Source organism: Melospiza georgiana, chromosome 17, assembly GCF_028018845.1.
Source record: "Melospiza georgiana isolate bMelGeo1 chromosome 17, bMelGeo1.pri, whole genome shotgun sequence".
Taxonomy (NCBI): domain Eukaryota; kingdom Metazoa; phylum Chordata; class Aves; order Passeriformes; family Passerellidae; genus Melospiza; species Melospiza georgiana.
This window is the reverse complement of record NC_080446.1, coordinates 14,480,086-14,546,197: the sequence shown is the minus strand read 5'-3', so window position 1 is coordinate 14,546,197 and position 66,112 is coordinate 14,480,086. Positions and strand designations below refer to the sequence as shown.

The window sequence follows — 66,112 nt, the reverse complement described above, 5'->3', positions numbered from 1 at the left end:
CTATGGCAGCTGCCTGTGAGCCCCTGTGCCTTAACTTAAGAAGTTACATTTGGGAGAGAGGACAGTCAAAAATAATGGTGTCTGTTGTGTCCTCAGAAAAAACAAATTACCCCTGGGTTGTGGTGGACCTGAGGAATCCAGGTACCTCACTTCCCTTCCTGTGATTTTCTGGGGAGTAGTCCCTAAGCAGGCAGGTGCTCTGAGCTGTTCCTGGGGGAGCAGCTTTCCTGCTGTCCTGTGAAAGCTTTTATCATCATTTAAAAAAGGAAAACTAAAATATCATCATTTAACAAAGGAAAACAAAAAGGTTTTGACCGTGTCCATGGCCCTTTGACCTTGAGCTTGCTGGAGGGTGAGCCCCTGGCAGGGGCTGCAGAGCATGGGAAGCCCTCGGTGCAGCCAGACATTCCAGGCTGTCTTAGGGACAATCCCTGCCTGCCCCAGCCCTGCCCTGTGCTGCCTGCTTGGGAGCTTTTCTGGGTGACCCTGCCCTGGCAGCCAAAGTGGGGCCACTCTCTGCCCCTGTCCCTGTGTGCCAGACCTTGTCCCCAGCTCTGCTCTTGGGTGACATCCAGATCTGGGCAGGGACAAGAATGACACTGAGAGCAGTGCCAGTGTCCTCCTTGTGTGGTGGGCTTGGGCACAGCACAGGGGACCCTGCTGTCCCCAGCCCCACTGTGTCACCCCGAGGACCTCCCTGGTGGCACTGGGCTCAGCTTTGGCTCAGCCCTTCTGCCAGCCTGGCGCTGCCCCAGCTCAATGAGCACATGAGCCATGAGCCCACTGCTGGCCTCACACTGAGCCACAGGGACTGACCCTAGTGACCCCAGTGACCCCCGTGACCCCCGTGACCCCATGCCTGCCCCAGCCTGTCCTGCCCGGGCACCTGGGGAGCAGCAAACAGCGGGAGACTCTGGGACATCACCAGCAGGAGCCTGGGGGCTGTGGAGCTTCTGCCACAATTAGATATTTAATAAACATCTGAAATAATGAATATTCATGTCATATTAAAAGGTGTTTGCTGCCTAGGTGGGTGCTCAGGCAGGTGCCAGGTTTCCAGGCTGGGCTGGTGCTGAGGCCATCCCACCCTCGGGGCTGCCAGGGTGGCCTTTGCCAGTCTGAGCTGCTCCTGGGGCACGTGGGCATCCTGTGAGCTGGGAGTGGAGCACACCAGAGTGCAGCCAGGGCCCAGCTGGGCACCAGCCCCTCTGTGGGGTGTTCCCCCACTTACCTGGATGTGCTTTGGTGATCCAGGGGCAGGGGGTGTCTGGCTGATTTCACTGATGGCACTGCAGGGTCCCAGCGTGGCCCTGGGGGCTGTGGGCTCAGAGAAACCACTCTGCCATGTCTCAGTGCCCAACCCCTCCCTGCTCAGTGCCTGCAGGGAAGCCAGGGACCCTCTCAGGACACAGAGCAGAGAGCCCTCCTGTCGCAGACATCTTTTCTGAAAAATCCTTTCCTTAGGATTTTTCCTCCTGAGAAGCTGAGAGGCCTCAGGAACAAAATGTAACCAATGGTTATGTGCTGCTGTGGAATGCAACAGGTGCATCTGTGATTGGTCTCATGTGGTTGTTTCTAATTAATGGCCAATCACAGTCAGCTGGCTTGGACAAGCCTTTGTTATCATTCCCTTTTATTATTAGCCAGCCTTCTGATGAGAACCTTTTCTTCTATTCTTTTAGTATAGTTTTAATATAATATATATCATAAAGTAATAAATCAAGCCTTCAGAAACATGGAGTCAGATCCCCATCTCTGCCCTCATCCAAGCACCCCTGTGAACACGGTCACATCCTCCCTGACTCCTGCTCCTCCTGGCGAGTCTTCACAAGCCTCAGCTGAGCCATCCCCGAGTGGGTGGGGAGGTGGGCTGGAGCCCTGAGCTCTGCAGGGGCAGGGCTGTGGCTCCTGGGCTGCCTTGTGCCCCTGGGCAATGGGAGTCACCAGGACCTGCTCTGGGGACAGGTGGTGTCCCCCTGCTGCCCTGCCCTGCCATGCCAGGGAGGGGGAGCTGGCTGTGCCAGGGCTGCCTCCTGCTCCATCACTGCCTTCTGCAGCTGGAGGTCTGAGAGCAGAGCCCTGAGCTCCCGGGGATCCCAGCCCTTTGGTTCCTCATTTTCTGTGTTGTAGAGCAGATGTTGCTCCTCCCAAGGCACCTGAGAGACTGCAAAAGGCATTTCCATCCCACAGGGATGAAGGAAAGAGTGCCTGAGGCTCAGAACTGCAGTGCTTGGCAGGGTGCTGGGACTGGGGGGGCAGCAGGGCTGAGCAAGGACTTCTCCTGCTGGAGGGCTGGGCTGTGCATGGGCACGTGGTGCCCCTGTACCCTTCCCATGCCACGCTGCCTGCAGCACATGGGCTTTCCCTGGGTGCAGCATCCCTCGAGCTCCATGGCCCCTTGGTCCTGACCTGGGCTTTGCCATGAGCTGGGGATTGACCCTTTCAATGCACCCACCTCAGTGTGCCAAGCACGGCAGCACCCAGCTGTCCCTCTCACTGCACTGAGCTCCTGCTGGCATTTCGGGGCCTTTTCGTGCCCTTGTAACGTCTCTGGACCAAGAGGCACACAAATAACACACAAATAACACTCTGCACCTTCTGGCTGCCCCTCCTGTGCCTTGCCAGGAGCTTGGCAGGCATCAATGAAATGAATGAGTGCTGAGCTCCCCCCACACTGGAGGGAGTCTGATTTCCCAGGTGTGAAAAACGCCAATCACTTGTTTTTAAAATTTTAAAAGTTTAATAGTAATAAAATGGTTATAAAAACAGCAATACAATTAGAATAATAATAATTTGGACAATTTGGATTAGGACAATATGAGACAATAGAAACAAAGAGTTATGGACAGTCTGGGTATCTCTTTCTGGGCAGCACAAGCCCGAAAAAGGCCCCACACTAACAAAGGATTAACCCTTAAAAGCAACAGCCTGTTGCATATTCATACACCTCATCCATGGTGCATAAATTCCATTCAAACACAGGATTCTGTCTGGTCAGTGTCAGCTTCTTCCTCTGAATCCTGACAACGCCTTCGAGGTGGGAAGAAGTTCATTTCTTCTGATAAGAGAGCAAGAAATTCTTTTTCTCTGAAAGATTTGGGTGTCCTGTGGCTGCTATCTTGCTGTGATTTCTTTCTTTAAAAAAAGTATCTTACATAGCATAGTTTCTATTTTAAAATTTTTTATAACTTAAAACTATATTTAACACACTACTTAAGAGAACTAATACAGCATAACTTTCTAACACAACATATTCACTTTAATATTTGCAAAAAGCCAATCATAAAATTGGCATTGTTCACACCAGGCATAAAACAGTGATGAGCTGAGCAGAGGGGAAGCAGAGACCCACAGAGGGCTGGGATGAGAGGCTGGGTGTGAACAACAGTGTGTGCTGGCAGCCCAGAGAGGCAGCAGCATCCTGGGCTTGTCCCCACAGCGTGGGCAGCAGATGGGGGGGATTCTGCCCCTCTGCCCACCCAGGTGAGGCCCCACCTGCAGAGCTGCCCCAGCCCTGGGCACCCAGCACCAGAAGGGTGTGGAGCTGCTGCAGTGAGTCCAGGAGAGGCCACAAAGATGCTCCAAGGGCTGGAGTCTGTCAGGTCTGGAGCCTGACTGGGAGAGCTGAGGGTGCTCACCTGGAGGAGGCTCCAGGGAGACCTTGGAGCTCTTTCCAGTGCCTAAAGGGGCTCTGAGAGATCTGGAAAGGGACTTGGGAAAAGGGACTGGAGTGACAGGACACAGGGAATGGCTTCCTACTGCAAGAGGGCAGGGTGAGATGGGATATTGGAAAGGAATTGTTCCCTGTGAGGGTGGCAGGCACTGGCACAGGGTGCCCAGAGCAGCTGCGGCTGCCCCTGCATCCCTGGCAGTGCCCAAGGCCAGGCTGGATGGGTTTGGAGCAGCCTGGGATGGTGGGAGGTGTCCCTGCCAGGGCAGGGGGTGGGATGAGATGGGACTTCAAGGTCCCTCCCAGTCCAAACCAGTCTGGCATTCTGTGACAGTGCTGTCCTCGTCCTGCCTGCTGCCAGGAGCTTGGCGTGTTTGCCTGACCTGGGGCCACTGTGTGCTCTGTCCCTGCCAGCTCCTGGGCCTGGGTCTCCTGGGACACCCCAGCCATGAGGATGGGGCCACAGTGAGGGGCTTGGCACAGGTGGGGGCTGCAGGGCTCAGGCACCCAGGGCTGCTTCAGTGCAGCACCAGCTGGGACAGCCATGGCACAGATCGGTGCCAGGGGCACCTTTTGCTGTCCCCTTGAGCCCACCTGAGCCCCTGGGACGCAGGAGGGCCACACTGCCAGCCTGTTTTAATGTGCTGTTCCTTTTTCTCTCCCTGTTCCAGGCCTTTGCACTGAAGCCAAGTGAAGCACCTCTCAACTGCACTGCACACTGCTCAGCTGGGATTCCTGTGGCAGCCAAACCTCCCTGTCACTGACACCCCGAGAGCTCTTTCTCCCCTCCCTGCCCATCTCTCCTGTCTGTGCCTGGGAGCTGGTGCTCAGCAGTAGCTCTGTCTCCCTGCCCATCCTGCTGGACTGCTCCCCACCATGTTTCAGCGTCTCACCAGCCTCTTCTTCAGTGACAGCAGCACGCCAGAGGGCCTGGAGGAGCCCAAACCCTTTGTGGAGGAAGAAGAGGAGGAGGATGGCTGGCTCATAATTGATCTTGCAGGTGAGCAAAGCAGCAGAACTGTCTTCCCACAGCCTCTGCTGCACCTTGTCTCTCCAGAGCTGGGCAAATCCTTACATCAGCAGATGAGCTGACACCACATGGGAGCAGTTCTGCCCTTCATTTTCTCTCCCCTGGTCCCCATGCTCTGCCATGGTCACTGCAGCAGCCTCTGACCTGCTCCTCCTTTTCCCTTTGCTCTCCCAGGGATGGTTCTCAACTTTCTGCCAGTGTGGGAGCAGCATCAGCATCTCCAGCTGGGGCTGCTGCTGCCCAGAGGCCTCCAGGAGCCTCCATGGCAGGAGGGGAGCCTGGCAAGGCAGGGACATCACCAGAGCTTTGGGGTGATGCTGCCCAGGGGGATCCCAGGCTGGGCAGTGCCATGCCTGGGCTGAGCTGTGCCCTGGGCAGCAGCCCTGTTCCCCTGCTCCAGGAGCAGCCAGGCTCAGCTGCTCCTGCCCTGCCCTGCTGAAAGCACACAGGAGCTGTTCCCCTGGCAGGGATGGGGCTGTCCCCATGGCAGGGCAGGGGGCAGTGGTGCCTGTTCCAGCTGGGCATGTGCCACCAGGGATCTGCCATGCTTGGGTCATTTGAGAGGAGTAAATCTCAGCTTCCAAGGGGGTTGTCTTCCCAAATTGTTCCCACTGTCCATGCCAAGCACAAGGGATTTGACACCGGGTGCCTGTACCTAGAGAGCCCACAGGGCTCCCCATTCCCAGAGCATCCCCAGCCCTGTGTAACACCAAGCAGGCACATTGAATTCCTCCTGTGCAGATCTTCTCCAGCTCTCTTCAGACCTTGGGAGTTTCTGTTGTAGATTGATGACTCAGCCAATTGCAATGATGTTTTTATGACCTTTTCCTTACAAATGCAGCAGCAATCAGAGACAAAGCCTCCTGCCTGTGCAGGAGCTCCTGAGGCTGTGCTCTGCTTTGGTAGCCCCTGGTTGGTTGTGAGGCCCCAGCTCAGGGAGCACAGATGTGTCCTCCAGGTTTAGGAGGAGGAGTTTGTCCTCCCTCTTGCAGGCAGCAGGTCTCTGGGCAGATGTTCCCTGCCTGTTTTTGTTATTCAAGTTGTTCATTAGGGTGTTTTTCCCATATGCAGTGACCTGGAGAAGGGACCAGAGCAGGGACAAGACTTGGATGGGGCACAGGGCCAGCCCCATGTGTGGTGGAGCACTGGAGAGCTGTCGGAGGTGATGGGTGGTGTGGGCATGGGCAGCTGGGGAGGCTTCCCCGTGCTCTGGGCATTCAGGTGCCTGAGCAGGGAGGGCCAGGGCAGTGCCATGGCAGGGGGTTGTTGCAGGGAGGTCCCTGGAGCAGTGGGCATGCAGCTGCCACGTGTCAGGGCCAGCTGGCAGCAGCTGCAGCGAGCCTAAGGCATGCCAGGAGGAGCCAGGAGCTTCCCCAGCCAGAGAAATGCCGTGCCCTGATCCCTGGCTCGAGGCTGCAGATGGCTCACAGGGGACCAGGGCCTGACTCTGGCACAAAGCACTCCCACGTTTTCCCAGGGAAGTGCCTCAGCTCTCGGTGCAGCGCTGGCTTCAGCAGAATGGCACCCTGCTGCCAACTCAGCTGCACTCTGTTCCCACAGCACCCCCTCAGCAGTGGGGGACCAGATTCCTTCAGCTCTATTTCTGGGCCTTGAGTTATACAAACACTCCAAGAACCAAACTGGGAGCCCCATCCTTTCCCTTGGAGCTGTGGGGGCAGCAGCTGCTCCCGGCCTGGCTCCCTCCCAGCAGCAGACAGGCAGCCTAGGGAGCCTCAGGATTCAGCCTGGTCATTGCCCCCTGTGTTGCAAAAGGCACCAGAATTACTCAGACCTCCCTGGAATGTTTCTGATGCTGCTCCTGCCCCCTTGCTTAGCCTGGCCCTTGCTCAGCACCCCGGGAGAGAGCAAAGAGCATTTCCCAGGATGTGGCTGCATCACTGAGGTACTTGAGGATCCCAAACTATTGCTTTGTGACATTCAACCCCACCTTGGCAGAGCATGGGCACGGTGCCCAGGATGCTCTCTGTGCCCTTTGTGGGAGCTCTGCTCCAGCCCAGCTCCGTGCCTGTCCCCAGGCTGACAAACAATCTCCAGCCCGGCATGTCAGCAGCTATTAATAGGCTGATATCCTCTGACCTGGAGAAAGGCATTCTCCTCTTTGGAAGGCCAACTGTGGCCTGTCCTGAGCCCTGGGCTGGGGCATCAGCTGCAGGAGGAGCTGGGGATGCACCGAGCCAGGAATGCCCAGCCCCACACTCGGTTTCTCCACACAAGAACAGTTTCACCTGTGCTTCCTTCTGCTCCTCATCCAGCTGCAGGATCCATGTAGATACTGCAGTGCCTCCCCCCTCACCAGTGCCCTCAAATCCCCCCAATGAGCCTGGCAATGGGTGTGGGCATCCCCACGTTTGGTGCCCGCTCCTGCCCATTGCAGCCCCAGCAATGCCAGCGCAGGCAGCCGAGAGCAGCGGCGGCCCGGGAGCGGCTGCCGGGCAGGGGTGGGAAGGGAAGGCACGGGGGGCTCGGGGGGTGTCAGCCTCTGCATCAGCCGCTCAACATTTGGCCTCTAACAGGCTGGAGTTGAAGGCACAGTGAAAACCTTTGCTGAAGAATTTATTCCCATGATTTCTTCCAGAGAAAAGGTGTGGACTGTTTTTGTGCTGTGTGTGCTCGGTTTCCGTGTTTGCGAGCGCTGGGTGGTGTTTGTGAGCACCGGCGTGTCGGCATTCCCGGCCCGGCCCGGCCCGGCTCGGCTCGGGTGCCATCAGAGCGGGGAAAGCAGCGTTTTTCACTGCCTGAATTCTCCTCTCCTTTTGAGAAGGAAGAAGCCCCTTGCTGCCGTGAACGCCGCGGTGCGGCAGCTCTGTGCCTCGAGCGGGGGTTCGGCGGGCCCGGCGCGCCGAGTGCCGGCCGTGGGTGTCTCTCGCACTAACGATGCCCCTTTCTCTCCCTCTCCCTCCCTCCCTCCCTCCCTGCCCCGTCCGTGGTGTGTGTGTGTCCCCGCTGCCCCGCATGGCTCCGCTCCCCGCCCCAGGCAGCCGCGCCCGCCCCGGCCCCGCTCGCCGCGCTCCCGCCGGCGGCCCCGGGCGCTCGGCGCGGCCCCGCCCGGCGCCCCCCGGCCCGGCTGCTGCCCCGGCCCCGGCCGCTCCCTGCTTGATGGACGAGAGTTGGTTTGTCACCCCTCCCCCCTGTTTTACTGCAGAGGAGCCCGGCCCCGACGGCGTGGGGAGCAGCCCCATGGAGGACCTGCTCATCGAGCACCCCAGCATGTCGGTGTACGTGACCAGCACCCTCGAGGTGGACGGGGAGGGCCCCGAGGACGAAGCCGCAGAGTGAGTGCGCTGAGAGAGTGTTGGGGGGCAGCAGCCCCAGCACCCACGGAGGGACCAGCGCTGGTCCTGCCGTCCCAAATCCCTGCCCACAGCCAGGAATGTTTCACCCACGGACGGAGCGTGGCAGTGGGGGCCATCAGAGCCCCACACCCACCTCAGGGAACACTGCATATGTGGCACGGTGCCCCAGCTGTCACCATGCATGGCTGGCAGCCCCCGTGTCCAAAACCCTCTGCCAAGGGGTCTCAGTAGCATATTTGGATGGCCATGGCTGCAGGACACGAGCTTGGCACAGGGACAGGGCTGCATTCGTCTCCCCTGCCCTTAGCAGGGTCTCCTGGCATGGCCACCTCTGCCAAGGCCACTCCTGCCAATGCCAGTGCCACCTGTCACCTGTCCAGGGGGAGTTGCCAGGCAGGGCTTACACCAGGGGTTTGCATAGGCATGGCCCAAGCAAAGCAAGCCCAATGGGACGGGGTGGCCCTTAGGCACAGTGGCCACTGAAGACCCCCAGGTCCTTCAGGCAGGAGGGTGCTGTGGCCCTCCTCAACCACCTGCCTGTCCCCAGACTGGCCCAGCATGGGGGTGGGTGTCCCACAGCTCTGGGGAGTGGGACACTTCTCCTTGCCCCAAACCCCAGCCCAGCAGTGGGGAAATTAAACAGAAATGCCCCAAATAGCCCCTTTGCCCCCCAGGCCTGTGGGCTGGAGCTCTCCACACCCATTTCTGGGGCCACATCCTGGAGCTCTGTCCTCCCCCAGGGCCGCTCTCCCCTGCCCTGCAGCCCCCAGGGAAAGCCTGGAGCGTGCCCATGCTCAGCCTGACTGCTGCTGGGCAAGCCCTGGCTGCCAGGGGGGTGCCATGGGGTCCCAGCTCTCCCCCAGTCCCAGCCCTCCAACTCCTCCCCTGCAGCCCCTCAGTGGGGCAGGGGAGGAGTAAGAATTTGGGGTGAGCTTTGCTCCAGGCCAGGAAACTGTTCCTGGTTAGGGGCCAGCATTCCTAGTTGGGGGGTGCTATTCTTGGCTAGACAATACCATTCTTGGTTAGGTGACACTGGTCCTGCCTAGTGGACACCATTCCTGTCTAGGTGACACCATTCCTTCAGGACCTGTCTCTTTCCCAAGTCACCCTGAGGGCCACAGCTTGATGTCCAGAGTGGACAGAGTGTTCTGGAGTGCCTCAGTGCTGGAGGGGGCAGAGAAGGGCTAAAGGGAACCTGAGATAGCCAAGGCTCCAGAGGGGTCACTGTGGGACGGAGACAGACCAGGCTCAAGGGGCTCAGACGCAGTGGAGCTCTTGGTGGTGTCTTGATTTTTTCGGGTGTCTCAGAGCCAGCCTTGCTGGGGCATCGCTCTGCTCGGCAGGCCCTGGGGCAGGAGGGCCCTGGGGCAGGAGGGCCGTGGGGCAGGAGGGCTGTGGGGCTGTGGGGCCGTGGGGCAGGAGGGCTGTGGGGCTGTGGGGCCGTGGGGCAGGAGGGCCGTGGGGCCGTAGGGCAGGAGGGCCATGGGGCAGGAGGGCAGGAGGGCCGTGGGGCCGTGGGGCAGGAGGGCCATTGGGCAGGAGGATGGTGGGGCAGGAGGGCTGTGGGGCCGTAGGGCAGGAGGGCTGTGGGGCAGGAGGATGGTGGGGCTGGAGGGCAGGAGGGCCGTGGGGCCTGAGGTCGGTGCCCGGTGTGCCCCCCGTGCCGGGCCGGGCCCGGTGCTGACGCCGCTGTCTCCGCTGTCTCCGCAGGGACGCTCCGGAGGCGCGGCCGGAGCCGCCGGTGCCGCAGCGCGGGCGGGCGCTGCCGGTGAAGGCGGCGGCGCTGGACAAGGCGGGGCAGGCGCAGCGGGCGCAGCGGGCCCGGCAGCTGGCGGAGCGGCACCGCCTGGCCCAGAAGGCGCTGCAGCGGCAGAACCGGGCCCGGCAGCGCCCGCCCCGCCGCGCCAAGCAGCTCCCGGGGGCCTTCGTCCACCAGCCCTGCCAGCGCCACTGCAACTACTGACCTCGCTCCGCCGCCCAGGGCTGCCCCGGCCGCGGCCCCGGGAGCGGCCCCCACGGACACCGGGACACGGCGGCGGCTTCGCTCCGCGCCCCGCGCCCGCACGCCTGACCCGCGCTCTCATCTTCCCCCCGTCCCTTCACCGCGACCCCGGAGCCGCCGGCATGGAGCCCACGCTGCCCTGCCCAGCGTTCCCGGGGAAATCGGAATTCCCGGTGAAATCACCCGTTCCTGAAATCACCCGCTCCCCGTGAAACCCGTCTGTCCTGATAAGCCTGTGACATCAGTGCCTTTCCTCACATCATGACTCCATGTACAGCCTGGCTGGGAGGTCACAGAGACATCGAGCGGGAGTGACAAGAGCAATGAAGCCACAAGATTTGGGATTTTTAGGAAAATCTCATCAACGACACTAAATATTGCTTCCGCCCTGCAAAACCAGCAAACACTCCTCCCCCTCCTTGATTTCTTAGCTACATTTTACCGTGATAAGATAACGCCCCACTGCCAGTCCTGAAGGGGCCTGTGGTTGAAAGCACTGGTGGAATCTCCATGGCTGGGTCAGCCAGGCAGCTCCTGGTGCCTCACGGTGTTGTTTTTTTTTTTTAACAACCTTAAAAGGAATCTCAGGAATCAAAGCACCGTCCCAGCGCCGCGCCGGAGCCTTGGCAGCCGTGCCAGGAGGGGTGCCCAGCCTGGGGTGGCATCACCGTGGCTGGGAGTCCCCTCTGAGCAGCCCTTTGGCTCTGGAGCAGTGACTGCCCCGGCCCCAGCTGTGTCCCAGGGGTACCCCTGTATCTGTGTGTGTGTTTCTCTCTGTTCCTGGACGCCCAGAGGAGGCTCTGTCGAGCCGAGGGTCGCTGTCTGCCCGGTGTTTGTCCCCAGCAGGGGACAGGAGGCAGGATCTGCACAGCTTCCCCCAGGTGGCCAAAGCACGTCTGTGGTGGTGGTGAGGAGATGCTGAAGAGGAGGCTGGAGGGAAGAGGCTGAAGTAAGGACAAAGATGGATCTGGGAGCCACTGCAATGGGTCAGGATGGGGCAGGCCTGAGTGAGAGGATTTCTGTAACAGGAGCTGTGACAGAGGCATCTTCTTTCCCCGCTGAACATGGCATCCTTTCCGTCCATCCCCATGGCCCTCCTGCCCCTTTCCTGTGAAGGGCCAAATTCACTGCTAGGCAATGCTAATTTCTAATGTAAATCCTTCCTCTCTCCCTGATGGACTCCTTTTGCCTTTGGAAGAACATGGTCCAGGCTTTTCACTGGCTCCAGCACCAGCTGAGACAGCTTCAAATCCAGCAGAAATTTGCTGATCTCTCCCAGTTTGCTCCTTTTAGGAACTGGTTTTGTATCCTCTGCCCTGGGAAAGTGTCCTGCTCGTGACCACAGCCTGGATTCCCACCCTCTGAGACAAGACTCCCCCACAACACTCCAGAAAATTCTGATTTCAGCGGAGGTTCTTCCACTCACCGTGTTGCATCCCTTAATATCAGCTGGGGATCTTGCCTGAAGGACTTGTGGTGAGCCCAAACTGAGACAGCTGATAGTTATTAATTCTTTTAATGAGATTAGAGCCAAAATGAACCTTCTTACTAGCAACAGCCCCTAGCTCCGGGCCGGGCAGCCTGGGCCATGGCAGCTGCTGCTGCTGCTCCCCTGCAGCATTTCCCCTTCCCAGCTCTGCCTCGGCTTTCCCAGAGCTCCATCCCGAGAGGGGAACGGCGAGCCCTCGGCATTGCCCCGCAGCCTCTGTCCCTGAGAGCCCCCGAGATCGCCCTGCAGTGAAGAGATGGCATCTGCTGACTCCGGGGCAGCGTTTACATCCCGGGGCTTCCTGGGCTTCACACTCAATGCCTTTGTTTGCCCTGCAGCGGTGCCTGGGCTGGGCTGGGAGCAGGGCAGGGCGGCGGCTGAGCCCGGCTGTGATGGGGAATTTCCTCTCTGGCCCCAGCACACACCAAGAAGGGCAGAAGCCAAGCACTGTGCAGCCCCCAGCTTGGTCTCACTGCAGATTCTGCTGCTGCCAGTCCCTCTGGAGCACTCCAGCACGCAGAGGCTGGCTGTGCCCCCTGCCCCCTCACAGCTCCCAGAGGAACAGGCTGGGGCAGCTGTGGCCCCAAGCAGATCCTGCCCTGTCTCACCTGCCAGGCTCTCCTGTGCCTGCCCAGCTGCTGGAGATGGCACCCCAGGAGAAATCCCTTATGGAAATCCTCCCGTGCACCCTTCTCCTCTGCCGTGTGCCTGGGGATTTGTCTCAGCCTGGCACTGCCACCAGCACCCAGCCCCCAGTGCCCATTTCAAACAGGTGACCTTCTTCCTCTGTCCCAGTTTTCAGAAGCAAATTCAAACTCTTTCTGTGCCAGTCTGAGATGTCTTTCATCACTCTGTGCCCAGCCAGCACAGGAGATGAAGCAGGACTATTACCACACTTTATATCCAGAGTATGTTTATAAAATGTTAATAAATTATTAATAATGTTTTCATTAAGATGTTAATCCAGACCCTGAGCCTCTGCTGGGTCAGCAGAGTGCACAAACCACAGCAAATGAGCTCCTGCAAGTCCCCTCTGTTGTTTGCACTCTTGCCATGTATTAACACCCAACAGTCACCTGCCAACCCTTGCCAGGCCACTGTCACCCCCAGTGTCACCCTCCCCTCCCTGTGCTCTGGTCAGCCTGTGCTCTGCAGACCTGCAGGGTTCTGCTCCTGCCCAGCAGCAGCACAAGGCCTGCCTTGGTCCCAGGCCTCCTGCCCAGTGCTGCCAGAGCAAGAAAATCCCTTTCCACTGAAGTTTTTTGTCTCCTCGAATCTTAAAACAAATGAAAGGTGCTTAAGAACTGAGAACTTCCTGTGTGTGCACCCATTTGCATGTGTAGATATTTCAAAGCCCAGTGTGGGTGTTCTGTAGCTTGTTTTGGGGTTGATTTTTTTGGGGGTTTGTTGGGGATTTGTTTTGCACCCAGTATTTGTGATGCACTGTGTGGTGCTTCCAATGGGAAGGTTCTGGTTTGCAGGGAGCTCTTGAGCTGGTTCTGCTGGGACAGGTGGGGTGAATTTTGCTTTCTTTTCTGTACTTGTGTAAGGAGAAACTACAGCATGGACTCAGGGACAAACCAATCTGCTGGGGTCTTTAAAAATGTCTTTTTCCCAGGCTTCTCTGTTAGAATGTGGGGTTTGGTTCTGGGGTGCTGCAGGGATGTGGCTCGGGCAGCACGTGGTGGTGACAGGAGCTGCTCTGACTCTCCTGTGTGAAATTGTGGCCATTCCTGGTGGGATCATTCCTGGGCTGCAGCTCCTCTTCATTTGTTCGTGACCTGAAAATTCACCTTTACAGCCAAATGTGGCTGGTCCCTTTTTAACTGGCTTGTGCACAAGCAGGTACAGATTTTCAGCACTGAGCCTCCTGGGGTTTGGGAAGTGCAGCAGGGCTGTGTGTTATGGCCTGACCCACCACATCTCTGGGGTCAGGGGACAGCAGGATGGGGAAGCCATTGAAATGATCACCTGGGACATGGTGATGCAGGCAACTGAAAGAAATTTTTGTGTCTCTTGCAATGAAAGCATAAAAAAGGGCAGAATTCCCAGTGGAGAGGCCTGGGCAAATCCCTGCTCAGTAAATGCCAGCTTTGCTGGGCTGTGTGTCAGTGCTGGGCGCTGGGGCAGGCTGGGACAGCTCCCAGCAGTGCTGGGCTTTGTGAGACCCCTTCTGCAGGGGGGAATCCTCCCACCCCTGGAGCCCCCGTGGTGCAGGGCTGTTCTCCCAGTAAGATTTGCCTCTGCTTGCCTGGCTCTGCTCTGGCAGAGGAGCAGGATGAGCCCTCAGGGCGTGATGGGACAAGAGGGACAGCCCTGCTGGGGAAATGCCTCCTCCTGGGCTGCACCAGGGCCCCAGGGCTGTGCTGGCTGCACTGGCCAAGCTGTGGCCATGGCACGCTCAGGGCCCCTCAGCAGCAGCCACAACAAAGTTCTCACACCAAATTCTGGCTCTTGCTTGGCACCACAGGGCTGGAGGGATGCCAAGGGAGTGGGGGCAAAATCCTCCTCACCTGTTGCTCTGAAACTTGCACTCACAAATGCTCTTTCTAAGAAACTCTTAGAAAGTTGCAAAAGCTTGGTCTGGAAGGAAAACAATTCTTTCCATTGGGGTCCACGTTTCCTTCTCATTATGCAGAACATCAATGCATGGCTCATCCCAAAGATCACTGCTGCAGGAATCTTCTCTCTTTAGGCTTGTTTCTCATCAATAATTTTACATTTACATCATACTAGTACTTTTTCCTCTTTTATTCAGCCCTAATGGGGAGCAAAACACCCACTTAGATGTCTTACCACACCAGTAAGGAAAAAAAAAAAGATAAAAAAATACTCCAGTGAGGTTCTAGGCTTGAGTCCCACAGCTTTGCAGTTGCCCCTCTGGATCAGTATCAATTCCATCGCCCTGCATAAAGTGGAAACTAAACTTCATGTGAATTTATTGAAAAACAAGTGAGTCCCCAAAGATCAAACATCTAATAATTAGGAAGCAGTAGGAAGACATAAGTCAGCTCAAGTCAAGAGCAGTGGTTCTCAGAAGGCAGCACCAGCCCCACTGCCCTGGGAATGGCTGCTGGCAGCCCTTGAGTGCTCCCTGAGTGTCTGGGTTGGAACAGGAGGCCATCCACGTCCAGCTGGTGCCACAGGGACGCTCGAGCCGCCAGGGATTGTCAGCTCCACCACTCCCAGCCTCCAGTTTGCTGCTCCTCCTTTGCTGTGTGTACTCTGCAATGGCTGCTGGTGGCAGGAGGGGAGCAGCAGAGCTTCCCCCCAAGCCCTTCTCCACCATGGACTGTGGTGGCCTCCTCAGCACAGCTGATGGCAGGACCAGATCCTGAGGAGGGACATCCTCATCCACCCTGGCAGCAGCTCCCTCCCAGGGCACTGCCACAGGGACAGGAATGGCCTAAAAGGGGCTGATCCCCTCGGGGCTTGTCTTCTTCAAGGTGGAGCTTCCCACCTTCAGACCTGCTCCAAACAAAGTCAGGAACCTCCTCTTGGCCTCAGGGGCTCCATCCCTGTCCCATTGCCATCGCTGGAGTGGCTGCCACAGGTTGCCTGGACGTGGCTGTAGGAGCTGGGTGCAGCAGTGGGAGGCTCTGCCTGCCTGAGGAGTCCCCTCTCTGCTGAGAGGTGTCCTCAGCCCCACTGGAGATGCCACCTTCTCCTTGCTGGTCTCCAGGATCCCAGAGCCCTCCCAGCCCTGGGCTCTGGGCAGCTGCCCACGCTTGGCCAGGAGGTCTCCCTGCTCCATCTGCCTCCTTTGTGCTTCTTGAAAACCTTTGTCATTGACCCATCCCCCTCTCCTGGCAGGAATGAGGATGATGAGGATGAGCAGCTCCATTCAATAGCAAAGGAGGCTTTTCTGTGTGATCATCTTTTCAGTTCTGTGCAGAGTGGTGGCACCCAGGTGTGTCTCCTGTCCCTCATTCTGAGCTGACACCTCCCAGGCTGGTGAGTGAGCTGCTTTTCCAACCCCATGTTCTGTACAGGGCTCCAGAGCACAAAAAGAGCTGCAAAGCTTTGACTTTGTTGCAGCTAAGCCTGAAAATCCTTCTGCCTTCCACTCTGACCCTATTTCATTGCATGGAGGCAGGGGGAAGATTTTATTCTCTGCAAATGAAGGGGTAAATTCTAAGTGCAGCGCAGTAAATTCTAAGTGTAGCTTAAAATGGGTTGCACAGGGGAGCCCAAAGCTCCTCTGCTCTTTCACATTCACCTCATGTACCCTGGCTGGGGAGCTGTGAGCAGCTCGAGTCTCCCTGAATTGTTATCCTCAGCTTTGTGCTTTGGGGAGCCTGGGGATGGGGGAGCAGCACAAGGTGTAGCAGTGACATTTCCTCTTGTGTCAGAGCTGTCCTTGCACAGAGCACTGCAATATTCTGTGTGTGTGGATCCACCCCTGGTACCTGCTTGTGAAACTCTTGCCCTCACGTTTCCCTGCCCCGTGTGGGGCTGACTGACTGTACATGTGCCTTCACCCTTTTTCATGGTTTGGCATCTTTTTTTAACACAATTACAGAACTTGAAAAAAATCACTGAACTGCAGTTACAAGTCCTATGCAAGAGGTGACCAGGGAGTCAGTTTTTGGTATTTCTGTGTTTCTGTGTTGTTTTCAAAGTCACTGTGGGGTTTTTCAGAGAACCCCAACAGAATGAATGCCCCAAAAAGTTTGTTTTGGCTTTTTTTTTTTTTTTTTTTTTTTTTGTTTTGTTTTTCCTAAAAAGCATTTAGCATTTTGGATATACTAAATCTCTTAGGCAGCTTTGTAAAGCTCTAAACCCCATTTGCCCCCGGGGCTGTGTTTGGAGAGCGAGCAGGAGCAGGAGCAGGAGCAGCAGGACGGAGGCAGGAGCGCCAGGACAGATGGACAGATGGACAGATGGACAGATGGACAGATGGACAGATGGCTGTTCCGTGGCCGGACAAGGTTGCCTTAAGCCTTCCCTGCAATGCCCCGGAGAGTGCTCGGTGCCCTCCCGCCTCCTGCCGGGGCTGGCGCAGCCCCCGGGGCTGGAGAAGCGACAGGAGCCCCCCGCGTTCCTGCACCCCCTGTGCTGTAGGACTGAGACCCGTCTGGAACCCAAGCTAAGGAAATCCGTCCTCCTCTGTGTTCCGTGTTCGGTCGGTGTGAGCAGGGTTCGTAGGAAGGGGCGTCTCCTCCTCGTAGGACATTGTGTAAACATTTGCTGTGTGTCGACTGCCTGGGACACATCGTGTAGTGTGCCTGTGTGTGTGTAACCTGGTTTTGGTTGTTAGGTTGTAATGCTGTCTCTTGACTGAAAAAAAAAAAAATCTAATATAAAGGAAAAAAATCACAAGAAATAAAAAATATATATTTAAAATCTATTTTATGTGTATTTCTCTAAAGCCTGCAAGTAAATCTGTCTGCAAAATGCTTTGGTTTTTTAAAAATGCTTTTAAAAGTCAATGGTTTGAATGACAAATAACAGAAAAAACATCCCCTTTGACGACAAGGACACACAGGAGAGAGGATGGCACAGGCTGAGAGGTTGGAGGGGGTTTTCCCCCTCCCCATCACCAAACCTTACAACTCAGCAGATAATGACTAAAGCAGATGTCGATTGCCCTGAGAAAATCCCAGATCAGCCAATCTGTGCAGCATCAGCTGTTTCTCCAAGCACAGGGTGAGACGCTCTCAGCACCCAGCAGAGGCAGAGATGCCTCCAAGGTGATTAAGGGCTTGGAGATGAGGAGAGGCTGAGAGCTGGGACTGCCCAGCCTGGAAGGGGTTCAGGGAGATCCCGCCCTGTGTGCAGATTACTGAAAACAGAACTGGAACATTCTCAGTGCAGGGACAGGCACAAATTGAAGTAAAAAGAAATTTCACTTAGGAAAATGCTTTTTCATGGCAAGGATGGTTGGCCACAGGAGCAGGTTGAGAGGTTGAGGAGTCTTCATCCTTGGAGATACTCAGGATGAGAGGAGACATGGCCCTGAGCAGCTTTGGGATGGGGCTTGCCCAGCCCAGAGGCTGTGCCAGCTCCTCCAGCAGAGCCAAGCCAAGGAGACACCTGTGACCCCCAGCTGCTGGGAAAAGCACTTCAGAGAAATGTTAGATTAGAAACTGGGAATGAAAAAAATAGCTGGGAGTGAGCTTTCATGGCTTTGATAAACCTTCTTATGGGAAAACCAGATTTGGCAGCTGGAGACAAAGCCTGGGGTTATTGGGATGGATGGAGCTCAGGAGGTCCAGTCCAACATCCTGCTCAGAGCAGGGCAAATGCTGAATTCACATCACAGGCTGTGTTCAGCCCATGCTCCACAGAGAGATCCTGCCACTGCATCCCAGGGGGAATAGTTTCTGCTGCTCAGTCAGAAGCTCCTCTCTTTCCATTTGTCCTGGTGCTGTCTGTCGCTGTCTCCCAGCCCACACCTCTGTAAAATCCTGGCTCCATCTCCTGCAGAGCACGAAGGGCAATGGAGCCCATCCCCCTCAAAGGCTCCTTTTGCTCAGGTGTCCCAGCCCAGGCCATCCTGGTGGCCCTGTCTTGTGTCTCCTCTACGTTATCAACATCTTGTGGTTGGGTGGGAGGTGGAAGCCAGGTGATGTCATTGCAGATCCCCAAATGCCAGGGGATCACTTCCCTGCCCCACGGGCTGCCCTCCCTGCCCTCAGCTCTCCTCCAGGACTGTGAGCTCCTCCCAAGTCCAGCACTGCTCACAGGACCAGTACAGGGCCCTTTGCTCCTTCCAAGGCTCCTTCCCAGTGGTTGGATCGTGCAGTTCTTCTTTCCCAAGGTCCATGTCCCTGGAAATGGTGACCCTGACCTCCATCCTGTCTGCTCCCCACAGGGTGGTAATTTCCCACAAACTGGAGCACATCCCCTCTCTTCCCCTGCTTTATTGGGACAGGGACCTTTTCTGTGAAGACTTTCCAGTTTTGTGGACTTTGTCCTCATTTTCCAAAGCTTCCCACCCAACCTGAGCAGCAACTGGAGCAGCGAGGCCAAGCACGGAGCAGGGTGAGCCCCAAGGGAGAGTGGGGGCTCCTGTACCCCCATCAGCTGTGCCTGTGCAGGGCCAGGAGCAGCCACACCCGGGCAGGGAGGATGGAGGCCTTGCACAGTGCCTGGAGGCTGCCTTGGGAAAGGCCTTGGGAGCATTGGTGACAGCAGCTACACAAGAGCCTGGTGTGCCCAGGTGGGCAGGGGGCCAATGACACCTGCCCTGCACCAGCCATGGGGTGGCAGCAGGAGCAGGGCAGTGACTGTCCCCTGTGCTGGGCACTGCTGAGGCACCTCCAGTCCTGGGGACAGTTTTGGGCCCCCCATGGCAAGAAAGGCACTGAGGGACTGGAGCATATCTAGACAAGGGAACAGGGCAGGGGAAGGAGCTGAGAGAGCTGGGAGGGCTCAGCCTGGAGAAAAGGAGGCTGGGGGGAAACATTCACTCTCCACAGCTCCCTGACAGGAGGGTGGAGCTGGGTGGGCTCGGGCTGTGCTCCCGGGGAACAAGGATGACAGGAAATGGCCTCAAGTTGCACCAGGGGAGGTTCAGGTTGGATATTGGGGAAAATTTCTTCATGGAAGAGCGCTGTCAAGTCCTGGGACAGCTGCCCAGGACAATGGTGGAGTCCCCATCCCTGGAGGGATTTTGAAAATGTGTGGATGCTGCACTTGGGGACGTGGGTTAGTGGCCTTGGCTGTGCTAGGGGAACAGATGGACTTGATGGTATTAAAGGACTTTTCCAACCCCAATGATCCTGTGACTTTGGCCCCACTCAGTGCCTGCTACCTTGTGCACAAATAGCTAATTTCTGGGATTATAAAAGCTGACAACTTCTGTTTAATAACAATTTATATTTAATCAGCATTTTCAGATACAGCAAGAAAGAGGTGGCAGTGTGTGTGCACAGAGCTCGGGCTCTGAGCTCTCCCCAGCAGCTCCAGGAAGGAGCCTGACCCCCTTTCCATGGCAGCAGAGCCCAGAGGGAGGGAAGGAGCTGCTGCTGTGTCCTGGGGAGCTGCTGGGGCTCCTCTGCTGCCTGGTGCCCTTGCCCTGCTCCCCTGCTCTGCAGGAGCAGCTGCATCCCTTAATTTGTTTGTGGTTAAACAAATTCCTTGCTGAAGCTACATATAAGGAGCTTGCAGGCCCGGAGCTCTAAATAATCCCTCCAATCCTCCTGTTTGGAATGATGCTGCTGTTGTTGCTAATAATAATTCAACCCACTTTATAGGACAATAACATTTATTTAGAGCATGAGGGATTCCACATTATACAAACCCTTAATTTTTTTTTTTGTTTCACTGGTCCATTTCTACAACAAATACATCAGATCTACTATATAATAAAATTATTTACATTTCCAAACAACATGGGGTTTGTTTATAAACCCTCTGACTGCTATTCACATACAGTACTTAAACAACAGCACATTACATTATTTTAATACCTAAAAATGACAACCCTGTATTCTAAATTGTTTATGAAAAGTGGAAACAAATAAATTTACAATTATCTTCCCCTCCCCTTCCATTTCATACAAACACATTACCTAATGTGCTAACCCTGACTTCACTTTGCAAATCCAGGGGTTTTAGAAGAACCCAGTTTTTATATCTATTTATCTGTTTTTTAGAAAAAAAAAAATCATTTATGGGGAACAGTATAATATTAAAATTACTTACTGTACAGAATTTTATTTAAAAAAGAAAAATCACAGCTCAAAATTGCTATTGGTAAATTCACACTCATTTACAAGTCTCATGTTTCCATGCAGTAATTTACTTGGATTTTCTTCTTTTTGACTGCATTGCACTGGCACTCGTTTCTGAAATCAAGAGAAGAAAAGAAGCATGGATGTGCAGTCGGTAAGCCATTCCCCAGAGGGGCACAGATTGCCCTGCCATTGCTCCACACACACCCAGGCTGTGCCCTGGTGCATTTCCCCACACCAGGACAGGCTCCTGAGCAGCTGGGGCACCCCTGGGCTGCAAACCCCACGGGGCAGCCTGGCAAGAGGAGCCAAGGGTCTGGAACTGTCCCCACGTGCTGCCCCCCACGTGCCACAGGAGCAGATGGGGCTCACAGCCACTCTGCATCCAGGCATCCCCAGCTGCCTGAGCTCCTAGAAAATGAGTCTCTGCAGGGTGCACTGACCACAGGAACACAGCTGATGCAGAGAGACACAAATGTTACACCTGCAGGGCCACGGTGACAGATGACATGTCCAGTGCACTTACCAAGGCACTAAGTTTCCATTTCAAAACAAAAAAGGAGTAAGGACCAAAGGCATTTGCATCTTTAGATCTTTTTAAAAATGTGATTTTAAATGTTGGCAATGTCTCTTTGGCTCTTCATAGTGTTTTCCAAAAACTATTGCAGCTGTGTGTATTTTAAGAGTCAAAAGGGAAAAAAATTTCCAAGCCCATCTAAAATTAGAATAGCAGCAGTACAACTCCACAGCTGTTACATGTGGAATTAGAAAAAACAATCAACATTTCAAAATTTAACAAACCCAAAGATACAGTAAATGCTAAAAGCAGCCCTTGCTGGAAAAGTACTCCAAAAAGGGAAAACTCCAGTACAGTACCAATTTTCAGAAGTGAAACATCTCAGCAGGCTGGACTGCAGCCTGGAGCCCCCCAAGCAGCAGGAGTGGCTCTGGAGCAGCCTCAGCAGCAGTTGTGCCACCCTTGGTGCTGCTCAGGGCTCTGTGTTTGGGAGCAGGAGCTGCCAGCAGCACTCAGCCCTGTCTCAGCCCCTTGGGAGCATCACCAGCAGCTCCAACCCTGTGCTGGACACAGGGCCAGGGCTGACCCTCCCTGGGTGTCCTCTCCTCTCACAGTGACCCTTCTGCCTCCTCCTTCCCCAGGCTGAGCAACCAAGCTTCTACTCCAGCTGGTCAAAGTCTGCTTCTCTCTCCCTGCTGATTTCTTTTTCCTAATGCTGACTTTAAACAGCCTCTATCTCGAGAGATAGCTCCTCCCAGCCCCACATTCCATTTACCATGGGTTAGGGGGTTTCTCAGGACACAGGTAACATAACGAGGGCAGGAGCAACCAAACCAGAATAATTAAGCTCTGATTCACTAACAAAAATGTACAACAGAGCAGGCACAGGTGACAAAGCAGGTGACACTCCTGCAGCCACCTCACTAATGTGCAGCTTGTCCAGAGCACCTGGTTTGGCTCATTCTCCACAGCTCAGGAGCAGCTGTGTGCTCACAGGTAAGGCAGCACAGCCAGGCATCCCCTGCAGGCTGCACCCAAGTGTCCAGCAAAGCCTTTGGGCACTGTGGCAGCTTCAGATGCACCAGTTAAAAACCAAGGTTTTATTTACAGAGGTAAATGAATTACACAGTCAGCACAAACCCCTGTGAGAGTTTTGGTATTATTTGAATTTGATGCACTTTCCTGTTCCCACATTTTCAGAATTTGAAGTGTCACTGGTTGTCATCTTTAGGTTTACCCAGTTCAGCGTGTGGGGCAGGTCACACGCTCCAGATCCCCTCAAATGCAGGCAGGGATTTTACACTGGCTTCACATTTTTCAAACTTTTTTTCACAATCATGAAAGAGAATTTATTTTTACAATACAGACTCAAATTCTTCTGCACAGTCCTGCCACAAGAAGTAAATATAATTAAATTCAGCAGTCACAAAAGTGCAGAACATATAGGTCCCCTGTGTAATCTTTGGGAGTCATTGCACAATAACATAAAGCTGGAATGCTTCTCTGAAACTCTGACAACACAATATTCTTAGCATCACACTTCAGTACCTCCAGTATGGAAATGGTGGCTGAATTCAACTTGACTTCCTTTTATAATCATTTTATATCAGTACCTCTTTGTTCTGGATATTATCTTTAAAATAGCGGTCGAGTGTTGCCTCTTGACGGTCTCTGTCTACTCTCTTGTATAACTTTGGTCCATCAGCATTTTTCTGACCCTTAAACACAAGAAGCTGACAGAATTAGCTTCAGCCTGGCACTGGGCCGTGTATATCACACAAATGCTGCATAATTGTTAAAGACTGTAACCTGGATAGGAGTAAGGTTTGTCAGCACCTGCTAATGCCATGGGTTAATAACTTCAGGAGTTCAGATGTTGTTGTGAAGCAGAGCTGAGGCTCTGTGCTAGCACACAGCACTCCCTGATGCTCCTGGCTGCCACCTCAGCAGCCTCTGGAGCGTGCCTGAACCATGGCATTTGACTTGGCAAGAACTGACCGTGCACTTGGGAAGACTTTCAGGCTTCAGGAAAAGGAAAATGTCACTTTTTGATCTCAGCACAGTCCTTCCAACAGCAACACATTTCTGCAAAGAGAATTCAACTAGGCAAGGTGCTGAACACTACGGTGCTGAGTGCTGCAGAAAACAAGTTGCACAGATGTACCAAAGAGGAATTCACAGAGCATTTACTGCCAGTGCAGACGTCGGGAAACGCTTCAACACCAACCTGTGGCTAAATCCTTGAAACTAGAGATAAAGCACCCAGGGTGCACGAGCTGCAAACCAGCGTTAGGAGGCAGCTACTGCCAGGGCAAAGGCTGGGGAAGCAGATCAGGAGCTGCCCCCTCCCCAGGATTGGGGCTGAGCATGTTACCTTTAGCTGTGCCGGACGCTGACGCGGGTCGCGAGGATCGCTTGCGCTGCCCGTTCTCTACAGATTCCTGTGAGGCGGCAGAATCCTCTGTTCTTGAATTTCTTCTACTTGGAGTTTTAGACTTTTCACAATTCTCTTTTGTCTCATTACTAATAAAGTGGGACAAAATATTTCTGATGAAGTGTGAGAAGAATTATGTTTTTCTATGCAAGTCAGACAAGCTGGAGGATGGCCCAACACGGGTGCCAGTTCCGGACTATTAGCACTGGAGACACGAAATGCTAGAGATACCAGGAGCTCTATCAGATGAAGAATGACCTGAGTAAGCCAGAGTACAGTCCATTTCTATCAAAAATTATCAGAGGATACAGAATTGAGAAGTCCTCAAAGAGAATATTTTCAACATAAGAAGACCAAGAAATTAGATGCATTATAAATTGTCTGCTCTGTTTTCCACAGGTGTCACCATTACTGAAGTCTAGGAAAAGCAAACAGGTTACATTAGAGACTGCTGCAGAATGGGGGTGCAGAGCTGAAATTGCAGATGAACATCAGGAGGAATTAAGAACTCTCCAGGGAGTATGTCAACTTTTGGGTTTGCTAAAAAAACTTACTCCATTGATCCAAGTGATTTCTTCACATATTAAAAAAAAAAAGTTTTTTAAAAACTTTCTTTAGGTTTTAAAGCTTGAAGTCAAAATTTGTTGTTGTTGTTTTTTGTTGGTTTTTTTTTTGTATCAAAAAGCTTTTTTTGATATAAAATAATAACTTTAGGTACTGTGGAAATCTGTTTCTTACTACTGAGACAATAAAGGGAGTGCTACATTTTGTAATTAAATTCTTCTTTTATTTTATCTCTCTTAGCCCTGTAAACTCATACTGAGTTTTGGGTGGTTTCTTCTCAATGCGTTCTTGCCAGACAATTTCTGGTGACTAAGCAGTTTCAGGAGTTTAAACTAAACTTCTCTTGTGTGAATTCAAAGGCAAGTAATTAACTAAATAAAATAATCTGCTGATAATGGAAAAGAAGAAAGCTCATTTCAGGCCCTCTGGGTGACAACTTGCAGGATTTCAGGAAATGCTTGAATCAGAGACTGAAGACAGCACAGGGTGACCTGTGTGTGACAGAGGTCTCACTGCAGTGCCACCCTTCAGACAAGTCCTGCTTTGAGGGAAGGACTAAAACCACACAAACTTTAGGGTAAAGTAACAGAAACCTGAAATAAAACAGTTTCTCAATGGAAGGAGAGACAAACATACTCAAGGAAAGACACACAGCAGAGGAGATTATAGATTGTAGATTATCTCAGATACAAAATACTGAAATCTATTTCCCTAAAATGGAGCATAATGGGCCATCTACAAAGTGGATCCCCCAAACAGGTGGGTGCTCCCCAGAGTGAAGCAAACAGGCATCAGCACCCAGAGTTCAGTTAGTACAGGTAATTTTTACAGGTTCTAGTAACTAAATCCAGAGCTGGGATTGTCTCATAGAAACCAGCACATCACTTCCCTCCTTTTATAGGAGGAAATCAAATTACTCCAAGTGAAAATATTTCTAGTGGTTTATGGGTTGCAAGGTTCCCCTAAGGTTTTAAAGGTTTTTAAAGGCTTTAAATGAGAATAGGTTTAGATTAGCTATTAGGGAGAAATTGGCACAGGTTGCCCAGAGAAGGTTTTTCCATCCCTGGATGTGTCCAAGGCCAGACTGGACTGGGTTTGGAGCAACTGGGATACTGGAAGATGACCCAGCCCATGGCATGGAGGTAAGGTTTAAGGTCCCTTGCCACCCAAACCATCTGTGATTCTCTCAAGAGTTGTCCTGTATGGTTCAACATACCCCAAGCTGTCCACTGTATCAGCCATCACCAGACCCAGTTTGCCTCCAAACTTTCCTTCTTTTCCAGTTTGCTCAGAAAAACATCAATCAGAAAAACCCTGAAAATGCCTTTGTGGTAATCTGATGTGCTGGGTGTCACACAGGGACACTTCATCAGGAGAATCTGCTCAGCTGCCAATGTCCCACCTTCAGCTTTTCAGAAAAATTCTACCCTGAAGAAAACTCACTGTGAAATTTCAGCTTGTCTTTGAAAGATGCCAGTCCAAATGAAGATAAGTAGGGTTAAATATTCCATGCAGAGCCATTCCTGATCTGAGGGAATGTCAAAGGAAGGCACTGCCCCATCTCCTGAGGGACCCCACAAGGGGCCCAGCCTGGGGGTCACTCCACCCATGAGGGCAGTGTCCATAACCTGGCCAGCTGTGCCAGCACCACCAGCCAAAATCCTCCCCAGGGGCTCCCACTGCCACCTGAGTGAGAGCCTGGGGTGTTTGGAATCTTCCAAGCAGCTCTTGGAAACTGTATTTTCTTCTGACAGAACATAACCATTTGAAATATCTTTTAATTACCGAATGTCTTAACCAGGACAATCTGAAGTTTCTACCTGACTTTCTTATCAAGTTTTGGCAGTGTTAACAAGCAAATAGAGGAAAACTGTTAAAAACAATTCTCAAGGCAGAAGAACAAACTTTTGAAAGACTTCCTTGCAGAAAACAAAAATCCACACGACAGCTAAGCTTCACATGAAACATCCAGGCCTGAAAGGATGAGAGGAAACATTGCCCAAAGCACAGACTCAGGAAAAGGTTACCTTACATTCATTGCATTTCAGCAATGGTTTGGAATATTCAACTGGCCTGATTTCTTAGCAGGAAAGAAAGGATATGGCCAAGAAAATGAAAAGTAGTAGCAGAGGTTGAGCAATTAAGCAAAGAGAAAGGGACCTCCTCCCAGGAAAGCTATATCTACTCTGAATCTACAAACTATCTCCTTACCTTTGACCAGCAACTACTGCAGCATTTGTCTCAAGTTCTACAAAAGAAAAAGATAATTTTAAAGTCTGCTGTAGAGGTACATACCTGCTGACAAGGCATGACTAGCTCACATTTTTCTATCACATATTAGATCTCAAGGATAAGCTTCTCTCAAAGCAAAGCAAGTTAAAATACCGCTTTGGCCAAGTGCTTGGTCTGATTACAGCCTCCAGGACACTGCAGTCAGCTAAGGCAGGGGAAAATGGAAGCCCTGCAGAAGAAAACTGTAGAGAAACTCATTTGCTACACTCTTCTCCCTTCTTAAACTTCCATTTTAGACAGTTTATTTCTACTAAACCTTCTAGGTTTTATTTATTTTTTTAAAAGTACCCTTAAAAATACCCATCTGGCTCTATTGTGCATGTAAAAATTTGCCTTAACCCAACTGCCTCTCACAGCAATACCTTCTAATGACAAATTTCTGAAGCCAAATTGCACTTGCACAGAATTGGAAAATATCTCAGTGGGGATGATGCAAAGAGAAGTCTGACCTGTTCTCTCTCTCTCTCTCAGTGATTTTGTACATACAGGTCAGGTTTCCTTTGGAGTCTTCACCTCAGTAAACAGCTCTCCTTTTCAGCACATAAAATGTCAAGTCTTTGTACTGTCTGTCTTTTAATTCTCTCCATATCCACCATATCCTTTGTTGAGAGGAAAGACCTGTACCTAAACACAGGCCCCCTCATGAGGAACTGCAGGAGATTCAGGGATCAACACTGCAATGTCAGGGAGGAGCCCCCTGAGCTTTGTCTCACTGCCCAGCTCCATTTCCCCACCAAACCTGGGGCCAGTGGCACAAACTGGGGCTTTGCCTTTGACAGCAATTATCTCCCAGTTTGCCAGAGTGTGCACCATGAATAGAGGCATTAAAAAAGCAAGAGAATGGGCAATGTTTGTCCTCCTAGGATGAATCTGCAGTGGTGGAACACCAGCCTCTCCAGTGTAAAGGGATATAGCACTGTCTGAGAAAAACAGACATCTTGGGGACTAAGGAAGAAGAGACTGAGCAGTGAAAGGAGTTTTTTTCTTCCCACCCAAAATTTAAACTGGGGGATAATCCAATAGCAAACAATGGATAGCATCAGTGCTTTCCCCAGCAGGAACCCCCAGCACAGTCACAGCAGCACAGGGCAATGAGTCAGGTGTGAAAAAACAAGGGTGTATGACCACCTCTGTCTTAGTGGAAATTCAAAGAAAACCATTTTGTACAATTTTTACTTCCTGAAAACCCCATTTCCAATCTGACTAGAGATAGAAAATAGATGCAGAGTGGCAATTCCCATAAGTAAGCCCACATCTATCTGTTTTCTCTGCTCAGCCTGGGAATTACTTTTTTAAAACACCCCAGAACTGATGGTGAAACACCATGATAATAAATGGGAACAGCATAAAGTCATCTGCCAGGGCTCCATCCTGAAACGCTGCTGGGAGGGCATTAAGAGTTGAACACAAAAATGAAGAATTACCACTCTAAAACACAATCCCAGCCCAGCATGAACATATTTCTGTAGTCAGAAGGGTACAATGAAAGAAAGACCTTTCTTATTAGCTCAGCATAGAACTTCCATGTATGTACTCTTACAAATCCAGTCCCTCCAATTTAACACTAAATATCTAAAACATTAACATAAATATCTAAAACTTGGGGATTTTTCCATCTTTTACTTGACCCCATCCTGAATCTCCCACAAAGCTTTGGAGACTTCCAAAGCACAATGTAATTAGCAAAGTAAAACAATCCCAAAGGCACAACTAATAATAAACACCCCTCCCCAACCCCCAAAATACCCAGTGTGTTAGTGACCACTGAATATGCATTCAAACAAATACATTTTCATAAAGGATTTAGTTCACCTCATTCTGCTTTTCCAAAGGAAGATTTACCTGTTCTTTGAACAGTACTTTCTGCTGTGGCAACTGAACTTTTTTTCTGTGTTAAATGTTGAGAGGATGCTAGAATAAAAGTGGAAGGAAAAAACATTATTGTCAAAGGGAGTAAAGGAGTTCCTGTTGTGTGATCAGGCTGGTACAAAATGCTCTCTCTCCCAGCTGACTTTGCTTTCTAGTCTTCAATGCGACAGTGAACTTACAGAGAACAGGAAGACAAGAAGTGCAACATTCCTGCTTAAATAAAGACTATCACTTCCTAGAAAGCCAGAATTCCTTCTGTGGAGCTCAAAGGAAGCTTCCACTTTCCAGTGCCATGCAGCTACAACATCCAACAGCCGTGGGGAAAGTCACACTGAGGCTGAAGTGTTCAGTTCCCCTGACTTCTGTGGATTTTATCATCCATGATTTTATCTTCTGTGTCCAATTCATGTTGTAAAGCACAACACTCACACAGCTCACTTCAAGAGTGATAGGTTTATGTTGACACCAGATTCAATAAATTAAAAATAGCATCAAGAAATAGCATCAATGTAATGTATAAAGTCTGCCAGATGCACAAATTAGAATAGCAAGGCTGAGATGTAAAGGTATTTTATGTTTTCAAACTGAAGGCAGTAAACGTTTTCATTAATTTCTCCAAAATGAGCATTTAAGTTTTTCCCTAGACAAAAGGGGATTTGGTGTGGGTTGTTTTTTTTTTTTTCTTCTGTTCTGGATGTTATTCAGAAATTTCCCTAGAGGATGAAGGTTATTCAGAGAGAAAAATAGTATTATTAATTCAAACTATCATAATTAATTCAATAAATTGAAATAATTTCCAAAATCAAAAGTCTGTGGCAAGACCAAAGCAGAATACCAGTGTATCTACCAGGATAAAAGGGACCCTAAGTATTTGTCATTACTGATACACCCCCTTTTGCTCCTTGCTCCCAACAGTTACACGAAGTTACAGAATCATACGCTCATGACAAATATCCCAGTGGAGCAGTAAATAGAAAGTGAGAAAAACCATCTGGAACTCGAATCTTGGTGAACACAAGCCTGTGTATCACTCAGCTGTTAGAGAGCTGCCAGCCTGGGCTGCAGCTCCAGTGGAGCAGCCCCGGGGATGTCCCACAGCCTTTGGGATGTCCCACAGCCTTTGGGATGTCCCGCAGCCTTTGGGATGTCCCACAGCCTTTGGGATGTCCCGCAGCCCCCGGGATGTCCCGCACCCCCGGGGATGTCCCACAGCCTTTGGGATGTCCCACAGCCTTTGGGATGTCCCACAGCCTTTGGGATGTCCCACAGCCTTTGGGATGTCCCACAGCCTTTGGGATGTCCCACAGCCCCCGGGATGTCCCACAGCCCCTGGAATGTCCCACAGCCCCTGGAATGTCCCCCAGCCCCCGGGATGTCCCACAGCCCCTCGTTCCCTCCCATTCCCGCACTCACCTGCGCTCGGCAGCAGCTCCGGGGGTGCTGCGGGTTTCTCCTCAGCCGCGGCGCTGCCGCTGGGCTCCGGGCCCCCGCCGGGGCTGCCGCTGTTGGCACCCGGCCCCGCGGGCTCCGGGGCTGCCGGGGGCGCTCCGGGCGGAGCGGGGGCGGCCGGGAGCGCGCCGGGGCCGGGAGCGCTCGGGGGCGCGCCCGGGGACGCGCAGGAGGGAGCGGCGGCCGCGGGGCTGAGGCTGGAGGGGCTGGGCCCAGCAGCGCTCGGCTTGGTTCCGCTGCCTGCTGGAGGGGTCCCGATTTTGTTATCGACTTCTGCAGGGGCTTGCTCTGTTCCCAAACTGTTCGGGACCGGCGTTTCTAGTCCCTGACCTTCTGTTTCTCCATCCAAAGCGTACTGCTCTTCCCCCTTCTCCAGGGAGCCAGTGACCTTCTTGCACGCTTTAGTCAGCAGGAGCTGGCCGATCTTGTCTACCTTTCCCTTGCCCTTGGTGGATGAAACAGGACTGCGCCTGTTCCCAGAGCCCGGGCTGCCCGTGAGCAGCGAGGAAACGACGGGTCCGGGCTGGGCTGCGGGCACAGGGCCCTGCTCAGCCAGCCCTGCCCCTGGGGGAGCCTCCTCCGGGCCCGAGTCCTTGGCCTGCTGGGCAGGGAGCTGGGACGGAGCACTGGAAGGAGCAGGAGTGGAAGAAGGCAGCTGGACAGGAGATGCCAAGGGGTTCAGAACGAGTGACCTGCTGGTGGGAATACTGGACACAGGACTGCTGGAGGAGGTGCTGGGAGGAGTGGGCCCCGAGGAAAACTTGATATTCTGTGGGATATGCAAAGGACCAACAACTGCCACTGACTGAGGCATCAGACTCGAGTTAGATGTCATGGGGGCTGCTGGAAGGGTGCTGGACTGAGAGCCCTTCATCACCTGGATGATGGAGGATGAGTTTATAAACACAGGGGTGATGAACTGCGGCCGGGCGCTGGACTGAGGCGCCGACTGTCCCTCGGACACCATCACTTTGCTCCCCACGTTGGGCATGGTGACAACAGTGGACACTAATGCAGATTGCAAGTGGGATGGCAATGGAGCTGATGTGTTAGCAGCAGATGTAATAGGGTTGGAAGTCACAAAAACTGTTATCTGGTTGGGAGGTAAAGGACCTGAAATAGAAGAGCTAACAGGCCTCTGCACGACTGGAGGAACACTCTGTGCCACACTTGCACTTACTTCTCCCAGTTCCTGGGGCCCTGGATTTGGACAGGGCTCATTATTTTGAGGCAGGCTAAGTGAATTAGATGGCTCCTTGCTCAAGGATGAATCCTGCAGTGGAGGAATGACAGCTATCTTCTTTAGATCCTCACCGGTGGGGACTATTGGTGCCATCTCAAGACCAGTCAGCCCAGGAGGCTTAATGGTCACATTAGGAGCTCCAGAATTGTCAAGAAGTTGACTTAGAGAAGTTGGTGCCTCCCTCATGGCTGGAGATACCATGGCTTTACTTTCCTCCATGACTGGGAGCTTACTGCTGTCTAAGGCTTGCCCATCTTTTTTTGCCTGTTCCTCAGGAGCCGGTGCTTTCATTTCTGGAGTAGGGGCACCTTTCAATTCCATAGTGGGCTGGTCCTTGCTACCTAGGGCACCTTGTGCACTTTGACTCTCAGTCTCCTGAGGCACACTAAGGCTCTCCTTATTGTCTTCAGGAATGCCAATCACAGCAGGTACAGAAACTGTGGGATTCTGGTTACTTAGCATGGAGTTATTTTGAAAACTTGTGGTCACGGGTGTTGGCAAAGAAGAGGGACTAGCCATCATATTTCTCTGTAGTTCCATGTTCTGCAAGAGAGATGGACTCTGCTGAGTTGTCAATGATAATTTAGCTGCTTTTGAATTCTGTCTGCCAGGGCTTGGTGTAGTTTTCCTGCTGGATCCTGGACTGGACCTTCGACTATTGCTCGGGCTTGCTCTCTTTGTTCCTCCAGCGTTGGTTTGTTTGCCTGAATTCATGACCACACCTTCCAGCTTGTGTGACTGTGAGGCAGTAAAACTGGACTGATTGTTAATTGTGAGATTTGATGGGGCTTGCCCAATGGCCTTTAAAGTAGTGGGATTCAGACCCTGCTGATCAAATCCTCTATTGAGATTAGGCCTGGGAGGTAATGGAATATTGATCTGGGGAGGGAACAGACCAGCAATAGAGGCATTGAGCCTCTCTGGAGACAGGCTGATTTCTGAGGGCTCTGTGCTGGGGGGACGGTTATTGGGAGTCTGAGGGTAATACGGCCGTGGGCTCGCTCTGTTTGGGGTTTTAGGCCTTGATGTTTGTGATGGGGCAGCAACATTTGGAAAATGGTGTGTAAGAGCACTAGACAGAGAACTAGACTGCTGCTGGGGACTTGCACCTTGGGCAGCTGAAAGTGGGGATGGTCCAGGCTTGGGTCCTGTCATCATCAACTGGTTCTGTGAAACTACTAAATGAGATGTCACATTATTCTGAGCTCCTGATGTTGGAGGGCCCTCAGCTCCACCTCCTTCTGGAAGAGAGGATACTGCTGACACCTCTCTGAGGGGCGAGCTGGAAGGATTCTGTACGTTATCTGGATATACCATTTTTCTTGCATTGTTTCCCAGAGGAGGGTTGCCTGGCAGGGCCATCCTCTGTTTGTCAGGAGAGGGAGGCACGGGCCCAGGCCCCTGGAGGTTCACCATCACTGGCATGTTCCCGCTCTGCTGCATTGGCATCCGCTGGGCATCCGGGTTCAGGGGCCCCCGGGGCGGGTGAACCCCCTGGGGCACAGGCAGCCTGACTGATTTGGGATCCTGCTGCATCATCAGCATCATCATCATCTGCTGCTGCTGCTGGGGTGTCTGGGGGGGAGCCTGGCCCTGCTGCGGGGCTGCCTGGGGCTGCTGCTGCTGCTGGGGCTGGGGCTGCTGCGTGTGTGCCATGAGCTGAGGGGGCATCTGCTGAAGTGGCCTCTGCTCCACTGGCTGGGATGGGTAACCTAAGGCAACAGATGACACATGGTTAAAACCAAGCAAACACCAGAGGAAGCACAATTTCTGTAACAAACAGGATTGGATAGAAAGTACAGCATGGAGCCTGCTTATCTTGGATGAGAGCCACATTAACAAAACAGGCTTTACAAACAAAGCTAAAGATTTTACTTATTTCATAAAAATAGTTTTACTTAATGTATTACTTGCATGAGATTTAACTGGAGATCTCTTAGTATGCTGTATCAGCTACTAACCCAAGTTCACACCACCTGACAAGTGTCTGCAACTGCCTATGGGCTTCCTTTCACTGGGATATGCAAAGTTGGGGTTTCACTCATTATTACTCCTTCAAACTAACTTCAGAACTTGACAGCCCCCAAGAGTCATGCACCAGCACACCTGCCACAGACCTGACATTGTCTGGAGTATAAAGTAGAATCTGCCACGTGTTACTTGGCCAAAAACACGCTAAGAATTCCCTGTGGTTTATAATAGAAATCCTATTGTGGACTTCAGATTTAATCCTCTCTACAAGCAAAGGATCATTCCAACTACAACCACTGTTTCTCCTCAAAAATCAGTTACTGGTAAATGCTAAATTTTTAAGACATCAGTCTATGCTACAGCTAGAAATATAACATTTTTATCAGTTATGTTCCTGCTGAATAACACTGCAGTACTCAGTTTGATACCTGCAGGATGATAAATGAGAATGGGGCCACCTCTTCCATTTGAGCTAACCCAAAGAAAACACTTAAACAATGGCACCAATTACTTACTAGGAGGAAAAAATGTTTGAAATTGAATGTGTGATAGCATAAATAAAATAGAACTGTTGCAAAGATCATTAAAACTCTCCTATAGTTATTACATTCAGATAATCACAGAAAAATCCTACTACCTGGTGGCCTGCTTGCAAAATCAGAGAGTTTAGGGCCTGGCTTCTCTAAACTCAGTCCTTGGTCTCCAGACATCGATGACTGATCACTCTCCTCCAGGCCAGCTGGACGTGATTCAGAAGAACTGAAAGAAAAATAAATGCAATTAAGAGCCAGCCCCTACATCAGTGTTTGATTTCTGCTTCTATAACTAAGTCCTGCAGTAACTGATTCCCAGCACTCCCCACAGGCCTGGAATGACCCACTGAAATGGCTCTGATGTAACTTGCCTGACTGGAACACACACACCAGGTCTGTGTACAGTCACTGCCTTAGGTACTACTGAAAAGGAAACAAGTTGCCTGGTGCTCTGTTGATCCTAAACATTCCTTTCTGCTGTGAATCCGAGCTTTAGGACTAACAGAATGCCAATGGAAATTTCAAAAGATAGAGCCACATACATTTCAACTAAACTAAACATGCTTTCCTATGACATCTATAGGGATAAGCAAGTGCCATGGGTAGATGCATTTTTAATTTATTTTAATGCTAGCACCTTTTATTCCAGTGTAACACCCAGAAGTGACTCGGGGTATTGAAGGCCTTTGATAACAGCACAGCATGAGTGCACTGACATGTCAGGCATTGCAGCCACCCTCCAGAGCACAGAGCTGTGTGCTGCTGGGGCTCTCTAATGATCACATGCTAGTCTGGGTTGGAAGGACCTTAAAGCCCATCTCATTCCATCCCCATCCACCATCCCAGGCTGCTCCAAGCCCTGTCCAGCCTGGCCTTGGGCACTGCCAGGGATGGAGCAGCCACAGCTGCTCTGGGCACCCTGTGCCAGGGCCTGCCCACCCTCGCAGGAAGAATTTCCTCCCAACCTCCCATCCATCCCTGCCCTCTGGCAGTGGGAGCCATTCCCTGTGTCCTGTCCCTCCATCCCTTGTCCCCAGTCCCTCTCCAGCTCTCCTGGAGCCCCTTTAGGCCCTGCCAGGGGCTCTGAGTTGTCCCTGGAGCCTCCTTCAGGGGAGCATCCCCAGCTCTGCCAGCCTGGCTCCAGAGGGGCTCCAGTCCTGGGAGCATCTCTGTGATCTCCTCTGGGCTCTGTGCACAGGAGTGTCCTCCTTGTGCCCCAGGGCTGGGGCAGCTCTGCAGGTGGCTCTCACCTGAGTGGGGCAGAGGGGCAGAATCCCCCCAGCCCTGCTGAACCCCCCACACTGGGCATCAGCCCAGGACCCAGGGGGGATCTGGGCTGTGAGGGCACATTGCTGGCTCACATCCAGTTCCTCATCCATCAGCACCCCCAAGTCCTTCTCCTGAGGAATGTGATGCTCCAGGAGACTCTCTAAGACAATTTAAAATTGTGCAGACTCAATGCTCAATACTTGAACTAAATCAAGACAGCTTTTGCAGACTTAGAAAAACCCCAAGTTTCTATAGTGAACAATATATATGCCCAGAGGATGTAAAATAAAGAGGGATGAGAGGAGAAGAACTAAACTGCTTATCACCTGCATGAATATATGAAGGTTACAGGAAGTTCTGTGCAGGAAAAGCTCTAAGCTAAAATTAAAGACATCAAAAAAAGTACACTGCCAATAAAGAGAGGCAGAATAATGCAGAAATGCCATGGACAAAGGTAACACTTTCAGCAAAATATGAATTGGAAATACATAATGGTGGGGAGATATATCCTACTCCAGTTTACTTGAGAATAACAGTTTCTGGCATCTGTAGAGCTGACACTGAGCTGTAAACACCCACGGAGACACCCTGGCCTGTCCTAATGTTCTATCAGCTACGTAATCAACACTCAAAAAGCAGCATGTGACTGGAAATCCCTGAATTCTTGTGGGTCAAAACTGGAGAGAACATACACCAAGAGAGAAGAAAGGTGCAAATAGGGCAAACAGAACTGCTCCAGCCACTGCTGCTGAGGGCAGGTACTGCCAAGGAAAGCACTTGGAGTGCACTGCTGTGCCTTATCCAGCACACCACCAATACAGGGGCTGTAGGATTACATGCCTCCAGCAATAAATTTGATGAAAACTGGCAAAATGCAGAGATATGCCCAGAGCATTATATTAACAGCCACAAGTGAACAAAAATTCCGGCAGCAAAATCACCCAGAAGAGCTGCAGCCTTTGGTGCAGGTGCCAGCCAAGTGAACTGAAATAATACCTAAAATTGTCAATTCAAGCTCAAATTTGTCAATTTTGCTATTTATTTACAATGGTGAGAAATTAAAAATGCTACAGTTAAAGTTCAGCTCAAAGCTGATGCACAGCATCACTGCACAGAAAGGTTTAACCCAGAAAACAGAACTGGTGTACAGTGGATCCTTAGCAAACACCTCCTGCCAGATGGAGCTGTGCAAATCTGGCAGAACAGACCTGAGCTTGGTTTGCCAGCAAAGAGCAGCTATGGTAAGAAAGTCTGCTTCTGTCATTGCTGGAAAATTTAAACATCAACTGAATCTCAAATGAGGCTGAAGCTCACTGGGCATGTGTAAAAAATAACCAGAATATGAATAGCAAGATGTTTGTGTGAGGGACAAAATATTCCATATCTATTCTTCTTTTCTATTGCTCTAGATGTGAAAAATATCTAAGAGTAACTGCACACCTGATACAGTCTGGATTGTCATCAGCAGCACCTCTGCTCCACCAGCTGCACTCTGAAGTGCAACCTTCAGATACAAATCCCTTATCAGAGCAGAGAGAACTCCAGGAAAACCCAAACCAGCCAAACCAAAGAAGGTGGCAGCTGGGTCCTGAGGAGAGCAAAGCTGAAATGAGAGGTGTGGCAGCCCCAGCCCTGTCGAGGAGCTCTGGGGGCAGAGAGGTTTCTCCCTTGCTGCTGGGTGAGGGCATTTCCCAGCTCTGCCAGGGAAACCCTCTGAGCTGGCTGGAAAAGCCTCTGTCCTGCAGTGCTGCCACCACCTGCACTGGACACTGCAGCCTGAATGGCAGCACTGGCAGTGCCCTCCCTCAGTGGATTATTTCTGTTCCAGCAGTGCACAGGATGCTCATGGTCTGTGCACAGGGGAACGTGGACCAACTGCTTGTTTGTGCATGGATTTAATAGAATTAACCAGCCTGTTTTATCCACATTCCCATTGCATCTAGCATCTTGTTCCTCAGTTTACATCCCATTACCCACAGTCTCCAGGTTCAGCACACAGATGCAAACACTTTTAAACAACCAAAATGTCCTGGGTTTCATTCCAATGCAAAGTTGCTCAATTATGCAAACCCTTGAAACTATTTCAGACTCAGCTGAATAAACTCTTTCAATAGCTCACTTATCCTATTTACATTCCAACATGACTGCAATCCATATTTCCAATTGTACTTCTGTTACTATGTTATTATTTCTGAAAATTATTTCTTTTTAGTGTCTTTATCAAATTACTGCATTTCCACACAAGGTTTGCTGCTCTGAATTGTAAAATTTCTGAGGAAGAATGACAGAGAGGAAGCTGCGATGAAAAGCATCCTATTTGCTTCTGATGCAAGAGAAAGTGATCCAAATGGGATTTCATTCCTGCCAATTCCAAGGCAGGAAAATGCTGAGCTTGCCCAACAATGAGAGGGAAGCTGAGAGTGAGGGAGGCAGGAAGGTGTTACAGCCAGCTTTCACTGCACTCTCACTCTTTGTGCTGGAGAATAAACTCAGGAACTTTTGAAAGAACAGCTCCCTTCTTAGTGCTTCTGCAAGGACTGAGAATTGATTTAGTCCACGTAGAACCAAAATGCTCACCCATATCAGAACAACATTCTGGTTCCTTTGTTGACTACACCGAAATCTGATTCAAAACCTTTTTTAGGAGCTGGAATTGAGCTGTCATAGCCCATCAGAAAAGCTGTAATTGAGATTTCCACTGAGAAAACTTTAATAAGCAAATAGTCTTGTAAGGCTTTGAAAGCTCAGAGGAAGAGTTTTATAGACACTTTTATTGATATTCCCAGGCCACACTGAGGCTGGGTGCTCATCAGGAAGACCAATGAAAACAAAATCATAAGAAGAGTTTACTTTAATGATGGATGGATTTTTTTTCAGAAGGTGGTGCCAACTCATCTGCTCCCTCTGAAGCTCTGTCACTTCCACAGCAAGGCACTTGCTACAGCAGTGCTTACCAGTGTTTTATTGGATCTCTTTGGACTGGAGGAAGTGGTGTCTGTGTTAGGTTTCTAAGTCACCCCAAAAGCTGCAGACTGGCCACATACTTGGTGCTGGCCAAGCTACTTCACCCAGGTTTCCACATCTGGCCACAGCTTGTGTCCTCCTCCAGCTGCAATCTGAGGTCACTCAGCAGCAGAGAGGACCTGACAAGCCATGCCATGACTGTACACAACTATATAGGAGAGCCTTGAAAAGCTTTGTTCCAAGGCCTATTAAATTAGCATGCTTAGCTTTACCTTACAGCATTTCTGCATTTTATTTTTGTACTAGTTAAGCCAACTAATGATTGTCACAAAAGATCACTTGCTATAGATGGTGTGAGTTTTTCAGTCCACAATTAAAATGTCCATGAGATTATTAATTCCACCTTCACAAAGGAATCTTGACACTGCACAAAATGCAAACTGGGGCTACACACTGAATAACCAAGGGAAAAGTTAAAATATTGAACATTTGCTTAGTACTTCATGCCAGCTTCTCTTTGCACTGAACTGAGCAGGTGTCCCTAGGAAAGGCAGCAGAAAATTCAGGTTAAAAACATGATTATTCAAAGGGGCCAGACTGATGGAACCAGAGCCACACCAGGATCTTCACATGCTATTGCCATCTTTTTGTTTGGTTCTAAGAATTTCATTCTGCCATTTGAATATTTCTGTGTTATAATTTTCTATGCAATTTTTTTCATTTTTCCCTGATTGAAAACAATCCCCCCAAGTACCACCAGGTGGGTTCCTGTTAATGCCCCATGGGCTCATCTGCAGCATTAGGATAATTAAAAAAAGCATATCTGCCTTCACCATTTGAGCTGAACAATGGTACAGCAGCAGCAGCTACCACCCTGTGCTGGGTGACAGTGAACTGTCAATGGCAAATGTCTACAGGACAGCTGGCCAAGAAAGAACACGCTGGCCAAAGAAGGAAGAGATTCTGCCATCTTGTATTTTCACTAAAAAGACACATTCATTCATCATCTTTGAATCTTTTCCACTGGCCTCCTCCCTCTCAAGAGCTGCAGGGTTGGTTTTTTTTCCCTAACCTCTGCTAGGCCAGGAAGACCAGCACTGTCTGGAATTGTTAATCTCATACCCAGAAAGTACCACATTCTTTCCTCTAAATTCTAGCTGCAGTTTCAACTACGAGAGAAGTCCAGCTCAATTCCAGGCAGAAATGTGTCAGGATATGCACATGATTGAAGAAACAATACCCCAAAATGTGTCCTGCACATGTTTTATAAAGGCTTCTAGTTCTTCTGAACATACTTCCCACCCTTTGATTGTGGCTGTCAAGACTGCTTAAAAAAAGGCAGCCTCCTCTTCCAAGGACTGTGGCACCATGGGCCACATGCTAAACTTCCTTCACCCAGTAAAGGTAAGGAACAGTGCTGGTAGAATTGGGTTTATAACTGAGTTTGGATATTTGCATGGTTTTAATCTTGAACAAACATTCCAATGACCAACTCTTGAGAGAAACTGCTACAACATGAATAAAATACAAGTCCTTTCTCACCCATTACTTGCTGATAAAATATTGACAAGATGCCTGTGGGAATTTCTTCATGCCCCTTATAAAAAACACTGTAATATTAAACCTACGTTGTTTGCTCTAGCTGTTGATTATTTTTCTTCTTCCTTGGAGGCTTCTTCTTCTTTGGCTTGTTGGCATTCTGGTTATTCTGTTTGTTGTTCACACCAAAGTGCCCTGCTGAGATATCGCTCTGAAGCAGGTTAACCAAGAGCGGGCTGGTGAGCGTCACATCTTTATTGACAGGAAACACAGGGTTCTGCCCACAGGAAACCTGGTTCCCATTGGGAGTTCCACTGAACCCTGTGCTGAAAGGCAGCCCATGGCCAGAGAAATGACTCCCTGAAGCATTGCTGTTTCCTTGCATTCCTTGCATGTGAGAAGGCACCATGTTAGGCTGCTGCACAGGAACCTCAGGTAACATCTGTGTCAAGTTGCCATCGCTGCTTGTCGTGCTCGCAGTATCCCCAAGTTGCTGAGAGATGTGAGGACTGGGTCCAGTGGGTCTTAAAACTTGCCCTTGAATTCCCATCACCTGAGAAGGATTGCCATTCACAGGGCCATGCTGTGCCATCATCTGCCCAGTGAACTGCACCATGTTTCCTTGCATGTTTGGGGTTGGTCCTCTCATCAGTTGAGCTGGCCCCGACATCACATTGGACTGGTTTTGAGTACTGAAAGGCTGTTTATTCCCTTGCATCTGAGTGGTCATCATCTGCTCCATCATTGAGTTTTGCTGTAGCAACACCTGGCCCTGAGGTCCCATCATCTGATTGTGTGTGGACATCATCTGCTGTCCCTGCTGGGGAATCATCTGTTTGGGTGGGGTCATCCTCTGGGGAGAGGGACCCAGATTTTGGTTTTGGGGTGTCACCATCATTTGGCCTTGTGGCATGAGCTGAGTTCGAGAAAGTATCATCTGGTTTTGAGGGTTCAGTGATCCCTGAGCCTGAATGTTCACCATCTGTCCTTGAGAGGACACGATTTGCTGATGCATCCCCATAAGCTGGGACTGTGGTCCTTGCTGAGGCTGTCCCTGCATATTGCCCATGTTAACTTGTGGCACCCCACTAGCACCAGCCTGCTGGTTGTTCATATTTCCATGAAGTCCCATTAGATTGGTCTGCATCATATTTGGTGGGCCATGTGCTGCTTGCATCTGAGTTTGAGGAGGTCCAGATCCTTGGCCACCTTAAGAAAATAAAAAGAAAATATCACTAAGAAACTAATGGGAGCGGTGCAAGAGTTTTCACACTTTAAATGTCTAGTACTCCAATATTGCTTTCCTCCCTTTACCAATAAACTGGCATATTTCATATATTTGCAGTCCTGGGATGCAACGTTTGATGCTATAGATACATGTTAGTTGTCAAAACAAAACATCATACACCTCAAAATAAACACTTGGACTGGTACTTCTGCATCCCACTGCAGAGGACAGAACAGAAACTTAATTTCAGTTGTTATCTGCATCAAAGTTTGATAACATTCCATAATGTCACCTAACTCAGCAGAGTACTTCATAACCAAAATGAGCTTCAATCCCTGAGGACGCTTTATAATGGGTCAAAGAATAAATGCACACAGAGTACTGATGAAATGACATCATCAGGGCATCCATAATCCAGACTAATAATTGAGTTGTGAAATGGAGGGAGACATTTGCGAATTAAAGATTTAATTTCCACACTTTAAGAAGACATCAGAATTTTTTGAAGGAAGTAATAAATAATCTTTTCAAAGCAGAACAAGATTATATTGCTATTCTGCTTCTAAGATAATTACACTCTTTTTTTTTTTCTGGACAAGAAGTTCCTTTTGTGTTGTTATCTTTATTACCCCTTGCCTCCAAATTTCAGTGCTACCTCCCATTCAACTTCTCAACAGCTGCTTCTGAAGCCCAGACCCACAATCCACATCAATAATAATTAGATTTTGAGAAACATGAGCAGCCTCATGCTTTTCTTTTTCCCATCCAGCACTACACCCAGAGTGCTGCCGCTGGAATTTCACGGTTGGGGACCCGTGTGACACAGGGAAAGGCACCAGGTGTTTCAGATGGAGAGTGGCACAAGCTGCCAGGGACCCCTGCAGTCAGACCTGAGTGCTGCACGCTCTGGGCCGGCAGCTGCGGCGCTCCGCTGGTCCCGGGCGTTCCTGGAGCCGAGGAGGGCACCTGGCCCTGCAGGAAGCTCTGGCTGGCCTGGCCTGCAGGGAACCCCGGGGGCAGCCGCTTGGCCATTCCTGAACACAGAACTGCCTGGTTAGTTAGTGTGGGAAATGGGGAAAAACAGACAAAATCTATCATTGAAACTGGAAAATAGCTCTGAGTCTGTGCTGTCATATGACAGGATTAGGCAGAAATTGTTTTTTGCTAATATACAAAATCCACTGAAGACGTTTATAGTTCTTACCTGTGCAACAATTCTGTCTAACAAATTACTATGACTAATTTCAAACAATTATTAAAGTACAAAACTTACTACTCAGAGAAGGTGAAAAGTCCATGTTTGACCTTATAGAAACTAGACATTAATGTGGTTTGTTGCTTTCTGCTCTACTTCACCTCTTAGTACACCCTTAACTTATTCAATGTACACACACAGAAAGAACTGGTATTCTTGTTAGTGATGTGCTCCTCTCACCACCTCTGACACACCAGGCACACACTCCTTATCAGTGCTGCTGTGTGCACACACTCCAAGGGTCTTTCCACCCCAGAGTGGGCTGAGGAACCCCACAGTTCAGGAGGTCCAGACCTGCTGCTCATTCAAGCAACTCTGCTATCCCTGCTGCAAGAGCAAGGAATTCTTTGAGGGCCTCATGTGGCACAAGAGCCACACTCTGGCACATCCCAACATCACTGCTGCCCTGGGACACACACAGAGATAAAGCTCTCCTCTACCTGCCAGTGTGAGCAGCAGTGGGGGTGGGTTTGAGAGATCCCACTTTTAACTCACTGTCCACACAGTGCCTCAGACTTTGAACCAACCCTGCCCACTGCCCCCTTTATTCTCCTGACCCAGTGCCAGAATGTGACTTAAATTCCTTCTGCAGTTACAGCTTTCTTGCACACCTAATTTTACTGCTTGTGTTAATAATCTGGTCTTAGGTTGTAATTAATACTTCAAGGTAATCAAATCTACAGGCCAAACACCAAATATATCTGCAAACACAGAAACAGATTTATTGAAGCATCACATCACTGGACTCCAGCTTTGGTTCTGCTAAACTTTTAGGGACTTGTTTCATGTAAGAATGCTTGAACTGAGAAAAGAATAAAGTGTTAGCTTGGCCTATTCCAAATCTGATATAAATTCCAATTTGCTAAATTGGCTGTGTGAAATGCAAAGTGTTTGAATGCATTCATTTACACCGAACCTTTAAATGTAAGGTGGCTTAAAAATGGAAAGATCTATAATGACAAATTAACATATAAATTGCAACAAAGAATGAGCATGCAGAGAAGTCAGGCAAAAATCTCAGCCGTGGGAGCAACGCAGCTTTGCTGAAACCAAGGAATTCTGTCTTTTAAAATCACCTGAGGATACGGCTCACAGCAGGATTGTTGATTTAGCAATAAGGTCTAAAATAAGTCCAAAAACCCTATTTTGATAGTTTATTTCTGGTGTGACTCTTAACTCAGAAAAACTGAGGTTTGTTTGTAGTAGGTTTAGTTAGGAAGCAGAGCATGGAGATTATACTGGCTAAAGGTCAAGGCTAAGATTTCTGATGGGGACATATGGCTGGTGAGGCAAGACTGTAGGGAAATGTGACCACAATAAATAATGAATAACTGCTTCCAGATGGAGACAAAATAAGATACACCAAGTGTAGGGCACTGGCAGATCCCAAGAGAACCTTGAAACACAGAAAATTCATTTGAATTCAAACAAGACCCATGGTACAAACACTGAAAACAAGAAGCTTGTCCAGATCAGTAGACCAATAAACAGGATTTCCTTTCAGTGTTTGGACAGATTTTGATGTACAACATGAGAATGCAAGACACTAGAATGTACTTATGTGTGTGAGAGTGGACAAAGAATAGGAGCCATAAGCACACAAAGAAATAATTTCAAAGGTTTAAGCAAGAACTGATGTATGGGACATGAGAACTGCCATCCAAGAGGAAGATGAACAAATGAGTGAGCAAAGAGAAGCATGGAAAATCTGCATGGAAATACAAAGGGCTCAAGGGAAAAAAAAAATAACCAAGGACACAAAAGAGATCCTGGGACTGACAAAAGAAATGCCTTCAATGTTAGAGAAGAACTCTAGGAGTAGTGAAGAAGTGAGTGCATTGGTTCAAAGAGAAAGCTAAAGACAACACAGTCAAATGAGAAACTAAAACATCCCTTAACATCTTAATTTTAGGATAGGGACTACAACAGCATGGCAACAATAGCTTTTTCCTCTTCATATAGGAAGAAACTGGTGACAAAGACAGGGTGAAGAAGAAGCATCCACAGCTTAGAAGGAAGATGCAAAACAATGCTTCACTTCTGTAATAGAAAATGTAAATGGTGACAGAGGAAGTGAAGAGAGAAGTGTTTTCATTACACTCTTGCAAAAAATCCTCCCCTTTCCCCCCAAAAAAGAACAACCTCAAACCTAAACAAAATCCCCACACCATCTCTGAACACCCTAAGCTTGCTTAAAGGCAACAGCAGAGCTGTCAGCAGGACCACTGGCAGTAATAAGTGCAGTGCACACAGCAACTCCTCCCTGACCCTTTGGGCATCTCTGTGACACTGCAGGACAGAGACAGAGTGATGTGAATGCTCCTCCACCAGCACCCACCTCATACTGCACCTATTTGTTGACTCTGTCTCATAAAGGATCTTTTCAGAGCTAACAGCAATATTAGTTCTAGACTTTATGTTTCTTTTCCTTTTAGAATAAATGAAGGTCTCAGTGCTTCTTACCTCCTAAACCAGGGTGTAAACCTTGTGGACCTTGGTTTTGCTGCTGCATCACCATGAAGTTGGGGGGTACATTCCCCTGCTGCACCATAGGATTACGACTGGGAGAGCTGACAGGCTGCTGGAAGCCCTGGGGAAGAGTGCTGCTCTGGGCAGGCCTTGGTCCCAGCTGCTGCTGTGGCTGGTTAACAGTGGGAGATGAGGCAGGGGAGCCCTGCTGGAAGGAGGAGGGAGAAGAAGCAGGAGACTTATTGGTCAGATGGGGCTGTTGTAGCGGGGTAGGAACCCGTGAGGGCCCTCCCTGGAGGCTTTTCATTTGAGGAGCAGTAAACTGGCCAGGATTGCTCATCTGGGGAAAGTTTGAGTGAGCCTGAGAAGCTTGCTGGCTTCCAAAAGGATATGGAGGTGGAGGATGGGTAGGAGTTTGTACTGTTGCTAGAGATGGTCTTGCTTGAAGCTGCTGTTGCATTTGTCCAGGCAACGGGGCCTTTTTCCAGCCCTGGTTCACTGTCAGTGTGCCCAGTGCTCCCTGGGTTGGAGGAGGCTGGAGTGCTCCAGAAGGAAGCTGGTTCCAGCCAGGGGGAACTGGAACCTGTGCTGGTGAAGTGAATGAAGGTCGGATGCCCTGTGGTGGCTGCTGATGGGGCTGTGGAGGCCGATTCTGCAGCTGCTGCTGCTGCTGGAGCTGCTGGAAGTTGGCTGAGTTCATCTGCCTGTTTACAGGAACTGACTGCATTGAATGGAGCTGAGGAGCTAAAGATCCAGATGGATGATTTTGTTGCTGCATATTTAGCCCAGATAAGAGTGGGTCCATTGCATCTAATAAAATAGCAAAGAAAAATAATTTTTAAAAAACCCTACTGTAGATAAAACCCATCCCAAAACAACAAAGGCTAAACAGCTTGCTTGCATTTTCTTACTCTGCATAAAAAGCTCATATTCCAGAGAAGCCAGGTCTTATCAATTTATATCCTCTAAAATAAAGCACATCAGCCCCACAATGCTACAGACTGATGTGAGCCTTCTACCCACTCAGAACTGCAGAAGCACAGAGTATCTCAGCTGGAAGACCATCGAGTCCAAACCCCTGCTCCTGGCAGGATCACCTAAAACTAAACCACAGGACAAAGAGCATCACTGAGACACTCCCTGAAGTCTGTCAGGCTTGGTGCCCTGACTGCTTCCCCCAAACATTCACACCCTCCAGACCCCCAGTCCTTAACTGACCAGTCTATCTACCCTTCCTGAAAAGAAGGGAAAGAAGAGCACCAGAGATATTCCTGCCTCATTGAACTAACCCTTCTCTTACCTTCAAGCTAAACATAAAGATCAGTCATGACAGTTCAAGTGCAAAAATACAATTGCCATTGCTCAACAGATTTGAACAAAACACCAAGCAAGCTGGTGACTTATTAGGCACCCAAATTATTTGCAAAAAATTCACAGATTAAGGGGGAAGGGAGGTTTTCACAGAAAGAGTAGCTCCCAGAAAGGCAGGGAAAATGCTCCAGAACAATTCTGGAGTACTCTCATGAGTACACACTCAAGCCTGTGTGCTGAAGAATCAGAGTTTAAGAACTTTTTCAGATCAGTATTAAATTTTACCACCTGGCTGTGAGGAAGGCCGAGGCGTTCGTGGCTGCAGCTCAGCACTAGCACCACTTGCCACCATAGAGGAGGGCACATTTCCACCCTGGGACATCATGACAGCTGCAGCATTGCTCATTCTTATTAAACCTTAAAAAATAAAAATAGAAATCATCAAGTCTCGCAGTTACATAGAGAAGAATTTTAAAATTTTTCTTTTAACAAGAAAAAAATATATTTGTCAGTAAAACAATTCTTTAGACTTCAGGAATTGTTTGTTCAAAATAACCTGAGGATACACCTCTCTGTCTGAAAGCTCAGATTCCCTAGTATCAAACAAACAAGTTCAGGTCATGCTGTAAGTCTTTAGCACCAAATTTTTAAAAAGAGTACAAATGAAAACACCACTGACTCATGAACTAATGTGAGCCTGACCTACTACTAAAAGCACCAAATGACAAGATTGTATCAAAGCTGTACATGTAACTCAGGTTTTTGCAACATTTGAAACTAGAAAGTAATTGAGGTGTTGCAAGAAGAAAAAAAATTTCAATGTTTCACTTCCACAGACTGTAATTTTCTAAAATGATTGCTACTGTTGCCCTGCTGGTTCTGTTGCTGTTTTGTTGTTGACCAGCAGACAGGAAATGTGGGCACTGATGCTGACTGTGGAGAGTAGAGCCCTTCTTCAAAATGCTTTAGTCATTGTTAAGGACAAAAATTTCATTATTTTAATTAGGTTTCTACAAAGCTGAAATGTTCTTTCCATTCCTTCTCCTCAGTGGCCACAAATGCATCTTACATAAACTGACTAAAAATGGTCCTGGTTTAATTGCTTTAAATTCCATTGACTAAAATATTAGTTATTTATGCTGCCTTATGATTCAGCTATTTTAATAAATTAGTTAGTAGCTTTCTTTGTAAAAACTTTGTCAAATTTGAGTTTTGTAGTTAAAAATTCCCTATGAGTATACAATACTCTAAAATATAGTTTAAAAACTACACATTTCCACAAAAATTCCTTCTTTATGATCAGATCTCAAAAGTTTATCAGAAAATAAGAAGAGAGTAACAATTACAGTGTCCCATCCTTCTCATAATTCTAACGGATTTAATCTAAGTCAGTTTATTGTACACTGAATCAAGACTTTTGCACATTTCCATAAAGAGAACCAAGTAGAACACTCTGAAAATTTGTGCTTACTTCAAAGTGAATTCACTACACTCAACTCATCTGCTTCAATAGACTGTATGTAAAAGCTCCAAACAAACGGACTACCCAACAAAGCCCCAAACCACCACACCCTCACAACACCTGAAAACAAACCAAAGGGCCCTGCCAAAATCACCCCAACGTTTGTGGGACACAATGCACCCAACAATTCATTTACATAACACAGGACAGAGTTTGACAGCACAGAACAAGAGCAGACATTAATAGAAATGGCAATCAGAGCTCTGCAAACAGGAGCTGCTGTAGCCAGGGGAGTCTCAAGAGGCCAGCAGTGCATGTGGGGGGTGTGAAGCAGCAGCAGAAGGTGGGGATTTACCTTGCCCCCCCTGCATGGGGAACGCCGTGTCCATGCGCATGGCCGCGCTCGCGCCCAGGGGCCCGTTGATCCGCACGTCCTGGCTCCTGCTCTGGCCCAAAGCCAAGTTGATGGCACCTTCCCCTAAAGCAAGGCACAGGTTGGGTGAACAGGAGAAACAGAAAGGCAGGACAGGCTTTTGCAAAAGGACATTTAAGAGATGCCGAGGAAGGAAGAAGAGGTTTCACCTCCAGGGCGCACTTTAGAAGGACACTTGCACATCACAGCACTCCTCTGGATTGTAGTTTTAAGAAGAACAAATGTCATGACAAGTGTTATGAACAAAAATTCGGTTAATATTTTTTTTGTGAGAAAAAGTTACAATGAGGCAGCCAGATCACTGGCCCTGCCCAAGTTCTGCGCGTTTTGTTTTTGTAATCACGGGTCATTGTCGTTAATGGTTGTTTTTGTATTAGTAAAAGCCCTGGCTGGGGCGAAGTAATGGCCCTTCTCCTGGGTGGGGACCTTCCCGAGGCTAAGTTGTACCTTTCCCAGAATAGTGAAGACACCTGAGAAGGTGGGGGGGGTTATGCAAAGTGACTCCCAAGACCAGAATGCTTTGTGGGACCCTCGACTCCAAACCCACGGAGAAACCCCAAAAACAACGAGCCACCTAAGAGTTGAGAGACTGGAGTGATGTCTGGATGTGAGGAACCGAGTGCTGAGCCTGCAGAGACGCGGAACACCTTCGGGCCCTCTCGCCCTGACCATGGGAGGTGACCCCGGCGCTGAGACCAGGCCGACTGAGTGGGAGGATTACCCTCTGAAGGGATCAGCAGGCCCTAGAGGCTCCCACGAGGGTCTGATCCCCAGCTCTGCCCCTGGTGGACAGAGCTGCGCATATCCTCCTCCTCTGAGTCGTCTTGGGAGAGACGACGGGACGCTGCAGACCTGCCAAGCTACCCAATCCTGAGCTGATCACTTTTAATAAAGGCATTAAAAAGGAGAAGTCGTCTCCTGGCCCTTGTTTATTTCAACAAGCATTGCCTGCCCTTGATTCCATCCTGAGGGTGCTCCTGGACAACTGTCCAGAATGGATATGGTAACTGTGAAAGCCACTGAAAACTTGTCTTAAAGAAAGCCTCATATGAAACAACAGGGAAAGAAGATCAGCCAACCCTTTCCCAGTCAACACACAGACAACATTTTTCAGGAGGGTTCCTGGTCCCCAGAGCAGTTCCAGCTTTCATTTCTATTCTTAATAAATGTTATTTTTGAAAGAATAAAAATCCTGAGCTATCTTTTTCACGAAAGCCAAAGTAGTAACTACAAGTTTTGCAGCGCTAACCAAACACACAAAACTGCTTTTTGAGTGTAGTTAAACCTGAGCTTTGGGAGCAGATGAGGCGTGAAATACCTTCAATCTGAACGGAGAGAATGCCCAGGTCTCGGAGCTGCTGGTTGTTGTTCTGGGCCAGGATGCGCAGGCGCTCGGCCGCTTCCCGGGGGATGTTGAAGGTGACACGGACGCTGTTCCATGGCTCAATCTTCTGCACTTTCAACTTGTTGGATTCTTAGCAAAAAAACAATCCAAGTCAGTGCAAAGGCAGTTTATAAGCCCATCTGATGAAACAACTTGGTTAGAAGGTTGAAAAAAGTGAAACCCTATTTGGCTTTGAAAATTGCCAGTGCTCAGTGTCAGGTACAGGAGATTTTTCCCCACACAGGTATACAGCAACCAATGCTCCCAAACCCCCAAAACAGTGATTTTCCAAAAAATTAGCAGTAAAAAACTACTCAAATGGCAACCAATGCAACAGACAACAGAATCACTTGTAGTATTACTTAAAAACTGAAATATTCTGTGGATAAACTACTTTGGAAAGATAAGAAAATATCTAATAAAACAGATTTCATACAACTATAGGTGTTAGGTTTGGGTTGGAAGGGACCTTAAAGCCCATCTCATCCCACCCCCTGCCATGGGCAGGGACACCTTCCATTATCCCAGGGTGCTCCAAGCCCCATCCAGCCTGGCCTTGGGCACTGCCAGGGATGGGACAACCTGTACCAGGGTCTCCTCACCCTCACAGGAAACAATTTCCTCCTAATATCCCATCTAAAATCTACACTCCATCTTAGAGCTATTCCCCCTTGTCCTGGCACTCCACCCTTTGTCCCCAGTCCCTCTGCAGCTCTCCTGGAGCCCCTTTGGGCACTGGCAGGGCTCTGAGCTCTCCCTGGAGCTCCCTCTCCCCCAGGTGAGCAACCCCAGCTCTGCCAGCCTGTCCCAGAGCAGAGGGCTCCAGCCCTGTGTTACAGGACAGTGAACTGTACAGGTCTGCTTTGTGAACCAGATGAATGTGGGAAAAAACTGACTACAGGAATGAAATGCTTGAAATATTTGCGACCAGTGCCAACAGAGTCCTAGCAATATTTCATTGATCTCTACCTTATAATTTAGTTTTCTGGGTAAGCATTTCAAATCCACTGCCAAAAAGCATCTCAAAATCATGCAAGATATTCACTTGCAGGTTTTCTGAACACCTGTTCTACACATGAGCATTTTTACATGGATCAGTGGCTTTCACAGGAACTGCAGAAAGGTTGGGCAGTTATGTTGGGTACATTATCCAAAGTGATACCTACCTACAAAATGCAGTTAAGGATGATTTTAAAAATACTCCCAATATAGCTTTATAAGTTTCCAGTTTCTATCTTTCTGTAAAGAAAGTTCCTCTCAAAACAGAAAGCGCTGACCCAAATTTTCATCAGCCAGTTCCTCCACTGTGACCTCAGATTTACTAACCATTTGCTAACTTTTGAGGTCTGAAAAACTTGTTAGTTAAGAATGCCACCACTCACTCCTAATTAGGAAGCTCTTGTTCACCACTAATTCACCCAGCCCCTTTTGCTGCTACAGTAATGGAATTATTAAATTCATGCTCATTCCACCTATAAACCTGGTTCTGGCTGGAAACATGGCAGGAGGAGTTTTAAAATCCCCTTTTATGGAGATTTGAACAATCCCATATTTTCTGCTGTTAATGTTGTAATATTTTACATAGAAAAACTGTATCCTCAGTTTCAGTATTTCTATATATTTGTACCCAAGTTTCTCATTTTTCAAGCACTGCATCTGCCAAGATAACCCCATGTTATTTACTAACTCTGCATTCAGGATATCCTATTTTGCTCTGAATCAGTTTAAATAACTTCACACTTGGATAATTTTCAAATTAACTGGACATTGATTTTAAAAATTTGCTTTCTCAGCTAAGGTCTGAATCATGTTTATTAATCCTGGCATTAATATTTATGACAGACTCAGCATGCAGATGCCTCTATATAACAAAGATGACTATGTGCACTTATAGACTGAATTTATTTTATATCAAAAATGACACAATTGATCTGTGATATTACAAACATCCCTTCACACCAGTAATGGTCTGTTAGTTTACATCTCCTTCCAACTGTTTGTAAGACACAGCTCAAAACTGGTATTTCTTTACAGTATTTTTGTCTTATCCCAGCTTTTTTATCTCTCTGAGCAACAGCAAGAACCCAACAAACTGATGCCAGCTGACTAGATGGACAAAATTGAAATACTGGAATAAAGTGACAAAGAAATTCAGTTTGGCTATTGAGAAGTATTGTGTTATTTTCCTGAAAAGGTGTTTGACACTGTTGAAGAAAACAATCAAGGTACTTAACTGAGCAGCCATCAGTAATCAGCACAGGACCTATTGCAATATGCTCAGACAGGGGACAAATGTCTTTTTCCAGATCTAAACATGCTGGTAAAAGATGTCCCCAAAATCCTGTTATCACTGACTTGCCAAGGAGCTGTTCCCAGAGCTGGATGGGCATTCAGGGGTATGTCAGGGCACCACCCATTCCCCAGCACAAATCAATCAATCAATCAATCAATCAATCAGGGCAGGTCAGAAAAGGGCAGTAATGCCATAGGTACTGGAAAGTGAACCCATTCTCTGATGAACTGTAATTGTTTAAATTGGACAATTTGGGCAGTAAAACATCTCCTGTGTGAACAAGCCTGCGTTTCACTTTTTTATAACACAGCCATGTGTAATAGAGGGACATGAAAGAGAATAAAACCAGGTGAAAAGTGGAAACAGAAGAAAAATGAATGAACTTGCCAAATAAATCAGTTTTAAACAACAAAACAACTGTAGACACTTGCAGTCTGCATTTCTGAGAGGAACAGCTTGCAAGTCACTAAGAATAACCCCAACAAATTATCATTACAAACTAAGCTGCTCAAACCCAATATAATCTATTTTTGTGCAAGTACCCTGACTACCTAAATAAGCATTTTAAGGACAGCTGGAAAGTGACAAGAAGGCACATTACCCATGTGTAAAAGGCCAGGCACATTCTCCAGTATGGTATCCAGCTTCTGCTCAAAGTCTCTGTCACTTATATTTCCTTTAAAAGCCACAAAGATTGTGGAATCCCCAGGAGCAGCCTCCTGTTTCAGTTCATCTTCCTCCAGTCCTGAATCAAAATCCACCTCTAAGTCTTCCATAGCTGAGGAGCACAAGGAGGCATATGTGTCTTTTAAGTGAGGCAGATCATCCAAAACCATTGTTTCCAACAATGGGAGCCTGTCAGACGTCAAGGTGATGCTTGGAAGGGAAAAAGAGAATTATAATTAATATAATAATCATTGGGTGAGGACATTAAGAGCTGCTTTCAACGGCACATTTGGTCATTGACAGAAAAACCTACCTGGTGAGCCAGGATTGGGCTCTGTGAGTCCAGCTGTGTGAGGCTGAAAATGGTGGCCATGGCAGTGGCCAGGCTGTTCCTCCACCAGGACAAACAGGAAGGGGTTCCTGCCAGAATGGTGCTGCACGTCACTTGAGAAGTATTCCAGTTGATCTAAAAGACAGACAGGTAAAAGGAAGGTAGAGGATAAAAAAAATCAGAGGAAAATGAATTTTATTCATTTGTGTATCACAGAGGGGATAAGCAAGCACCGGGTACCAATGCTGCAGTGCCAGACTAAAACTCAGAGCAACAGCTGAATTACAGAATGATAGCAAGAGCCACCAAATTTAATTTTAGAGACTGCAGATGCAATAGGTCCAAAGCAGTAGCAAAGCCACAGCATATTTTTACCAGGAGAAATGTAGCATTTGAAAAATATTTTACTCACATCCAGCTAAATCTCAGGCATACTGTGCCTACTTTCTTAAAGTTTGTAAAGATTTAGGTGTTTTCAGCTTCTTATGCACAAAACAACCTGAAATGTGCTCCCCCTGTCACAGCCCACAACTCCCACCATGCCCCCAGATCACACTCAGATAAGAATGAATTCAGGAAGTCAAGTCTCACACCTGATGGATCTTGCTTAATGAAATATCTGAACTTTGCAATAACCTTTGACATGATGGCATTAATCTAAGCTGTTACAGAAGTACAATCTGTGATAAAAGTATCCCTCAGCTTTCAGTGTATCCTATGTTAGGATACACATTTTCCCACTCCATCACAGGGCAATGGCACTGTCCTTTCCAGGTGACACACCTGCTCTAACACTCAGCACTTTGCAAATGCAGCTAAAAGATTCAAACCACCTGTAGAAACAACCAAAAAAGGGACCTGTTCTGACCACCAGAGTCAAAATCAAATGCATTCACCAGCACTGTCAAGACCTCATAACTGCAAAGCTGTGGGTGTTTGGCACAAGCCACCCAGAAGGTTTAGCTCAGGACAACACAGCCTTGAACAGGACACAGATTGGGGTTTTGGCAGAGGTTCAAGTTCCCAGCACAAAACCACAGCTTTGAGATGAAACATGAGCTGCAGATACTGGCCAGAAACAGCCTTTTCTAATAAAAAATCTAACAATGTTAGAAAAGCCCAGATTCAGCTCTGCACTGTTTGCACACTCACACAGGGCTGCTGAAGGGACAATATTCCACAGGAAAAATCAGGGGCTTGAAGGCACAAATTCCCATTGCTTTTGGTCAGATCTCTACACATACACTCACTATATTTACAAAATACTATGGATTTTTTCTCCCTTGCAACTCTACTCCACACCAGGCAATCCAACAGCACTAAGGAAAAATCCCATATTTCACATGGAAATTCTCTCTCATCCTGCAGCACCAGCCTTCATCCTCAAATTTCAGATTAAAACCAAGCAAATTTTGTCTCACAAGCTCTTCTGCAGTTCTGCATCAGAAAAGAAGTTCAATGTGTCACAGGCACTGATCTATTTCCACAGTGCTTTCATATACTTATTATTGCCATGGAAACTTTAAAGATGGGCAATAGAGAAATAAATTTTAAAAATTCATTACCAGGTGAACACAGAGACAATTAAATCTTTTTTCTTTCCCTTGCTGCTTGGCTTTGTGTCTAAATTACAGCTCTGATGTTGGCATCCCATTAAGGCAAACTCCTCAGTTTCATGTCAGGTGCCCAGATAATGAGAATCACAAATAATAGGAGTGTGTGAAAAATGTTTTAACTGATTTTCACACAATTTCTTGGACAGGTAACTTCCTACCCAAGCTGGCTTTACACTAACCATGGAACAGTCCTTCTCCTTCTGCATTCCTACATCTTTTATTCCACATCCACTGACTGCAGGGAGAGAGGAGCTGAGGCTCCTACACCAATGGCCTTTTTAATGGCCAAACACAGCCACTCTGTGCAAGGAATGAGGCAAGCATCCTGTGAAACAGAAGCACTATATTCTGAGGAAAATTACATAGAATGTTATTTGTCAGAAAGTCATGAGTACATTTTTTAGGGAGAGAAATTTCAGCTCAAAATACAGGCTCCTACATGTTGAAAAGGTACAAGTGTTTGGAGGTGATGGGGTGTTGCACCTGCAGCGAGAAACATGAGTATGCCTGACAATCCCTAACACCAAAAAAATAAGAATTTATCTACAAGAACACAAACATTTCAGATCTTTTTTTAATAGAGATGTCTGAAGTCTCCATCTTCCCCGTGAAAGAGCAGAAGATCCCCAGATTGCTTAAATCTGGTTTTTAAACAATTCATAAAAATGCTGCAACTTAGACCAAATTTCATCAACCTCATCTGAATGTGCTAAAATCTGACAGGATTTGTTGAAGTTATTGCCCTTTGTAAACACTGTAATAATTCTTCCTCTGAGGAGCCTCTTTGGCACATGTTAGTGGGGCAGTTGTTTTATCCAGCTGAGTGTGCCTGGGAGCTCCTGGCACCCTTTGCACACTCTGCTCTTCTACCCCCTGCCCCCATACAACAGTGCAGGTGAATTTTAACCATTTATCTGTTATTTGGCTGTTTATCCCCACCTCTCTTACTTCAGTTAGATATTTTTAATAATTAGACTGCACTGAATAAGTTCTCTAAATCCCAAAGGACCACAGGCCTTGCTTCACCTGACTCAGAGAACCACAGGGATATTGTGAGGGAAGGAAACAAACCAAGACCAAGGTTTAAATTTTGCCTCCTAGATGAGCACATATAGATAGTTACAGCTCCATTTGCATTTTTTCTTCACATTATGCTCCTCAAGGATCTCTGCTACATTCATCTGCTCCAATTCCCTCCAAAACATATGAACTTCTGTCTGCTCCTATGCTCAGGTATCATTTATCTCATGTATGACATGAGAAAGTGATGATTTGCAAAATTTTCCTTTTCAGGCAGTGCAGAGCACACCATCCATATCAGAGCAAATGAATCCCAGCTGCACAGCATCCTAACAACTTCTGTAACCTCGTGGTTACAGGGTTGGCTTCCATAAACCCTGAGCAAGCACTTGACCATAATCAGCAGGTACCTTCCCTCAGCACTCTTCCACACAAACACAAACAGCCTTGAGCACAAGCACACACAGGTAAAACATTGCTCATTCAACAATCCCTTAAACAGAACTCCCAGCAGGGAATGCAGGGTCTCTGGTGAGGAAGAACCATCCCTGAACTGATCTGCACAACCACAGCACACTTCAGGAACAAAAGCACCCATGCTCACTTGGCAGCATAAGGAGGTCTCTGACCATCATCCTTCCCTCAAAAAGCACACATGGCCTCCCTCTTGCCCCTGCTCCTTCAGAGTTTCCAAATTAGTATTTCCCATTAAACAATTGTTTCTGGAAAGTCAGAGCAAGTCCAGTGCTACCACATGGCAACCATTTACCCTCAAACCAGGCCTGGAACTGGCTACAGCAACAAAGCCAGTGCTATGCCTCTTTATTATAAAGTTGGTCTTATTTAGTACAGTCTAATTATTAAAAATATCTAACTGAAGTAAGAGAGGTGGGTCCTGTGGTTCTCTGAGTCAGGTGAAACAAGGCCTGTGTTCCTTTGGGATTTAGAAAAGTCTAATTAGACTGTGCTTATTCAGTACAGCCAAATAACAGACAAATGGTCAAAATTCACCTGCATTGTTGTATGGGGACTGGGGTAGAAGAACCCAAAAAGAGCAGGGTGTGCAAAGGGTGCATGCAGGGCACAGCCTGGGCTGCTGCAGCCAGGAGCTCCCAGGCACACTCAGCTCATGGATAAAACAACTGCCCCACCACTAACATGTGCAAAAGAGGCTCCTCAGAGGGAGAATTCCCACAGCATAGAGGATGCTCCAGTTGAGGCCTGGGCTGCTGGACAGCTGGGTCACACACACACCTGGGGAGCCCCAAGGCACTTTATTGTGCCCTGTGCTGTCCCCAGCAGCCTGCACAACAAACACAGCCAGGCTTGGAAAATCCCATCCAGAGCCCAGGACAGATGGGATTAGAGCAAAATCTGAAACAGCCAGTTGTCACTAACCAGGGAGCAGCTGAACAGGCTCTGGAGTGCCTGCAAGTGCTGGGCTCTGGAGAGAAAAAAAACAACACAAAGGAAAAAAACCCAAATGGTACCTTGGTATTTTTGTCCCAAGGTTCACTCAACTGATCCAAACTTATGTCAATTAGTCTCTTAAAGAAAACTTGAAATCTCTTGTCCTGCTTTCCCTTATCTACTGCACTACACAGAGCACTTTGACACAGTCAAACCAAGGCTTTGTCTGGCCACCTGTTCCAGGTTTTCTGCCACAGCCTATTGATTGCCAAGCTTTTTAATGCATTCAAAATAAACACTTTCACAACTGATGTCACATCAGAACCTGCACTCTTGCAAAACAAATAAAAAGCACTAAAACCATGCTCTACATCTCAACAAGTACTCTTCCAAATTACACAAAAGATTGGGAGGGATGAGAGCAGAAGGAGAGATGGATTGATGCCCTTCACTAGCAGATGGCACAAGCTGGCACTAAGCAGGGTCCTCATCTTCACACTGACCATTATTTAAAGCTGCAACATGGAAGGGAAAGACATGATGGTACAGCCAAACCCCTTGGGGAAACCAGAATTGAGAGTGAGGAGGAAAAGTCTGGGATAGCAGTAGCAATGTAATTTCTAAAGGATTCATGTTGCATTTGCTGTCACTGAAAAATGTTTTTCAAGTGACTTAATAGAAAAAAATATCAGGAATAAAGGATGTCTTGGAAAATACACTTTAATGTTTTCTGATTCCTTTGTTTTAGGTGTCAGTGATAAAAATATGTAGAGATTTTCACAATGGGACAGAGGAGGTTCAGCATTGCCAGAACAGTCCTGAGAGGATGGCTTTCATTAAACCTGTAACATGCACTGGCACACAGGCTGTGTTTAAAGTACAACATCCATAAACCCCTGAAACCCTGATCACAGCCCTGTCTCTCCTGGAGATTTGGTAACAGTGCATTATCCTCCTACAGCTGTGTCCTTTATTGCCCAGCACAGCACCTGCCCATCTTAGAGCTTGTTAAACCTGAGCAATGAATAAAGCCAGACACCCATATCCATTCTATGATACAAAGATTAAAATAATATGGCTTTGGGGAAAAAAAAACCCAAACAAAAACCCACAAAACAAAAAACCCAACAAAACTTTTAAACAAATTCTAGGCAAGTGTATATAACAATATAACACAAGGAGAATAAATAAGGCTAAGAAACATGGTTATAATATGAAAGAATACCTAAAAATAAACATGCTCTAGAATTTCCTCTAAAACAACTTAGCCAGGGTTCCAGTAACTTTGAATTTCAAACATTGGGGTTAGATGAATGACACAACTAAAGCATGTCAACTGTTCTCCTTGGAAGGAGCAGCCACAGACCTGGTGGCAAATCCCCCTAACCCTGTATGGCCAAGTGGAAGTCAGCCCTGGAGCCAGCCCAACTCTGCAAACACAGCAGTGAGGAGAGGCAGGGGGAGAATTTATAAAAACAACAGATATTCAGATGCATCATGTGTTTATTTTACCTACCAAAACAAATTTCACAACTTCAGCGTTGTGGGGTGTGCAACAGGACTTCAGGTAATTCCAGACTGGCAAACATGGTTAAACAGAAAGTCCCAAATATGGAATCCTGAAAGAAAACCATCACATTTCATCAGACAGTGATGTGAAATAACAGAAATACTGAACACAGTGGTGAACAGCTCCATTTTTAATATGCAGTTTTGCACCAAGTCAAATGCTCCCCTCAGCAATGTAAAAAGCACATATTACTGTATTCAGATTTGAACAGCAAAGCCTGAGGAGCTTGAAAAATCAACCTTTCATTACAGGCAGAAAATGGAATATTTCCTTTAGCTGGAAATGGCATTCTATTCTTCTAAACAGGGCAAGTTTTATCTAGAATAATGTATTTATTTAAGTCTTAGGAGAAGCTCATCTTGATCAAACTACTCTTCAGAACAGAGGAACCAGCACAGCCAGGGTGTCCCTGTGCCCATCCTGAGCAGGTGCCTGAACCAGCTCAGGCTCAGCTCATTCCAAGCCCACAGACCACCTCAGACAGACTCTGCTGCTGCAGGTGGCCAGCATGGAGAGGTGAGGCCATTCCTAACCCTGCTCCTGGGCAAACCAAGCTGCACTCCAGCTCCTGGCATCATAAACACACAGCCGTAAAGCCAAATGGCTTTGGGACAACAAAACACCGCCCCTCGAATCAATGCTTTAGAGGCACAGCCCAGGGTGCTTCTCAAGGAGATTTTCTGCTTGTGTGCTTGCCTGCTCATCACTGGGGAAGGGGACTGCCCAAAAACAAACAGGGGAAGCAGAAAATGGAAAAACACTCCGAAAGAGAAAGCAGAGATTTGTTGCCTTCTACCTAGACAACAAAGCAAAATTGCTTTAAAAGCCTTATTGTGCTGTAGCCTGTGCACTTTGCACCAACCCAGCACCTCAGAGAGAAGGAAAGAGGTTTTACATTAAATCACATCACAGAGGCTTTGCAGCACTTTTAATGGTCATCTAACACTGTTCAACCCCTCCTATCTCGTATTTCTAAGTAATTGTAACTCAAGAGGTGTAGCACCAAGTTGAATGCCTGATGGATAAAGCACAAGCAGTGATCTGTCTCCAGCCACATGCACCTGCCTAAACACCATGGCCAGACACCAAGCTGAGGAGCAAAATCAGAATTTGAAATAGGAAATTTTAGTATTGTTGTATAAGCCAAAACTAAAAAAGGTTTTCACATTCTACAGCAGATACTGCACTAGTTCTACTTTTTCACCCTTTTCATAAAAGGATGTTCCACAGCCTAAACAACCTTTTGGTTACCTCCAAAGCCAGGCCAAGGCTTCACAGGAAAGGCTGGGCCATGGAAAAGCTGGTTTTAGGGAAGTCTCCAAGGTGCAGCAGCCAGTCTCCCTGTGCCTTAGCCCAGCAGGGTGAGGGTGATTTTGGCTAAAGCGTGGGGAAGTGGAGGGAAGAAAGAAATCTTCTGAACTCCTTGGTGCAAGGAACCAAAGGGGTTTTATTCCTCCAGTTCTCCCTTCTGAGTGTCCCTCACCACGGCACCCAACTGCTCCAAAGAAGGACTGGGACAGACAGGCTGCCCTAGCAGGATCCAGTGAGAAACTGAGGATGGTCAGCATGGGATGGGAAGGAGAAAAAATAACTGCTGCTGTCTCCATTGCCATTGTGCACATGGGATTAAATTTGGTTAAGGAAAATAAGTAATCAGCATTGGTTCATTAACTCCAACTTTCACTACAGTCAGTTATGTGACAGACCTGGACACTGCAGACCCCAAGGAATCACAGAAAGAGCCTTGTGAAGTGTTCCAGCCACAGAAGAGTTTTATTAGAGTTTATGCTTTCCCAAACATGAAGAAAACAAACCAAGCACGTCTCCAGCAAGGCAGGCTTCGTTCACTCACTGCCACAGAACTGCCCACTGCTCCTCACACTGCTCTGCTGCACTCCACAGCCCTCAAACTGCAACACTGAAACCCAAATGTTCCTGACAAAGAGAAAATTACAGCTTGTTATATCACACATAGCTCTTGGCAGTGCTATCCTGATGTAGTCTGACAGCAGGTTTAATGAAACATCAGTTGGTTAAAGGTTCAAGAAGTTTGCTGAAAGCCCCCAACCCAAGCCAAGGTGCCATGGACACACCTCAGCTGAGCCATTTGGTTTTATTCCAACAGAATTTGACTGCTGAGGTGCTCAGGACTGCTCTAAATAGCAGAATGATAACTTTATACTAAACAGCTAAGTTAGCCATGTAGAAATTACCCCTTTCAGCAGCTGAGATACAAACCAAGGCAGCTGCCAGGCACAAGGGAAATGGGAATCAGCAATTTTCTTGGGAGCTGCAGTCCACCCAGCACAATATTTGGTCAATCAATTCCCATCAGCTGGGTTACTGATTTCCCATGGTAAGGATACTTTCATTTGGAAAAAGCACACTGTGAACACTGACAGAGCTTTGCAGTACATAACTTTCCACAAGAATCCACCAACACAATCAGCAAACAAAATGAGATGCTATTTAAAATCAGGAGCATCTTGACTGTATTTGATCTTGCCTTCAAAAGTTATGAAAAATGCCTTTTTAAGTAGCAATCTGTGCTCTGTGCTACAACAAGCTTTTTATTTAAACCAGAATTTAACCACCATCAGACCTTTCTGGGCCCACACACCCCACAGGAGCTCCTTTATCACCAAATTCTCACAGAGTTTCCTAAACACCAACATAACCAGCCCAGAAATCCATGTGATCATCAGCACTGAAATAAGGTTTGACTGAAAACTGCACCTTCTGCAGTATTATTCCTTCTTACATCTAATAAACATCCAGGAAACCTCAGAGAAGCTTTTAAAACTCTGAAATTATGTAAATGATGAAAAAAGAAGGGAAGCTAAAACAAACAGCTTAAAAGTAAATATTTGATAGGAGACACTCAATATCAAGGAGACTCTTTTCCCTGACCAAAAAACTAATCTTCATGTAACAGAAGTAGGTACACCTTTGGTTAAAATCAAGATTATTCTGAGAGTTTCCTGACTGTATAAAAACTTGCAGCTTATTTTGCACTGCTCTGGGCTTTTAGAAAAATTGAATTTTAAGTGTTATTTTTGTCACTACTGCCATTAAGAACCATGCAAACAGCTTAGGATCTTCTGGTAAAATGTGGATGCAACAGAATTGGGGAGCAATGCATTCTTGTAGGGATGAGAAGAGCTCTCCCAAAAAACCCTTCAAAGAAACATTTTGCCATGCATGGCAAGGGGTAGGAACAAGGCAGTGTTCAAGGTCTCCCCCAACCCAAACCATTCTGGGATTCTGTAAATGCAGACCAGAGGCTTAACTCAGTCTCTGTGAGCACCACACAGAAACCACAATGGAAAACACAGTGTTACACCAGCTCTGTGGTCCTGGCAGGTTTAATTTTCAAAACAATAAAATGATAAAATTCAAATGATTTGCATAGGATTTGGAGAATTCAATAGCATGCATCTTTTGGTGGGATAACTAGATCCCTCTCATGCAGACCTAAACCTTCAGGTCCCATATATGCAACGGAGCATAAGCAACTTCCTGTCCCAAACTATTGGTTTACATAAGTTAATTTAGACAAGGTACCATTCATCTCCTGTAATTTTCTATTTTTCATACCAATCAAATCCAAAACTGTGTAGGGCTGTGTTTCAGAGCACTCACTGCAGCTGGTCTCAGGTCTGAGGAGATGATGGCCCTCATGAGCTGTGGAGTCCCACAGGTGTCTCCATCCCTCACCCCAGCCCCAAACCAACAGCACTGTCACACACTGGCTGCCTTTCTTTTTCCCCAAATACATAAAGAAGAGTTATTCACTGAGTTACAGCCTCAGGGCTCTCACATACACATGACCAATTCAGTACTTATTCCTGGTTTTGATTACTACAACAGCAATTTTTGATGTGCCATCAGCAGGTGGGATGCTGTTCCACTGGATGAAAAATGATGGAAAATGATTTCTCAATTGACTGAGAAAAATCCCCAGCTCCTGGACCTCTGGAAAACTTCCACTACCAGCCTGCATAACCCAAAGCTTAGATTGACTTTAAACTCTAGCAGCATCACTCTAATTAGCCAGGGCACAGAACAATCTAAGTTATCTTCATCCTCATGAGCTAAAGCTCCAGCTCTCCATGCAGGAACACACTGACTCTGTCACTGAAACATTCAGTTATCTGCAGTTAATGGGGGGCTCTGGAGGGGACAGCAGAGTCTGCAACAGTGACAAGACAAAACACAAAATATCCACGGCTCCAGTAAAGCAAAGGTGACTTGCTTGTCTGGCTGGTGGAAATGGAGAGACTCGCCTGGAGATGGAAAACACCTCACCTGATGAAGCATTTTCCCTTCTGCCTCAGCTTGGCATCATCTGGGGTTATTTCTCCTTCCACTGCTGGCCCTCACCTGTTTCCAGCCCTCCACTCTCTCATTCCTTCTGCTCCAGCAGTGCATGAAGAAAAAAGCTTATGCTTGAAGGCAGTTTTTGCAGCACCGAGGGTCAAGTCCTGCTGCTCAGTGCCCTACACACCAGCAGGCTTCCTCACACCATCCCTGCACCACAGCTTTGCATTTCTCAACAGAGAGCATAGGATTTTGAAAGACATCCTCATCACGCCTTCTGCCCTTCAGAGGTTCTCCAGTGACCTATAAAATTTCACCATTCTCAATGCAAACTGTTACAGCCACATCAACTCTTCAGCAGCAAAGCCTTTGCCACTGCAAATCTTATAAAATTTAGTGACTCTGTGTAATTGGGTTGCAACTCCAGCTTCCATCCAAAAGCAATTGCTGTTGTACTAGAAAATCAAAATAAACTGCCAATTTGAGGTTTAGTTGCCATGTTGAAACATTCAACATCTCCCACCAAGGCAGGAACCTTTGTCATGCTCAGGCAGCACAGAGAATGGCATTACAGCTCTTCAGCAGAATTTACCTCCACAACCTGTATTTTCAAATACTTAAGCCACTGAAAAATGGAAACACCAACACTTCCAGATGAACAAGGACCTGGAATTCTTTGGCTTCTCTACTCACAGTATTTTCTTGTTAGAGAAGCATCTACTTTTTTACTAGAAAGATGTAAAATTACTCCATCACCTGGAAGCCTGTTGTAAACAACCCCTTCCTCCAAGTCCTACAGAAGGACAGCCCTTCCAAAGAGAGCGGCTGGAGAGCGCTGCTGGGAGATTCCCAGCCCAAATCCAACGCCTAACAGAAGACCCTTCCTTGGGCTCAGAACACTAACAAATGTCATTTCTCAACTGCAGCCTCCCGTGTTGTTATCCTTCCTCTCCCAGCAGAGCCCGGACACAGTGTTACCGTAGCACATTTCCTCCGGAGCCGGGGCAGTTTCCGAGGAAGGCTCAGGGCTCGGTGGATACTTAGAATCCCAGGCAAGCACCCGGAGCCGTGCTGCGAGCACCCCCAGGCCTGTGTGAACACAGCCCTGAAACCTTTGTTTCTCACTGCACAAGAGATGTAGAAAAGCTGGGACCATTTGCCAGAACTTGAAAAGAGCCGCCAAACCCAAACGTTGTGGTCATTACGCTTGGTTACCTTTATGGGAAATGCCAGGTTTGTTCTTTGTGGTTGTTTTCACATACAGGAAATACTGAAAGGTGCCTCAGCTAAAGATCCAGTCAGAACAACACACAATAATTGCAAAACCAACAAGAGGCACGGTCTTTCTTCTAGGAGAGGTTTTACTGCAATAAAACCTCTGAGAAAGGTTTCCCTACAGTTCCCGGAGAGGCGAATGACCAAAATGCGTCTATGGGGAGGCTGAGGGGTTATGGAGAGACAAAGCTCATGGAGCTCCAACCTGCTGCCAGGATGCAGAGCCACAGGAGAGCTCTGTCCTTCCATTCCCCAAAGCAGCGGCAAGGAATCAGAGCCCTGAGCTTGCTGAGATGGCTTTAAGTAGCTGAAATTTAGAGAAACGCTGCAATCACACGGAGGAAACGAGCGAAGAGCCTTTTTGCGACTGGTTCAAGAGCCACCGAGGACTCGAACAAAAGCGAAACGTCAACGCGCCCGGCTGACACGGCACAAAGCCGTCACCGCCCGCATGAGGTCAGGGCTGAGGGACCGGCTCGCACAGCGGCCGGACCGCGGCAGCTCCCGCGGCTGACAGCGCTGCCGGCCCCGCCGCGCTCCCTCCCGGCCCCTCCGGCCCGAGCGCGGCCTGGGAGCGCGGCCGGGGCGGCTGCGGGCCGGGGCCGGGCGCTGGGGGCCGCAGGCCGCGGGCGGGCTCAGCCGCCGCACGCTGACAGGCGCCTGCCGGGAGCCCCGGCACCGCCGGCACCGCCGAAACGCCCCCGGCCCGGCCGCTCCGCCGCCGGCAGCGCGGGCCCGGCACCGCTCCGCGCCCCGCCAGGCCCCGCCGCCCCTTCCCCCGCGCCGCGGGCTCGGCCTGCGCCCCGCCCGGGCCGGCCCCGGTCCCTCCGCTCCCGCCGCCGCCGCCGCCGCGCCCCGACCCCCGCCCCGCCCTCCCCTCACCTGGACCCGCCGCCGCCGCCGGGGGCGCGCGCGGGGCCGCGGGGGCGCGCGGGGCGGGGGTCGCGCGCGGCCCGGGATCCAGCGCCGCTCCGCCGCCTGCGCCGCGCACGTGACCCGCGCGCGCCTGCGCCCCAGCGCGCGGGGGCGGGGGGGGCACCGCGACCCCCGGGCGGGCCCCGGGACTGTGAGGGGACAGCGAGGGGACCGGGACCGGGACCGGGACACAGCGGGGACAGCGAGGGGACAGCGGGGACAGAGAGGGGACAGCGGGGACAGAGAGGGGACAGCACCGGGACCGGGACACAGCGGGGACAGCGAGGGGACCGGGACACAGCGGGGACAGCGAGGGGACAGCGGGGACAGAGAGGGGACAGCACCGGAACCGGGAGACAGCGGGGACAGCGAGGAGACCGGGACTGGGACCGGAACCGGGAGACAGCGGCGACAGCGAGGGAACAGCGGGGACAGAGAGGGGACAGCACCGGGACCGGAACCGGGAGACAGCGGGGACAGCGAGGGGACCGGGACCGGGACACAGCGGGGACAGCGAGGGGACAGCGGGGACAGAGAGGGGACAGCACCGGGACCGGAACCGGGACACAGCGGGGACAGCGAGGGGACAGCACCGGGACACAGCGGGGACAGCGAGGGGACGGAGGGGAGACAGCACCGGGGCGGGCACCGGGGCCAGCGGGGACACAGCGGCACCCGCCCCGCCGCGCTCCCCGGCACGGCAGGGCTGAGGGAGCCGCGGTGGCCGCTGCCTCTGGGAGCGCGGACAAACTGTCTGCCGGGTGAGGCTGCTGAAAAAATTATAACTGGGGCCTTTATAGGAAATTTCCAGGAAATTAGCTTTTTAATACGGGTGAATTTTAATTCAGAACATTTCATCCGAAGGTCTCTGACTCTTTGGACATCACTAAATTATATTTCATTTTACCAGTGGGGAGGTGGGGAAGAAGCCAGGGAGGGACCTGGTATGGACTCAGCAAAGGCCACAAGGCTGAATTTTAATAAAAAATCCATTAATGTGATTAACGAACAGGCCCATGGGCCCAAAATCCCCAGGGGGCAATGCTAGATCCCTAAAATCCCTGAATCCCCTCAGCACAGAGGGGTTCCACAGCTGAAGGGACCCTCACCCTTTGGCTTGTCTTCTTACATCCTTTATGAATATGAGAAATGATCAATACAAAACTTCTGCAATATCTTGTTTCCTGCCCATTGTGGCTGTGGCAGAAAGCTCTTGCCTGGCACTGGGGAAGAAATGACACACATGACAATTCCTATTTCAGGATGGGAAAACAATCAAAAGTCCTTTATGGGAAAAATAAAGACTTTGTTCCTACAGAAGCACATGTGATTCAGTAGCTAGAGCAGGTTCAGTGGCCTGAGGAGGGGTTTCAGGAGCGTTTGTGCAGCTGGAGCCAGCCCTCACGGCCACCCTTGGCTTCCTGTGCAATACTGCTGGTAAAACAACATGAAAAAGGGAATTTTTGTATTTTAATTTTTTGTTTTGTAAAACCTTTTAAGTACAACAAACCCACATCTCATTGGGCATTATTGCTTGCAACATAGAGAAAAACCACTTTTTATGAATTCACATATAACTGCATTCCACCAAGCCCACCAAAGCAAGAATTAATGTCGTGGTGAGCACAGGACTGACGTGGAGCCTCTGCAGGTGCGCCAGAGCTGCGGGCACAGTGCCCCTCCCTGGCTGTGCATGGTGAGGAATCCCTCGCTGCTCTGCTCCTGCCTTTCTGTGCCTTCCACAGCCCCTGGGGAGCCATTCCAGCCCCTCTGCAGTGTGCTGGGACAGGGGCAAGGCCCCTGAGGGATGCCAGGTGTGAGAGATGGGCATCAGCCCCAGAGAGGAACATTCATTCATCTGATCATCCCTGGAGTTTCCATTTGCCTGCGTGGGGATATTCCCAGGCCTTGCCTAGCTCTGCTCCTGGGTGCTGGGACTGGCTGGAAACACAGGGAAACTGAGTGGAAATTTCTTTAGTACCAAGAATTAACCTTTCTTTCCCAAGTGACTTCATGTTTTCCTTGTTTCGTGAGACCCTTCTCAATCCAGCTGCACTGAACTTCCTTATCCATTTTCATCTTCCCCAAAAATCAACCTCAACAGAGAGACATCAGAGCACTGCTTCCAAAAAACTTCCAGAACTTCCCACTCCTGTTGCTGTTCTTGTGCCAGATTGTCCCTCAGATTCTTGGTTTGGTTAGTTTTACCTGTATTATGCACATTAGTACCAGGCACGTCTCAAAATCCCTCAGCAAACAAGAGCAAGCCAAATGCTATTCTCCAAAACTTGGAAGCACGATACTGAGGGGTCCCACCAAGATCT

General features: G+C 49.0%; 2 protein-coding genes across 3 annotated transcripts in view; one reads left to right on the top strand and one right to left on the bottom strand.

Annotated features, from left to right (window-relative positions):
* The window catches only part of TP53INP2 (tumor protein p53 inducible nuclear protein 2), a 15,764-nt gene extending 5,787 nt beyond the window's left edge, over positions 1–9,977 (top strand). The window contains exons 2-4 of the mRNA XM_058036432.1: positions 4,342–4,670; positions 7,696–7,993; positions 9,725–9,977. Coding sequence (XP_057892415.1) covers positions 4,547–4,670; positions 7,696–7,993; positions 9,725–9,977 — 675 coding nt within the window. The 5' untranslated portion in view covers positions 4,342–4,546. The remainder of the gene's footprint in view (positions 1–4,341; positions 4,671–7,695; positions 7,994–9,724) is intronic.
* A 9,383-nt stretch (positions 9,978–19,360) lies between these two features.
* NCOA6 (nuclear receptor coactivator 6) lies at positions 19,361–63,774 on the bottom strand. Of its 2 annotated transcripts, none has more exons than XM_058036003.1 (16): positions 63,756–63,774; positions 57,225–57,327; positions 51,645–51,797; positions 51,267–51,541; positions 48,307–48,462; positions 46,911–47,033; positions 45,382–45,510; positions 43,777–44,592; positions 40,949–41,092; positions 38,920–40,039; positions 33,163–33,284; positions 29,276–32,266; positions 27,836–27,904; positions 25,913–25,949; positions 23,078–23,226; positions 19,361–20,300 (listed from the first exon to the last, which is right to left on the bottom strand). In XM_058036003.1, the coding sequence occupies exons 4-16, from the start codon at positions 51,499–51,501 to the stop codon at positions 20,254–20,256; spliced, it is 6,138 nt and encodes a 2,045-aa protein (XP_057891986.1). In that variant the 5' UTR covers positions 51,502–51,541; positions 51,645–51,797; positions 57,225–57,327; positions 63,756–63,774; the 3' UTR covers positions 19,361–20,253. The 2 variants fall into 2 exon arrangements, with proteins under 2 accessions (XP_057891986.1, XP_057891985.1); XM_058036002.1 differs by lacking the exon at positions 63,756–63,774 and adding an exon at positions 58,985–59,063.
* Between the last annotated feature and the right edge of the window lie 2,338 nt (positions 63,775–66,112).

Bases quoted from the DNA above. Each gene is read 5' to 3' on its own strand.
- NCOA6 (XM_058036003.1), bottom strand. From the start codon at position 51,501: ATGGTTTTGGATGATCTGCCTCACTTAAAAGACACATATGCCTCCTTG. The intron at 32,267-33,162 runs GTAGTAGGATTT...CTGTTGCCTTAG, and splicing joins TTTTGCAAGCAGGCCACCAG to GTTACCCATCCCAGCCAGTG. The intron at 25,950-27,835 runs GTAAATCTTCCT...TTTCTTTTGTAG, and splicing joins AAGTACTGTTCAAAGAACAG to AACTTGAGACAAATGCTGCA.